Source organism: Arvicanthis niloticus, chromosome 2 (assembly GCF_011762505.2).
Source record: "Arvicanthis niloticus isolate mArvNil1 chromosome 2, mArvNil1.pat.X, whole genome shotgun sequence".
Taxonomy (NCBI): Eukaryota; Metazoa; Chordata; class Mammalia; order Rodentia; family Muridae; genus Arvicanthis; species Arvicanthis niloticus.
In genome coordinates this window covers 77,272,274-77,344,362 of record NC_047659.1, presented here as the reverse complement: position 1 = coordinate 77,344,362, position 72,089 = coordinate 77,272,274, and the positions used below count along the sequence as shown (strand labels likewise).

The window sequence follows — 72,089 nt, the reverse complement described above, 5'->3', positions numbered from 1 at the left end:
ACAGCCCGGCTACACAGAGAAACCCTGTCTCGAAAAACCAAAAATAAATAAATAAATAAATAAATAACAAAAGTAAGAGAATTGCCAGAAGAGTCAAGAAAAAAAAATCTAGAACTTACACTGGGTATTTACACACTTCTATGAATTTCTGCAATCTGCTTAAAATATTCTGCAAAAATGCCATTTGTACAAATAAGTTTAAATGTTTGTACCAATCAAGTTCCTTGTCTTATGTGTGGACCTTTGGAGTTTGGGTACACATGACAGTTTTAGTTAGGCTGGCATGAGTAGTGTTTAAGCACATGAATTCCCGTTCTGGCTCTGTCGTTTATTGGCTATGAAGTGCCAATAAATGGTCTTTGTTGTAATTTAATCTTTTTCCTCATGTGGTATAAGGAGAATAAAAAGCAACATCCTAGGGCCTAGAATTTTATGATTGAGGTATGTCCATAGTCATCCGGTCAGGCCATGGCGTGGTAAGAAGCATTCAGCATATAATACTCATTACTGTCAGATTAACACTAGCAGGGCATCAGTCTGCTTATGACATGCAGAGCTCGAGAAACTGAAAACACCATGCTGCCGCCTAGTGGGCACTATGATGTTAAAACCAACGCAGTAATTAAACATACTCTCAAGCCATGAAAACACTCTTCCTAAGTCATCAAATTATACAACTGATTTTTCAAAGTACATTAACAACCTCAGACTAACCCATAAACAAGAAGTATTGTCAATAGTCAAGCTGGCTGTAACGGATTAGAGAGTACGTTCTACCACACAGTGTTTGCTGATTTTGAGGCTCAGGTTTCTTTTCTCCTTAAAGTATAAAACAAAGGTAGTCATAGATTGTCACAACTAAGACAAAAGAGAAAATAATCAAATATTAGCGAAGTCCAATTCCTCTCTAAATAGATGAATGAAACAGAAGGTAGCAATTAATCCCGGTTTCCTTAAACTCTCTGACAGTTCACACTTTTCTCTAAAATTGAACATGAGGTAGAAGATCAAGATAATGTATGAATAATTTAAACCCATAATTCAATTTGGCATAATAGAGATTTAAAAGACAGGGGTTTTTTTGTTGTTGTTGTTGCTTTGTAGTGTTTTGTTGGTTGGGGCTGGGGGTGTGGTTGTTGTTTTAGTTTTTCTTTTTTTTTTTTTTTTTTTGGTGTTTTTCGAGACAGGGTTTCTCTGTGTAGTCCTGGCTGTCCTGGACTCACTCTGTAGACCAGGCTGGCCTCGAACTCAGAAATCCACCTGCCTCTGCCTCCCAAGTGCTGGGATTAAAGGCGTGCGCCACCACTGCCCTGCTTGTTTTAGTTTTTCAAGACAGGGCCTCTGTATATAGCCTTGGCTGGCCTAGAACTAGCCCTGTAGACCAGGCTGGCCTCGAACATATATCCATCTGCCTCTGCCTCCTGAGTGCTGGGATTAAATATGTGTGTCACCACTGCCTGGCTGAAGACAGAAAATTTTATCCCCAGCAAATATCCATTTAAATCTGTCTGTGAAAAGTACACATGAAGAATAAATTATACTGTCAAATCCCTGCATTCCAAGGCTAAGCAAGGCAGCGGGGTAAGAGTTGGATGTCCTCCTGAACTACAAATCAAGACCTTGTCTGAAAACTCAAAATCTAGCAGAATAAAATTACCAGAAGAATAACGGAAAATCTAAAAATTTCCTTGAATATTTACATACTTCCATGATTAGAAGTTTTAATTTTTGTCCTACGCTTGAACTGTTCTGTAAAACCCACCAATTCATGGAGTTTTTAAAATGTGACAAGACTCTGACCAGCCGACTCCGTTAAAACTTTTGACAAGAGTGTCCAACATTATAACGCAGTATTCATAACATAAAACTGGCTCCAACCGAAAGCAAGCATCCTAAAGCACATAATCATATAACCAACCAAAGCAAAAATCATATAACCAACCAGCAGACCTGATGGGTGGCGGCTTGTGGTGGAAGATTCTAGACGTACCTGACAGGAGACTCGAGGACGACCAGGCCCAGGAACGTCAGCACGAGGATTTGGTGGGACACCTGAGGTCCAGGGCAACCTTTATAAGAACACTGGGTGAAAAGATTAGAGCGACTTCCTAAACAGCGCTCAACGCTGAGGTTGAGTTACCTCAGCGAAGACCGCTCATGCCCAGCACTTCCGGGTCATCTTTTCCTACCCAAAGGCGCTTCCGGTTTTCAGTCCGCAATTGAGCCACCACCTTTAAGGACTTGGGAGGACTATATTAGACATTCGTTGTTCTTCTTTTTCAAGACATGGCTTCTCTTTGTAGCTCTGGCTGTTCTGGAACTCACTCTGGCCTCGAAAACGGAGATCCAGGCTGGCCTCGAAAACGGAGATCCACCTGGCTCTGCCTCCCTAGTGCTGGGAACAAATCATGTACCATCACCGCCCCGCATTATTTGGGGGCAGAGGAGGGGTGTTAGGACAGCGTCGTACTATGTAGCCTTGGCCGGCCTGAAATTCACAGAAACCTGTCCCAGCATCCAAAGTGCTGGAATTAAAGAACTGTGCCACCATGCTCTGTTATGTCCATTTTAAACAGTCTTTGGAACTAATTTTTTTAATGTTATTTATTAGGAACAATGAACACTTTGAGAATAGGAAGTGGGAGGTGCCTATCCATTTAATACCTTATGATTTTGAATGTTTAATGTGTTTGATGTGCATAAATATGTCATTCATCAAGAACACAATGTTGTTTTTGTTCATTTGTTTTTTTTGTTTTTTTTTGTTTTTTTTTTTGTTGTTGTTTTTTTTTTTTTTTTTTTTTTTGTTTTTTGAGACAGGGTTTCTCTGTTTAGTCCTGGCTGTCCTGGAACTCACTCTGTAGACCAGGCTGGCCTCGAACTCAGAAATCCGCCTGTCTCTGCCTCCCAAGTGCTGGGATTAAAGGCATGCGCCACCACCGCCCGGCTGTTCATTTGTTTTTTATGTGAAATATTACATAGGAAAGGAAACCTCGGAGTAACACGATGGCTCGGCAGGTGAAGTCACCTGCTGCCAGACCTGAAGACCTCTTAGCTCTATCACAAGTTGTCTTCTTACCTCTTTCTGTGCCAGGGAGAACAGGGACAGGAAACAGGGAGTGGGTAGAAGAACAGGAGGGATAAAAGAGGGAGAGGAAGGGAGGGGAGGAGATAATTTTTAACTTTAAAGAAAATTAATCATACTGATGACTGCACCTCTTCTTTATTCTGAAACCTAACAATATGGTTCACTGTTGAGAACCATACTATCTAAAAGGACTCTGATCTTAAATTTCTAACCATACTATCAATAAAGCATATTTAGGAGTTGGAAAAATGACTCAGTGGTTAAAAGCACATACTGCTTTTGCAGAAAATCTGAGTTCAATTCCACATGCAGTGGCTCACAACGAGCTGTAATTTCAATGCCAGGGAGATTCCATGTTTCTGGCTTCCCCAGGCAGCTGCGCTCATTTGCATACATATGCACACAATATTGAAGCTGGAATGTTGGCTCAGTTGGTTAAGACCACTGTTGCTCTTGCAGAGAACCAGAGTTCGATTCCCAGCATCTACATGGCAGTTCAAAGTTGTCTGTTAACTCCTCCACACCCAGGGTATCCACACTTCGATGGGCATCAGACATGCATACAGTACACAAATATACATACAGGTCAAAATACTCATATACACAAAATAATACCAAAAAACCTGGGGCTGGAGTTACAGGTGGTTTAAGCCACCCAGTGTGGGTACTGGGAGTTGACCTTGGATCCCTGGAAAAGCAGGGCATGCTCTTAAATGCTAAGCCATCTCTCTGGCCTACGAGCTTGTCTATCTTTAGTTGTAGCTCCCTATTGGTGTCTGGAGTTGGCTCTTTTCTGGTAACCTTGAAACATCCCCAAACTAAGCCAGTCTCTCTGAAATAAACTCTGAATTTTCTCTCCTGCTTTGTAAAGCTCTCTGTTTCATGTTGCTATCAAATCTAGAAGTGTTTGGCTGTTGCCATTTCTTCTAATAACTTCTATCCATGTTTCTCCAGATTATTTCCAGGATACCATGCCTGAGTGTTGTAAGCTAGCATCCTGCTCTCCGAGCTTTACATTTTCAACTTATGACTATATGTACTTGCTTTAAACCATGTTTGGATTTTTTTCCAATGAGAGAACACAGAAAACAACTATCCTTATAGCTTCTCAAGGAATAATAAGTCACACTAAACAAGTTATAACATGGGATAAACTGTATTTTTTTTAGTCATTCAGAACTGATAAATGAGTATACTTATTCCTGCTGCAAAGAATATTTTAATAGCTTGATGTTAGCTAGGAATGCCAACAAGGAAGCTTCCTAATAATTATTATAACTGTTTTTCTGCTTTATTTTTATTTGTGTCTCATAAAACTATTCAAGTTGAGAGGCAAGCTAAAGACTTAATAAAATAATTCAAGGCTGGAGAGATGGCTCAGTGGTTAAGAGTACTCACTGCTCTTCCAGAGGACTGTGATTCAATTCCCAGCATTCATATGCTGGCTCACAACTATCCATAACTCCAATTCCAAGGATCCTACCACCTTGTCTTAGTAAGGGTTACTATTGCTATTATGAAACACATGATAAAAAGTAAGTTGGGGAGGAAAGGGTTTATTTGGCTTACACTTTTACATTGTTTATCATTGAAGGAAGTCAGGGCAGGAATATATTTTAGGTGCCCACAGAGCCATCCAGATCAAAACCTAGTTAGGCATGTTGGTACAAACCTGTAATCCAAGCACTGAGAAGACTGAATTAGAAGTACCACAAGTTTAAGCCTAGCCTAGTCTGTAGAGCAAGACCTTATTTCATAAAAATAATCAAAGAGGTTGGTGAGTTGGCTCATCAGGTAATGATCCCCTATCTAAAGTTAAGAGATAACTTACTCCAAAAGGCTGTTCTCCAATCTCTATACATATGTGTTCAAGAAGGTAACTTCAAAAGGCTGTTCTATATATATATATATATATGCTCACACATACATCATTTATAAACACACACACAGACACAACTAAAATCTTCAAGACAGCATCTTGCTGTGTGTCTTGGCTGATGTGAAGCTCACTATGTAGATCAAGCTGGCCTAGAACTCACAGAGATCCACCTCCCTTTACCTCCTGAGTGTTGAGACTAAAGGCATATGCCACTGTGTCCAGTTAATAAATACAAAATCGTTTTAACTCTACCTAAACCCACATCCAGCTGATGAGAGTTCTACATCTTTTCAGTGTTCTTCCCTCTTTGTTTCCTGTCATGTTTTATCTAACAATTTAATGAAGTCTTACATATATGCCATTAAGAGCTTTCTTGATAATAAAATCTATGAATTTGTTTTTTTACAAATAGAGTGAATACTGGTTATAATGCAGACTTATTTTTGTACTTGATATAGATTAAAGTCTCATGCTATCTCGATCTAGTTCTTACCATAATTGTCAAAGGATGAAAGAATGTTGTTTTTACTTGATGTAATAAAGGGAGTGATCATATTTACATGTCTCCCAAACTAGTCTCTCTCACATCACAGTTTTCACATCCTACATAGCTAGAATGTGTTGTGAATAAACACAATGACTCCCTAAGAGAATAACAAGAGATAATATCTATATAAAGTAAATGAACAGGTTTCTACAGCCTACATACACATGGCAGTGAAAACATGTACTAAAGCTTGTTACAGTTACACAACTGTAACACCCCCTTCATTATAGTTATTTACATTTATGCTTGTGGACAAAGTTCAATTTTTCTCCCCCCTTTTTTTCTTTCTTATTTTGGGGGAGTGGGTGTGGAGGGGGATGGTCCTTGCTGTGTTGTCAATGATAGGACTAAATGCCTAGTTCCAATAATTCATCTTACCTCAGCCTCCTAAATTGCTGTAACTATAGGCATGCACCACCAAGCCTGGCAATCAGAGATTGAGTCTCGGTAATTTGGTGCCTATAACCCAGCCCAGTGCTTGACACATAACACATATTTAGTAAATACTTACAGATAAGTAACTGAAGTAAAAGTTATGTATAATTTACAACCTTTCATGTAACAATTAGTAGAATCAACTGTGGCTGAAATCTCTCCAAAAATTACTGGATTTGTTGACTTTTTACTCTGATATATTTAACATATCAATAACCTATAGAATTTAAAATACCATGGAGGAATCTATTACAAGACATTATCTAAATTATGAGCTATATATGAAAGAGGTTCTACTGTGAATTTATAATTTATTGATTACATATATATTATACATGGAAATAAAAATGAAATGTGGGGCTAGAAATGTTTCACCAGGAAAGAGCACCCATATTGGATGGCCAACTTCCATCTGTAACTCTAACATGCCTCTGGCCTCCTCAGAAACCTGAATTTGTGTGCACATGCACACATGAACATACACATAATTAAACTTTTAAAATCCCTTTTAAGTTTTAAGAATATCAAAATGAGGTGATGTGGATAAGAATAGGCCCCATGTACTCATATATTTGAATGCTTAGTTACCAAGGAGTGGAACTTGTTTGAAAAGATTAGAAGGATTAAGAGGTGTGGCCTTGTTGGAGTAGGTGTGGCCTTGTTGGAAGAAGTATGCCACTGGGGGTGGGCTTTGAGGTTTCAAAAGTCCATACTAGATTCATGCTTGCTCTCTGCTTGTGGATCTGGATGTAGCTCTCAGCTACTTCTCCAGCACCGTGTCTGCCTGCTGTTGTGCTGATATGATGATAGTGAACTAAGAAAGCCCAGTTAAATGATTTTTTTATAAGAGTTGCCTTGGTCATAGTGCCTCTTCACAGCAATAGAATAGTGACTGAGACAGAATTATTCTGCATATTACTTTACTCTTCTAGATCCCTCCTCAGACTTTGGCTTTTTTCCCCCCTAACATAATGATCCTTCTTTGTCAGTGTTCTGTTTGTTTAAACTTCTAAGTCAAATTTAATAAAGGAGCAGCAAGAAGACTCATTACTTAAAGTGCTAGCCACCAATGCTAACAACATGAGTTTGATCCCAGGGACCCACATGGTATAAGAAGGGAACTGACTCTTTAGTGCATACACATACACTTACACAAGCACATGCACGTACACACACACACACACACACACACACACACACACAGGAAAGAAACAAAGAAAGAGAGAATAAGCTCTAATAAAAAAAATTAATAAAGTTGTAGAAGAGTAACAACAGGTTTATAAATGTACTTCTTGGTACACTGAACTAAATCCTCATTCTGACTTCCTTACTGGTATTTTAATAACAACATCAATTTCCCAGTTAACCAGAAAACCTGACAGTGATAAGATAGGTCTCTCTCTTAGTCATCTCCAAGTTACAGGTATTCCTCATAAGTAAAGGAAAGTGAAATAATGGGTTCTAAGATGGCTTGATGGGGTTTCCATTTAATAAAATAAAAAAACTTTAATTCAACATTTTAGGGGTAAATTTTTTAAATTATTATTAGGGTGTTTTTTTTCTTTGCTACAGATAATAGAAAAACTTTATTTAAGTTGAGTTAATCAATTAGGAAATATATTGTTCCAGACCACAGGGAGGCAGGCAGTAAACTCAAGATGTTGCTGGTTCTTCTAAATGATCCACTTTTGCCCTCTGAGGCTGGCCACATCTTAAAATGGCTAGCATGACAGGTTTTGTGTCTGAAGACTGAGTTGAACATCCAGGTACATAATACAAAGATGAAGAACAAGACCTTACTGTCTGGTGACTATTCAAAAGAGAGAAGAGCCTTTTCCAGAAACCTCCCAGCAGATATCCTGTCACATCTCATTAATGTAAACTCATGCATTATATATAGATCTTAGCAACCACACTGACTATGCTTGTCTGGGGTCACCAAGGACCCACCTCCATGTTGAACATGGCAACACCCAACTGTAATCTCTACACTGGAAGCTGAGGCAAGAGGATGAGGAGTTTGAGATTAGTCTGTGCTATGCAGATTGATAAAAATGTCAGTGGGAGGGAGAGTTGGTGAGATGGCTCGGCTCTTGAGAAGAGCAGAGTTCAGTTCCCAGAATGCACATCAGGCATGTCACAACTACCTGTAATTCCAGTTTAGGGGTATCCCAAGTCTCTTACCTCCATGGGCACTGACACACAAATACATACATACATACATACATACATACATACATACATACAGAGAGAGAGAGAGAGTTTTAAATACTTTTTAAAATAATAATCACTAGGGCTGGAGAATTGGCTTAGTGGTTAAGAACACTGACTGCTCTTCCAGAGGTCCTGCATGCAATGCCCAGCACCCACATGGTGGTTCACAACCATTTATACAGGGATCTGATGCCATCTTCTGGCATGCAGGTATATATGCAGCAGAGCAATCATACATAAAATAAACAAAAATAATAGTCAAAAATTATAATAATAATCACCAAATTGTAATATATGCTGCCATGATGAAGCAGTGTACATGAACTAACCAGCCAATATAATGAGGCATGATGCTACAGACTTTTCTATTTGAAAATTAGACTGCTAATCAGGACTGGCTCTCTTTAATTCTAAGATGTGACCCTAAAGCTTGTGGTCCTGTCAGATTACAGACTGTCATTTCCAGTTACCTTTTCCTTTATGTTCAGGAGTTTTTCTGTACTAACTAGAAAAGATTAAAAATACCAGAGAGAGACTGGAGAGATGGCTCAGTGGTTAAGACCACTGGCTGCTCTTCCAGATGACCCAGGTTCTATTCCTAGCACCCATATGGCAATTGTCACCCATCTGTAACTACAGTTCCTGGGGGAGCTAACACCTTCTTCTGGTCTCTAATGTTACCAGGCACACATGTGGCCCACAGACATAATTCAAACACAAACCTCATATGTATGAAACAAAACAATAATTTAAAAGGAAATACTAGGGAGGGCTGGGGGTTGGAATTTGCTCTATCTGCATCCACACCCTGTTGCTCCTACTTTATGCCTGGGTGTTCAAATACTGGGTTATCATGCTGTTCAACTAGTTAGGGGTTTTCCCAGAAAGTGCACAGCTTGTGCTGAACCTCCCATACTCTCTCCCTTCTTCCCTTTATCATACCTTGATTAAAGAGATAGACCACAACCTAGAAAACAAGGTTTACTTAAGCCCTATCTGCATATCTTTGATGAATGGAGTAAGGGTATTCATTTCCTACTAGACACTTGCTTTCAGATAAAAAAAAGAGCCTCCACTTAGGATAAAGCATGCAATACATGTTCATCCCTGGCCAGATGATTCCCTCTTCTTCCTTGAATATTAGCTACATAATGTAGATAAAGCACCTGATTGATTTAGGAGCCCTCCCCTCCCCCTCCCCACACCCCACCCCCCCCAAATTGCTCCAACTGTTGAAGAGAGAAGTGGATACAGCAACAAACCATCAAAGAACAAAACCACCCAGCAAAAAAAGAAGTTCTATCATTGGTATCAATGACACAGTAATGCAAATATGCAGAAAATTTTTTTCACTTTATTTTCTGATGTTGGATGTTTTGCCTGCATGTATGCATGCATACCACATATGCATCCGGCACCCAGGAAGGCTAGAGGAGGGTATCATCCCCCTTGAGAGGGACTGGAGTTATAGATAGTTGTGAGCTGTCATGTGGGTGTCATGAGTCAAACCCAGATCCTCATGGAAAGAGAGCAGCCAGTGCTCTTAACCACTGAGCTATCCGTCTCTCCAGCCCCATACAGAGCCTTTTATGAGGGAAAAAAAGTGATTCTCGTCCTCAGCCTGAGTCGAGTCTCAAACGTATAGGAAGCAACGCAGTAGCTACACAGATCATTTATTTGCCCCTTCAATTCTGTTCAGTTGCTTAACTAGATATATCCTCAACACCTTGTTTGTCTTCAAATGGTTTTAACTCCTACATGATGTTTATAAAAATGCCGTACCATTTTTACACCAAAGCATTACTCACCAATTTTTCAAGGACAGACTCTCTTCTTTCAGTCACAATAAATCTCTGTGACATTAATAGGAATTTCACACGAGAAGGAAAAGGTTGAAAGACCCCTTAAAACTTACACTGCTAAAAAGGGCCTGGAATGTTTGCTAGCTCCTCTGTTCCCAGGGTTCCATAGGGCAAATCAAGTGAAGGCAACTATATCCCAAGTGTGAGTCTAACTTAAGCACAACACAATGCCAATTTGAGTTTATCAAGAAAAGTCTTCAGCCTGATTTATCTAGCATGCAAAATCAAATTCTAGCTGAATGGAATGTCACCTAAAACACCCAATGGGTGTTACCAATGAAGGTAAAGGTATTACAAGCCTGGAAACCTAAATTTAATCCTCAGAACACATATAAAGATGGAAAGAGAGAGTTACCTCCGCCAAGTTGGCCTCTGACCACCACATGCACACTACAGCACACACATGCACACATACAGACAATAAGAGTAATAATAATTTAAAACCCCCCTCGGGAGTAAGTGAGCAGCTTCACTCTAGGACGTAGCAAGCACGACCTGGAGCACGACTGAGAAAAACCATAGTATCACTTCTCATTCCTCACCTTCTTGTACTGTCCACTTTACTCCTCAGCTGCCTGTGCCACTACGGGCCAACCTGTTGGAGTCACTAGACCTGACCAGTGTCAGGCTCACGATCTACACTCAACTGTAATGCCAAAGATTTTAGAGCCAGAAGGAAACAAAATCTCAGTTCAAACACCTGTGCTACAGAAGAAGAAAGAAAGAAAGAAAGAAAGAAAGAAAGAAAGAAAGAAAGAGAGAGAGAGAGAGAGAGAGAAAGAGAGAAAGAGAGAAAGAGAGAAAGAGAGAAAGAGAGAAAGAGAGAAAGAGAGAAAGAGAGAAAGAGAGAAAGAGAGAAAGAGAGAAAGAGAATAGAAAATCAGAAGGCCACAAAGTTCAAACACTCTTTCCAAAGTCCAATAAGCTCATTCCAAATGTATGTTCATCTGTGCTTCCTTGGGGCTGAAGGCTTACTGATTAAACTTAACAGAATAAATGTTTAAATCATTGTGCCCTATATAAATTCCCTGACTGCTGTATATATAATCAATACTGTGGGAAGACCAGAAAAAGTTTTTAAATGCAAGCTTATTTCCATTGCTAATTGTAGATATTTCTATCAAACTAAAACCTCTTAAAATAACATTTTGTTTCTGATCTGTTTGCTAACATAGAGAAGTAACAAGATTATATAAAAAGAAAAAAACTCTAATCTTCTAAGTAGACTTTTCCAAATTAATTAGCTCCACAAAGTCCAAGTCACAGAGCAGCCCAGAAAGTCTGAAAAGTGCATGAATTTCTGGAGATCATGGACAGGCCAACCAGAACCTAAGAGTAACAGGTGGCAAGCTTAAGAATTCTCACTTGGTAGGTCTCCCAATTCTGCCTTAGTAGGTCCAAACAGGCAAAATTGTAAAAAGGCACCATTTGATTCTGGTACTTACCCCTGTTAATAAACGATAATATGCAAAGAAAGAAAGCCTCCATGGAGCTGGAGAGATGACTATAACTTTGGTCAGCTCCCACTTCCTGTAACTCCAGCTCCAGGGGATGTAATGCCCTCTTCTGGCCTCTGCAGGAACCTACATTCACATACACACCCACACAGATACACACATACAGATACATAGAATTTAAGATAAAAATATAATATTTTAAAAGAAAAAATTGGGGCTGGATAATTGGCTCAGCGGTTAAGAACACTGCCTGCTCTTCCAGAGGTCCTGAGTTCATTTTCTGGCAACCACGTGGTGGCTTACAAACATCTATAATGGATGCAATGCCCTCTTCTGGTGATTCTGAAGATCTACAGTGTACTCATATACATAAAATCAATCTTTAAGAGGGTAGAGAGAGGGAGGGGGAAGGGAGGGGAGGGGAGAGGAAGTGGGAGCGGGAGCAGATTTCTTGGGCTGAAGATGCAGCTCATATGGCAGAGTTCTTATCTGGGACGCACAAGCCAATTCCCAACACTTTGTAAAGCCAGGTATTTTGATGACTGCCTACAATCCTATCACTTAGCAGGAGAAAGCAGGTCAATCAGGAGTTTAAGGTTATCCTCAGCTACATATGGAGTTGAGGCTAATATACGAAAGCATTCTGAAACTCAAGAATGAGAAAATGGTGAGGACAGGAGAGAGAAGTTGACTAGACACTGCAGGGAAGTTCACTGCCAGAAGCAGGAAGTGTCCCGGCTTCTTGGGCCAGGAATGCCAGAGGGAGATGTTATTTCTTACTTCCTCCTAAAAGAGTCCTCCTACCTGGAAACTAGAAATGAGGGTGGGACTGAAACTCAGTCCAGACACTGATCCTTCTGATAAACAGCCCTGAGATTATGTCACTGGGTGTTCATGGTGGAAATGGGTTATATCTGCTCACTAAGCTTCAGCCCATCTCTCAAATGACTGTAGGATCTCCAAGCTTAGGGGAAATGTTGCAATAGGCTTGTGGAGCATTGAAGTTATCAATACTTGGTTGAGGCTATTTCCTCTTGGTCAACAGAACGGAATCTACATTTGACCTTGGGTGGAGACTTGACATTATCATCTGCCCTAAAGATTAGAACATTTCCTACTGTTGTCTCATCCCTGAAGAGTTAATCCAGTTGGGCATATCAATCACCTGGCCCAGAGACTACCCCTTAGGAAAGCTGATTCATCTTAAGCTGTACTAAATAAAGAATGGGAGGATTAATTATTCCCTTAATGAAATGAGGTGCTTTTCCTTTTCAGAAGCCCCAACCTTGCTTACAGAGCCTTTGCTATACAGTTAGGCCTGCTGGATTTTCTGAATTTCTCTTTTCTTCAGAAACTGGCCAGAGCCAGCCTGGACCCACTTTTTCTGATGCTTTGGAAGTCTCTCCCAGTCTCCTACCATGTGGCTGTTTGCTGGGTCCCATGCCTATCTCAAAAGGCATGACATTTTTCCTTTTCTCCGCCTCTCTCCTGATGCTGCCAAATGCTGTGACTCACCTGTTCTGTTGTTCTGGTTTTGGGGGTTTGGGTATTTTTTATTTGTTTAACTCTAATAAAATTGTCCTTGGGCTTCCTTCTGGGTCCATTCTTAAATTATTTTATTAAAAAGACATAGAACCCGCAGAGAGGTCCCCAACTTCCCCAGTAACATGTAGAATCCCAAGTAGGGCTCCCCAACGTTTTTGGTAGCCAACTCACACAGAAAAGGAGGCTACAATGTTTTGGTTTTTTGTTTGGGAGTGGGGGTTGTTTTGTCTTTGTGGGGTTTTGTTGTTCGTTTTTGGGTTTTGTTTTGTTTTGTAGAGGTTGGTTGTTTTGTTTTTGCTCTGTTTGTTTAATTGGTTGGGTGGTTGGTTTCTTTTCTTTTTAGGATTTTATTTTTCTAAAATAGGGCTTTTTATTTGTTACTATTAAAAATTTGGATTTTAGCCAGGCAGTGGTGGCACACGCCTTTAATCTCAGCACTTGGGAGGCAGAGGCAGGTGGATTTCTGAGTTAGAGGCCCGCCTGGTCTACAGAGTGAGTTCCAGGACAGCCAAGGCTATAGAGAGAAACCCTGTCTCGAAAAACAAAAACAAAATAAATCTGGACTTTAAACAGATTCTTGCACTGGTGGTTCACATTCATCAGCTCCTTCCACTTTGGCATCTGTCTCACCTGCAGACAGTTTTCCAGAACTACTGCCTTCAGCATGGCACTCTGTCAGTTTTCTCAGACCCCACTTGGGTTTCTTCCATATTTTTACCTTTCTAAGGAAGATATCAAGAGGACAAAGGGACTGGCAAGCCTTGCCTGTCTTTCCCAGTGCTGTCTGAAATCAGTGTATCCACTTTCATCAAGTCATTTGTCTACCTTTTCATCATCTTCCAGTTCTAGCAGTCCTGCTGGTGCTGGGCATCGGGAATCATCTGGATCTGATTGTTGTGATTTTTTAGTGAAACCAACACAGAACAGATGGAGCAAACAACCATTAGCTGTCTTGACATCGGCATGAGCCTCAGTCACAATCGGCCAATTTTTGACTATAGAACACATTTGTTCTGGGTAAGATCCATGATATGTATTCAGACAGTATTTGGTTTTTGTTTGTTTGTTTGTTTGTTTGTTTTTGTTTTTGTTTCCTTCCTACTTAAGGGCAGTTGCCTGTTAAATGCAACACAGAATCAGAAACAAGAGAGATGATGCTTCTTCTCCCAGGTTTAGGCAGCCAAAGTGCTGTCTAAACTTAGGTGCTTAGGTGCTAAGGGTTGGACACTCAAGCCTAACAAGCAAGATAGACACAGAAGGAGTTTAGGAATTATTTGTACTGGTAAAGGCAGCAAGAGTCTACAGGTGTGTGCTGTCTGTCATGCGTTCCAGCATGATTCTATCCCATCACCCCACTCTCTGTCCCCACCCCTTTCCCATCTGTCTTTCTAGTAAGGTCTTCTGGATTTTGGCCCTGATCCTCAGGCTGCCTCAGCTTATGCCATGTTTTAAATCTCCTCCAGATTTCATATCATTTTTATGAATTTCCCAATATTCTTTTCATACATTTCTTTTCTGCTTTTCTGAGGCAAAACTGGATTCAATTACGTGTACTCTGTTCACTCTATGATTCCTAGGAGTCAGGTTGACAAGTATGGTGGCGTTTACATCTGTTACTGCCTGACCTGGAGTGTCCCTGCTACTTGAAGTAAAAGAATTGCTTGTGCCCAGCATTCCAGGCCAGCCTAAGTATCACAGAGAGACATTACCAAAAACAAAAACAGGGAAGGATGTATACTTCAGTGGTGCCTGACTTCACACTCATGATAAAAAATTGCTATAGTATCATGGCCTGATATTTCACTTTATTATTACATTTTTATATAATTATTTGCATATATTACTTGAGGGGAGCATGTGAACACCATGGGAAAATAAGTAGAGGTCAGAGGACAATTATAAGACTTGGTTCTCTCCTTCTGCCATGTACTTTCCAGGGGACTAAACTTGCTGGCAAGTGCCTTTACCTACTGGCTCCATCTTTTTTTTTTTTTTCAAGGCAGGATTTCTCTGTGTAACCTTGACTGTCCTGGAACTCACTTTATAGAGCCTTGAGCTCAGAGACCCAACTACCTCTGGCCTCTGAGTGCTGGGATCACAGGTGTGTACCACCACTTTTTCAAGGCAGTATCTCATGAAGCACAGGCTGGCCTCAAACTTAGTAGCTGAAAATAATCTTGAAATTCTGATGCCCCTGCCTCCACCTCCCAAGTACTAGGAGTGCAGGTAGCATGACTACATCTGGTTTATGTAGTGCTAGGGATTGAACCCAGGGAGGGCTTCATGCATTCGAGTCAAGCCCTCTGCCAGCTGAGCTACAACTTCATCCCAATCCTTTGGTGTATGTTGGTAGGCAGGGAATGCATGCTCATGTATGTACCTCAGTGTAGAAGCCAGAGGTCAACATTTCCTCAGTCTTCTCCCCCATATTTTTTTTTAAGAGTTTCTCACTAAGTCTGGAATCCTCCAATTTCAGGAGGTTGACTGGCCATTGAGCCTGAAGAGTCCATGTGTCTGTCTCCTTGGGGCTGGGATTCTAAGTCTGGTTTTTTATGTGGATGCCACGGATCTGAACTCAGGTCTTGTGTTTTCATGGCAAACACTTTACCAACTAAGCCATCTCTCCCTTCCTCCTACAGTTTAACCTTCTGAATAATGAGAACCACACCAGCTTTGCTAATATGTTTTGAAAATACAATGACTTACTCTCTGTAAACTACAACAAACAGCTCTGAGAAAAAAAGCGTGATGGATACAAGTTACGCTAACGGGGAGACTTTAATTAGCAAAGATTGTAATGGTTGCTGTGCTTCAGACACTAGAAATCACCAGTCCATTTTACAAAGTCAAACATCATGAAAACTGAGAATATTTTGCCCTAAGTACATTACTATGAAGCAAGCTTGAGTTTTTAAATTGGGTTAACTTTCAGTTAACTTTTAAAACTTTGTTTATGCAACAGACAAAGCTCAGAGCTTTAGATTGGAGGAAAGAAGAAAGATGGTTCAGTTGTTTGGCTCTGTTACATTAATTTCTCAGTCTGTGAAGGGATGGCTTGCTCCTTGAATGGTAATGGGAAATTAGTTTCTTTATTTCTTCATTAAGACTGTGGGAGGAAAATTAATACTCTCTTCAGCTTTTCCAAATTAATAGAATAGATCTTTATTAAAATGATGGATGGATGTACCTACTTTTTTTTTTTTTTTTTTTTTTTTTTTTTTTTTTGATTGAGAGGCTTTTTAACACAAGGGATAATTCAACTTGAAGCTGAGCCTTAGTAAGCATGGTGTCCAAAAACTCAAGTTCAGTGAGGCCTCATTATTTATTCAAGGTCAAATATTCAAGGACACAGTCAAACAGGAGACTTAGACTGTCTTTTTTTTTTTCAATTTTTCTTTTTCTCTTTGGTATGTGTGTGTGTGTGTGTGGCATTTATTCATTCTTGTTTATGAATACATGGGTGGGAAGAGGTCAGAGGAGGACACTAGGTGTCCTGTTCTGCCATTCTCTACCTTATTCCCTTGAGAGAGGGTCTCTCACTGGACCTGGAGTTAGGCTGGCAGTCAGGAGACCCCAGCCATCCTCCTGCCTCTGCCTCCCATGGCACTGGGGTTCCAGTCATGTGAAGCTTTTTATATGAATGCTAGCGATTAAGTCAGGTCCTCCCGCTTGGTCAGCAAGCACTCTTTTTTTTCTGTTATAGCATTGCAATGATCTGACTTTATTTCTTTATACTAGGTAGAGGGCATAAAGCAATCCTCTTTAATAGAGTTGGCAATTAGTCTCACTTTGAACGTTTTAATAACGTAAATTTTTAAAAAGGGATTCATCTTACAAATTGTTCTGTAATCCAAATATACAACAGCTTGGAAGATAACATTTAGAAAAACAAAAGCCGATGTAAAAAGACAGATAAAACCAGCTACACCAATGCAGGCTTAATATGCTCAGATTTTCCAGGTTCCTTACGCACCATCTATGTCAGAGATCTGTTCCTTCAGCTGGCTCACTGCACCAGGTTTAAAGAAATTCTTTTCCCCTTGGGTTCATTTCGCCTTCTGAGTCCATCCAGTATTCTCTAATGCCACTTAGAATTTTTCTTAAAATTGCAAACACTGACGTATCTTCCCAATCTACACTGCTCCTCTGCTTGGAAGAGGCCAGAGATCTAGAATGTGTCACCAGGCCTTAGCATCTTCACAAGTTTTTCTGGAACAACTTGCTTTTTCCTCTTTAATTGTTTTTCACCTTCGCTGTCCGAATCACTGCCTAAAGAGCTTGAAGAAGCAAGTTCCTTTGGTTTAGGCGTTGCTGCGATCCTGCCAGCCATCAGCTTCTAGCTTGAACAGGATCGCTTGCTCGCTCCGGACTAGGGCACGCACTCTACTCCTTCCCCTGCACCCAAAAAATGATTTATTTATTTTCTCTTACATAAATGAGTGTTCAGCATGCATATATATGTTGTACACCATGAGTGTACAGTGCCCACAAAGGCCAGAAAAAGAATGAACAGTCCTATGGAGCTGAAGTTACAGGTGACTGTGCCTTCAGTGACCTGACTCCTGGCTGCAAATGGATACACCAAAACATCTCCATTTATTCTTCGGTTGAGAATTAGCCCTCCTTTCTACCATAAACAATGCTAATGAGAGTGTTCCCTTACCCATCTACTGCAGGACAGGCAGGGTGTCTTCAGCTTTTCAGTAGTGTCAAATTACATTCTGGGGGATATTTTTGCCAGTTTCCCCGCCACCTCCCAGTCATCATTAGTTCCCTTTTATCCACGTTTCTGTGAACACTTAAGAATGTCAGGTTTTCAATTCTTCCAGTTAGAAGGTTCTTTTATATTTATCTGATTAATGCTGGCCGACCGTGTCGTCATGTCCTCCCTCGCCATTCTAATTTGTCTGCTGACCATTTTTGTTGAAATACCTTTATCTTAGCAATTTGTGAGAGTTCTTTATACATGTTAAAAGTTACCTCTCAGTTACCTACCTTGCGATTTTATTCTTTTGTGACTTATTTTCAATTTTTGCACAGGTATTTTGCTGGAAAAATATTATTTATTTATTTATTCTGAGAAAGAATCTCACTGTGTAGCCATGGCTGTCCTGCAGCTTGCTATGGAGAACAGGCTGGCCTCAATCTCAAGGGATCTTCCTGCCTCTGCAGCCAGAACATGAGATTAAAGGAGTTTGCCACCATGACCAGCTATTTTCAATTATCTTTCATTTTTCCATTCACATATAAGCCTTTAAACAGCCCAAAATATATTTTCATATATTGTATTGAGGATTAAAACTTTTCCATGTAAAACATGAATTGTCTGGTATGATATCTGAAACAGCCCTTTAAATCCTCAGGAAAGTCAATGTCAAATCTATTGAAATGTGTTTTAAAGTCATGAACTCTGCATGTGTCTGTTGCCAGCCCTGTATTCCATCCCATGAATTACATCAGTCTGGTATCTTACCATCTTAATTGCCAAAGCTTTGTGGTCACCTTATTACCTGATCAGGCAATCAACCTTCTACCACGTTTTCCTCTAACAGAGCCTTGGTTATTTTTAATCTTCTGTTTCTCCAGATCGATTTTAGAATGGTTAATGTCAACTTTCCACAAGTGGTCCTGTTGGGATTTTTATTCTATCATATTGAATTGGGCTACATTACGAAGAATCCAACTTTCCTGCACTTGAACATGTTATTTCCCTTTATTGGTGCCATTTTATTCCTTCAGTAAAGTTCTCTAATTTTCCACATGGAGTTCACATTGTATCTAACTCTGGTTAAATTTACTTCTAGGGTGAATTCAGTACTTCTCAATCAAGTTATGGCGAATGATTTTAATCCGGAGCTTTGAATTCAATTATCTATGGGGTCGGTATAAAGATATATATAGAACTGACAAGAAGGTTTAGCAAGTGGAGATGTCCACAGCCAAACCTGACAACCTGAGTTCAGTCCTTGCCACCCATGGACCTACACAGTGGGAGGAGAACCTGACACCCACAAGGGTTTCTCTAATCTCCATGTGGATGCTGTGGTGCGCATACACAATGGAACATAAAATGTTGGTTAGTTTTTTTGTCAGGTTGACAGAAGCCAGAGTCATCTGAAAATTGCCTCTATCAGGGTGAACTGTGGGCAAGTCTGTGGGCACTTTCTTGGTAAATGCTGATGTGAGAGTACTGTTGGCAAGCCACTGTTGGCAGTGCCACCTCTGGGCAGGTAGTCTGGATTGTATAAAAAAGCAAGCTGAGTGAGCCATAGGGAACAAGCCAGTAAACAGCATTCCTTCATGGCCTCTGCTTCAGTTCCTGCCTCCAGGTTCCTGCCTTGCTTGAGTTTCTGCCCTGACTTCTCTCAGCGATGGAGTGTACACTGTACAGTGAAATAAACCCTTCCCTTCCCACGCTGCTTTGGGTCATGATGTTTATCACAGCAATAGACACCAAGGTAATGTTGGAGGCCTCTGCTTATCATTAGATAACTATTATTGTTTTGAGCGCCTCCAATATTTCAGGCTGGTTAGAAATGCCCTGCTTTTTAAAACACTGTGTAGGTTGCTAGTTTCAGTCACCCACAGATGATTTGAAATACACAATGGAAAGTGAAGTGTTGCTTGTCTGGTGGCACAGCCTGTAATGCCAGTGACCCATTACCGGAGATACTGGGGCTAGAGAACACGTTCAAGGCCTGCCTTGGCTGCACAGTGATTTCAAGGCTAGCCTGGGTCACTTCCAAGACTATCTCAAAACAAAAAAATAAAGAGGGCTGGGGCTCTCAGTGAGACAATTTGCCTAGCATGTGGGAGTTCCTAGGTTCAGTTCCCGGGGGGGGGGGGGGGGGGGGGGGGAGGAAGAAAAGAGGAAAGAAGGGAGAAGAGGGAGAAAAGAAGGGAGGGAGGAAAGGCGGGAGGGAGGGAGCGAGGGAGGGAAGAGGGAGAGCAGGGTATGGCAGCAAGTGAGGTAGGACTTGGGAGAGTAGAAAAGAAAGACCACCCTTGCTGCATACATAACAGCAACTAAAAAAAAAAAAAAAAAAAAAAAAAAAAAAAAAAAACCAGATAATGGCATACAAGGGTATGGAGAAATTACTGGCGGGAATATATAATGGTTCAGTCACTTTGGAAAACAGTAAATAGTTCAGCAGTTCTATACAAAGTTGGGTTTGTATGGTCCCAGTTACACAGCAAATCCAGAACAGGTAAATCATAAAGACAGGAAATAGAGTAGTAATTTGTAGGAACTAGAGAGGACAGGAGTAAGACTGGTAAGCAAGGGGATTCAGAGTGCTAAAAATACTCCGGAATTAGATACTATAATAGTTTAAGAACCTTGTCAAAATACTAAGACGACTGAATTGTAAATACTAAAAAGGTGAATTTTGTGGTGTGAAAATGCTATCTTAATTAAAATTTTGAAAGTACTTTTTTTACATCTGTGTGTGTGTATTCATGCATGTGCATGCATGTGTGCAAGTGCCAGCACGCCATGGTGCCACATGTGGTCAGAGCACAACTTGTAGGCATATTTCCACTGTCTAAGCCCTCAGAGCTGAACTGTTGTCAGGTACAGCAGCACTCTTAATTAAAAAGTTTCAACACGAGAAGGAGAAAGCACATAAATATTAGGTGTCCTCTGAAAGTTTAACTCTGTCAACATAAACTAGTTTTAACTTTAAGATAAGATACATTCTCCTATGCCTCAAAGAGACTGTTTAAGATTAGATTCTTGCTTTTCTCTCTTTAACAACTTATTATTTAATTATGTGTATATATGTGTCTTTGAGTGGTTTGGTGTCCACTGTCCCAGAAGCATCCTGCTGAGTGGATTTACAGGCCATTGTGAGCCTGAGTGCTGAGAACTGAACTCTGGTCCTCTGTAAGAGTAGAAAGTGTTCTTAACTGCTGAGCCATCTCTTGAGCCCACGTATCTCTGCTTTTCTAATAAGTGCTTTTAACAGTAACACCTTGAGTCATATAGATTTAGCAAGACCTGCATTCTCAAATAACAGGGAAAAGATTAGTCATCTTTTCACTTCATAAAGGTCTGAAGCTGAGGGGCCTGGACAGATAGATAAGCAGTTAACAGCGCCTGCTGAGAACTGGAGGTCAGGGCCTGGCATGCAAGGAAGAAGGCATCCTGTGCAAGCTTGGAACCACAGCTTGAAGGAGGATGGAGACAGAGGATTGAGGGGTTCTTGTGGCTTCCAGTGCAGCTGAGAAAACTTAAGCTCCAGTTCAGGGACAGACCCTGCCTCAAAGGAATAGGAAGAATATGATAGGGAAGGATACTGGCACCTTCTTCTTGTCACCCCGTGTACACATAAGCGTGCAAATCTACACACACATGGGTACATGGCCTTACACAGACACCTTCACAAATAAATTAATGAATCTTTTTTAAAAATCTTAATTAGATCATTTTATTTTATTTTGTGTGTGATTGTTTAGCCTGCATGTATACACACACTACATGTACTTAGTGCCTTTGGAAGCCAGAAGATGGTATCAGATCCCCTGGGTGCTAGGAAGTGAACACAGGTCCTCTGCAAGATCAACAGATACTTTTAACCACTGAGTCATCTCTCTAGCTACCCTTTAATTTAAAAAAAAAATCCTTCTTTTATGGGTGTTGGCATTTTACCTGAATGCATCACGTGTGTGTGTGTGTGTGTGTGTTTGTATGTATGGGTTTGTGTGTGTCAGTGCCTGAGACCAGAAGAGAGTATCAGATCCCCTAGAACTATAGTTACAGATGAGTTTGAGTCCCTATGTGGATGCTGGGAATCAAACCCAAGTCCTCTCCCTCTTTCCCAACTCCTCCCTCTCCCTCTTGTTCTCCCTCTCCACCTCCTTTCTGTTCTCTATCACTCTCTCTCCTTCCCCCTCTACCTTCCCCTTCATTCATATATATGTGTATATGTATATATATATACATATATATACATACATATATATGTATGTATTTATATACATACATACATACATATATATATATACATATTCATGCCTATAAACCAAACATTTGAGAACATGAGACAGGAGAATGGAGAATGTTAGGATAGGCTGGCCTTCTCACAAACCACAAAGAGTTTATGTCTTGTGTTGCCTTGCATCCATATGATCTCTTCTTCACTGCTATTTCTAAAAAGAGAGCCCATGTTCTTCTACATCACGCAAGCCTGCCATCTCTACTCTTCAACACCATCATCTCTGTATGAATCATTCTGGACTAGGGACACAGGGAGGGGTTGAGGACTATATTGTGGTAAAGTCCAAAGAGTTCATACAGAGATGATCATGAATGAAGGCACAGAGACCTACTATGGTCAGGTTGACTAAGGAATGGCAAGTGGTTTACAGTAGGAAATGAGAGTGGGAAAAATGTACCCAGAGAGGTTTGAGCCTCAGCACAGTGTTGCAGCTTATAAACGTCTGTAACTCCAGTTCCAGGGGATCCAATACTCTTTCTGGCCTTTGGAGGCACCAAGCAACCACGTGGTACACAAACAAAACACCCGTATACATAAAATTTAAAACAATAAAATTGTGGAAACGGAGCTGGGCCTATTAATCCTAGCATTTGAGAAGGAGGATGAGAAGTTTAGAATCAGTTTAAGGAAGAGTGAGACACTGCCTCAAATTTTAAACAAAGAAACAAACAAATATAAATAAATGGAAATAAGAAAAATGACCAAGAAGGAAAAAATGTCCATGAAACCACAGTAAGTTCAGATTGTAACAAATTGTCTCCAAATTTGCTTAACAAATTTCTCGTTCATTTAGTTTGAGATTTCTGAGACAAGGTCTCACTACCACTACCACCCTCTTTTCTCTTTTTCCTTTTTTCCTTCCTTTATTTGCTTAAATAGAGCCATATGTATTCCAAGGTAGCCAAGAATGGCCTTGGACGTGTGTGTGTGTGTGTGTGTGTGTGTGTATACGTACAGATACATGTGTGTGGATGTGCACATGTGTAAACATGTGGAAAGAATCAGAGTTTTCTCAATTGGTCTCTTCCTTTTTTTCTTCGTTTAAGTTAGAGTCTCTCACTGTGAACCCAGAGCTTGCCAATTCAGCTAGACTACCAGACTAGCTGGCCACCAAGACTGAATGATCCTCTGGGCCCTGCCTCTCAGTGCTGAAATCACAGATGTATGATGCTGCTCCTGGCTTTTTCACAAGTGCTGAGCATTGAACATGGATCCTCCTGCTGCAAGACAAGCACTTTACCAACTGAACCATATCTCTGCCCAGACTTTGAACTTCTGATTCTCCTGCCTTCATCTCTCAAGTACAGGAATTACAGGCATATATCCCTACCCCAAGTAAAACTGTTGTGCTTTGTTTTGTTAAGCTTGTGGATGTTCCAGAGGGTTTTTTTTTTTTTTTAACAACTCCTTTGTTTTAATTGTTTTAATTTTATTGAGACAGTTTTACTACATGGCTTATGTCAGCCTTGAATTTATAAGGTTTCTGCCTCAAACTCCTGAATGCTGAGATTATAATAGGTGTATGGCCTTACACACTGACCTTGTGCCATTTTTAAATAAGTTTTACATACTGTAAAAAAAAAAAAAACTTTTTTTTTTTTTTTTTGGTATTTTCAAGACAGGCTTTCTCTGTGTAGTCCTGGCTGTCCTGTTACTCACTCTGTAGACCAGGTTGGCCTCGAACTCAGAAATCCACCTGCCTCTGTCTCCCAAGTGCTGGGATTAAAGGCGTGCACCACCACTGCCTGGCTTGTACAAATATTTATAACAATTTCCTCAAGTGAAATCAACTGTTTGTTTTCAAGACAGGGTTTCTCTGACAGAGCTGTTCTGGGACTTGCTCTGCAGACCAGGCTGGCCTCTAACCTCCTTCCAGGCTCTGCATCCCAAGCGCTAGGATTAAAGGCATGAGCTACCATCAGAAACTGTTGGGAGCTGACTCCTAGCAGAAAGCAGCTATCATCTTTGCAGCCATCTCAGGCCACGTACCCTGACAAGAGACTTGTTTTCAACAGCCTACAACAGCTGAGCGCACTCTGATAAATATCTTGTTTTTCCCACATATCTTGTTTTGCTGTTTAGTGTCCCCAGTTGCAAGATGAACGTGGTATCCACGCCTGCAAGGCACGTGGCAAAGCGTATAAATACCCATATTTCCCTTCAATAAATGAGACTTGAGACTTGATCAGAACCTCTGTCTTGTTTTCATTCTTCGAGTCTTTTCCCTTTCATCCCCACTCTCTCTCTTGCTAGACCCTGACCCGAGGACCGGAGCAGCAGCTTGGGCCAGGACACAGTGGCCCACAAGCCAGGCAGTGTGGGCGCAACAAGAAACCAACTTTTAAATGAGTCCTGCTAAGAGTAGACTTTGTACACAAAATCAAATGAAAAAAAAAAAATCCCTAACTTAAAAGAGATAATGAGCTGGGTGGTGGTGGTGCACGCCTTTATTCCCAGCACTTGGAAGGCAGAGGCAGGCAGATCTCTGAGAATTTGAAGCCAGCCTGGTCTACAGAATTCCAGGACAGCCATGGCTACACAAAGAGACCCTGTCTTGAAAAACCAGCAGGGTGGGGGCAAAAAAAAAAAAAAAAAAAAAAAAAAGGGATGAGAAGGCAGTGCTGTGTGGGACAGAGTCACAGGATTATGGATTCTTGCCCCAAACAATGGGCAGAGAGAAAATATCCAGCTGCAGGTTAGCTGCTTCTCTGTATTTATTTGTTCGCTTACGCCTTGTATTACTGAGATCTAAGCCATATGCTAAACTTTCACTCTACAACTAACCAGCAGCACTAGCCCCAATGTTTTGGAAAACGTTTTTTTATCTCTCCCATAAAATTTTTAATAAAGCCAACATTGCCAGTTAAATAATTTTTCATCCAGAGTTCTATAGGTTTGGGTCCTGACTCAGTTTTACTGGCAGGAGGAAGAGACGCACAGATAATATCTGGGTTGTGTTTTATTTTCTAACTGTTGCCTGGGTTGATCTGGAACTCCTGAGGTTAAGCTACCCTTCTGCCTCAGTCTCCTGAGTAGCTTGCTGCACGGCATAAGTGTTACTTTAATTTTTCAAATCCTATTTTTAATGATGGTTCTTAAACGCTTTAGCCTTCCTTGTAACCCACCACCCACCAGAGGTAGTAGAAAAGAAAGGATACGGGGGAAGCGGACCTGTTTAGAAAGGTTCTTTGGAGCAGCTCCCTTCTGTGTTGTCTGGGAATCAGCAGTTCAGTTCACAGGTTAGCAGGCAGCCACAACTCGACCCACTCGAAAACACTTCACGAATACACCAGCAGTCCAGTTTGATAGAGTCAGATTAGTAACAGCAGTGGCACGACCTAGCAGAGACAGCCTGGCTTGAGTAAGCAGGAGGATTAGTAGGAACACCAGAAGCTCTCAGCTGTGCTTCTCTCAGGGAAGTGAAGATCAGTGAAAATGCGAGGCCCACAAGCATTGCACAGCTGGCTGTATCCACAAGCCAAGCTCTATCTCCATCGCTCCATGGAGTCCTATTTATACCCTCCAGACATCACGTGTCCTCCATGTGCCTTGCCTCAGCATGGATATTGCCTCAGCATGTGCAGCCAATCAGCTATAGTCCTTGGAAGCACCAAGAAACTGCAGTACACCACCAGAAGTTTTTTGGTGCATTTCTCTCTGTGGAGTCCCAACAAATACAGCTCAACTACGCAGTGTAAAGTAGACCAACACATGCATGTTGTTAGCAAAGACTCCTTCATCACAAGTCTTTTCATGTGCTTGCTTTAGCAGGACATCCTCTCTCCTGTGTCTGCTTCAGCAACACATTCCTTCACCAGTCTGCCTTAGCCTTTCACACCTGTGTCCACTTTAATGAAACTTTCCATCACATGTTTGCCCCAGCAAACAAAGAACCCTTAAGTTTCCACTTCACATATGTTTACATTTGTTTCTAATAGTGACATAATAACATCTTTGGACTGTCATCTGTATATATTTCCAAGACTACTCCTATGACACAAATTTCTATACATTAAATAAAAGGAACAGTTTTGGTTTGTTTGGTTGGCTGGCTGACTGCTTGGATGGATGGATGGATGGATGGATGGATGGATGGATGGATGGATGGATGGATGGGTGGGTGGGTGGTGGATGGATGGGTGGGTGGGTGGGTGGGTGGATGGATGGGTGGGTGGGTGGATGGATGGATGGATGGATGGATGGCTGCCTGGATGGATGAATGGATGGATGGATGGATGGATGGATGGGTGGATGGGTGGATGGATGGCTAGCTGGCTGGATGGTTAGCTGGTTTTTGTTGCTGTGAGACAGGTTCTTTAATGTGAGCTGGTCTTGAACTCACCATGTAGAACCCAAGCTGTCCTTGAATTTGTGACTGTGGTCCTACTTGAGCCTTCCAAATGATGGAATTACAGGTATGTGCCACCACATAGCAGACATGGGCCACCACTCCTGACAGGAATAGATCATAACAGATCATTTTTTAAGGCTTTGTATACATGATTCTAAGTTGTCCTTGGGGAAAATTGAACCAAAGTATTACTAGCAGAATATTCTATAGGCTTTGACTTTTTCGAAACCTACTTTATTTAGGGTTCTTAAAAGCTTCAACCTCCCTTCTAACCCACTGACTGGAGGTAGTAGAGAAAGAAGGTTAAAAGGAAAAAGGGATCATGGACCTGTTTAGTTCTTTGGGGCAATTCCACTCTTCAATGTCAAGATATCAGCAGTCGAGTTCAATAGCAAACACCAAACTCGGATCAGTAGCAGAGGCACGATCCAGCAGAAATCACAAGGCTCCATCAAATCAGCACACGTCAGCAGAATTGACCAGAATCAGCTGGAATACCATCAGAAGTTCTTTGGTACATTTCTCTCTATAAAGTGAAGACCAGCAAGGACGTGAAACCAGCAAAACAATGCACAGCCTAACAAGGCAGGAGTGAGCTCTCACTGTTTATGGGGTTCCATTTATACTCTTTCCAAAGATCATGCACCACTCCAGCCTTCTCACGTGCCTGCTTCAGCAAAACATGCTCTCATGAGACAGCTTCCAGAAAAACAACATGTGACACAACCAAGTTTCCAGTGAAATCAGAAATTTCCACTTAAATATTCAATATTCATTTCTTCATATTTACATTTTAACCTCTATCAAATTCATGGGAAAAAGAGTAGCTCCCCCATTTCATGGGGCTTTTCTTCAACCACTAATTATTGTTTAGTAATATTATAATAGTGTTATATTACTATATATTATGACAAATATGTGTAATATATTATATATATGATATATATCATATATATGATATATTATATATATAATATATGGTATATATAAATATATATGATATATATTATATACCATATATATTTATATAATATATATTATATATTAATATATTATATATTAATATAATATAAATATATAATAATATATTAATATAATATATAATAATATATTAATATAATATATAATATATATTAATATATAAATATATAATTATATATGATATATATCATATATATCCTATATATCATACATATGTTATATGTATGATATTTATCATATATATCATATGTATGATATATATCATATATATTATATATGATATATCATATATTTTTATATATGATATATATCATATATAATAATTTTATTATTATTATTTAATAATAGCTTTTCCCCTTGCTTTTAATCTTTCTCCATATCAGTTCATCTTACATGCCCCCAACAGTTCTATATCAGGGCTCCTGTGGTTTAGTTCCCTGTTCAGAAAGCTTCAATTTACTGTCTGGGAACTGAGTGTGAACTCTTTGGCCTGTTATGTAATGGACTGGAGCATGGCCTCCTTGCCCATCTCTGATCTCAGCTTCCACTTTCCTACACATACTGTAGGCCTCAGTCCAGGTCACAGGATCATCGTTGTCTTCTAGAGCATGACTCATAATTTCTCATCTCTTTGTCATCATCCAGTGATGAAAACACCATCAGAGTGACACACGGCCCTTCCTTCACCTATGGCAGACACTGCTAATTAATCATCCCATCCTTCACCACACCCCCAACCCCAGCAGGCATACGGTGTCTCAATGTACAGCCACAGAGTGCTGCTATGATGGAATGAAGTGAGCAATTGAGGTGAAACTAACTTGCCAACTTTCCATGGTCCTTTCACCTAGTTGGCATCCACCCTAGTACCTCTTCTGGAATTTGTTGATTGAGATTCATTTCAAATGCTCCTGAGAGACCAGATCTTTTGGGTTCAAACTCCAGCTTAAAGAACCTGACCTAAGGTTGAACTCGAGTTAACCAACAGGCCAGTACCTAGCACCAGTTTCCAGGCTACTCCTCAACAAGACCTGCCTCTAACACCAGTTTCCAGGTTATTCCCAACAAATCTGCACCCCGAGGTTACAAGTCTGCCCCTGACACTTCACTTCCTAACAATCACCAGCCAGGAGGAAGGCAGAAATTAAGTTTATGGTTTGGCTCCCAGCACCAGCCAACTACATTAAAGGCCATAATGGCCCCCCAGTCAGATGTGTGCCAGGCTAAATACCCCCTTCTTATCTCTATAAATATTTGCCTGAAACTAAGTTTAGGGCTGCCCCCTCCTGTTTTACTGCATCAGAGCTGGTGATGCAGCCCAAGCTCGAGCTTGAATAAGGAGACGCTAGTGCGATTACATCAGAACTGGTTCCTTGGTGGTCTTTTGGGGTTCATGAATGCTTTCTAGCACATCACTCCCTCCTTTTTATATTCCACTCACCACCTCCAGGCCTCTAAATGAGCTACACAGCTCCTGCACTTCTGACGTCACTGTGCCTTTGAAAAAATGAAAACTGCATGCTGTCTCATGTGTGTCTTAAAACAGTAAGAATAATAACATCTCAGGTTCTGAAGCCAGACTGCATGAGACTGATGCTGGATCCATTATCCAACTGCGAGCTTTTCAACAAGTAGCTTAATATCTTGGACCATCCAAATCCTCTTCTATACAATGACAGAATGATGACACCTACTACAGAAAGTTGTGAGAATTTAATGAAAAAAAATGCAGGTCAAATGCTTACCCAATTCACACACACACACACACACACACACACACACACACACACACACGACACATTAAGCCTTGAAAAAAATGTTACATAGAAAGTCAGAGGCAGACGATCTCTGTGAGTTCAAAGTCCAGGCTAGTTGCCATAGCAAGTTCCAGTTCCAGGTTGGACAGGACTGTATAGTGAAACCTATCTTAATAAAATATACAGATTTGGAACTGGAGGGGTTAATGAGTATGTCCAGGACCCTATTTTGGTTCCCCACACCTGTATCAATCAGCTCACAACTGCCTGGAGATCTGACACCCTCTTCTGGACACTGTAAGCACCTGCACTCATGTACACACACACACACACACACACACACACACACACACACACACTTAAAAATAGAAATAGGGGCCAGGCATGGTGGCAGACACCTTTAATCCTAGCACTTGAGAAGCAGAAATAGGTGAATCTTAGTGGGGTCCAACCTGGTCTACATAGCAAATTCCAGGCCACCCAGAGCTGCATTATAGACAGAGACCTTGCCTAAATAAATAAATATTAAAATAGGGGCTGGGAAAATGCCACTGAGGTTAAGAGCATGAGCTTCCACAGGGCCCGAATTCAGTTTCCAGAAGCCATGAACTCAGCACCCATGTATTTCTCAAGAACTTAATCATAGGATTACCATACAACCTAGCAATCAATTCCTAAATGTATACCAAGAAAAATTAAAACACAAGTTCACACAAAAACTTGTACATGAGTCTTTATGCTCACATTATCAATAATAAAACAGCCCAAATGTCTATCAACTGGTTATCAGATAAAGTATGGAAGTTCAGCCATGCAAGAAAACTGAAATATAACAAGAAATGAGTGGTCTGGGGATGTAGCTCATATTATGCTCAAGGCCCTTGGTTCTATCCCCGGTACTAAAAAAATAAAAAATAAATAAAAATAAAATAAAATTTTTTTTTAAAATGAACTTTATGAACTTTGCAATGAACACCGATCAAAATAAGTTACTAAGACCACACGTTACATGATTCCATTTATATGAAGTCAGCAGAAAAGGCAAATCCATACAGAAAAAAAGTAAACTCAGTGGTTGTCAGGAGCTGGCAAGAGAGGGCATGGGGAGTGGTTGATTAATGGCTATGGGGCTTCTCTTTAGGGAACTTGAAATGTTCTAGGTGATGAGGGTAGCCTTTCGAACAGACTACAATCTCTTGAATTGTACATTTAAAGTGATAAAATGATGTTTTTCAATGTGTTAACCTTGCATCTTATCACCACATGCCTGTAATCTCACATTAAGAGGCTGAGGCAGGAGGAATGGAAGTTGGTGCTCACCCAAGCTACATTCACAAGGCTCTATTTCAAAAAGCCAAGGGGTATGGATGCAGCTCAATGCAGCACTAACCTAGCATATACAACCCTGTGTTTGATTTCCTAACACCACAAAAAAAAAAAAAAAAAAAAAAGGAAAAGAGTGTCAGGCCACCAACCTAAATATGGAAACCTTGTCTCAAACAACAACAGTAACAACAACAAAAAAAAAAAACCTAAATAAATAAATAAAATAAAAATTTTAAAGAAAAGAAAAAAAATGTCACTTACATTGCCATTCATCCTTATGTCCCACAGAATGCCTAAGGACTTTTCATTTTTTAAAAAGAATGATTTTTCAGAAGAGAACTATATTTAATATGACCTTAAATGTAAAGATGAAAATATTTAAGTAAACCATCTAAATAATTTATTATAATTTGTACATAAGAAGTCAGGAAGTGATAATTTATTTATTCCTCTACAGATATTCCAAGAATAGACTAAACCCCACTAAAACCAGAAGTGCCATCACGAAGGCTAAGTAAGGCTAGCACAATGCACTTACCTAGCACGTGCAGTTCAGTTGCGCGGATTCCCAGAAAGCGGCAGGGAGCAAGCGTGGATCAGAGCAGGCGGAATGCCATTGGCAGCAGGTGCTGACAGGGAACTCAAAGGAGTGCCTTAAACAGACACTGAGTCTATGTAAAAAATAAATATCAACAACAAGAGACTGGCACGTCCCAGGCCTTTGCGTTCATCAACAGCAAAGACCAAGTGGCTACTTAAACAAACATCTTCCCTCGTCACTCCACACATACGTATAACATACTTATATTCTCTCCTAGTATCCTCTTGTATCCTCCTTTTCCTCTCGCCAAACCCCTCCTTCTCCCCAAGTTCTCCTCCTCCTTTCTCTTTCCCTCCCCCGCCTTTCTCAATCTGTGTGTCCCACTGCATTTAATTTAGGGGTACTTTCGTGAACATGAATGGGAGGGCATTTACTGGAACAAGGGAACTTTACTAGTGGCTACACCACTGAGGACAATGGTTCCTCTTCCCTGGCCATCATTAGCAACTGCCTACCACTGTTCAGGGATGGGTAGTGTAGCCAGCGAAGTTCCTTGCCTCTGCTCCAGGAGTGCCGGCTGGCTAGACTAGCTAGAATTGGTGAGCTCTGGATTTGAGGAGACAGACACCTTGCCTCAATAAAACAGAGAGTGATGATCTAGGAAGACAGCTCAAAAGTGTCCACTTTGATCCTCAGCATGCATGCACTCACATGTGCCCGTGCAAACTCATGTGTACACACATATACACACACACAAAAGTAAAGGTGTTAATGTGCCACATTGACATGGAGAATCATGCCTTCCTATGTCATTTTTGTTGTTGTTGCATAAACCTTTATAATCCTTTCTGGAGGTTAATTTGAAAGTACACAGAGTATATATGCATATGACTAGGGAAAGGCCTAGAATGATCACCTCCAAGTAGTATAGTTAGACTTGCTTTTATAATAATAATAATAAAATGACTGTTTAGTTTTTGAGTTTTGGCATTTTAGAGGTAAGGTTTCTTTGTTTTGAGGCAGGTCTGTAACCCAGGCTATCTTGGAGCTTGCTATGTAGATCATGCTAGCCTAGAAGGTGTCACTTCTAAGTACTAGGATCTCAGCCTTTGCCACCAAAAAAGGCTGATGAAAAACATTTAGGCTTTTTTTTCCCCTGAAGATTCAGAAAATGTAGGCCAGGATTAAGCTAGCTCAATTTTATTGAGGTCACTCTATAATCTTTTTCTTCAATTAGTGAATAAAGTAGAATAATTTTGGGCTTGTGATCATATGCTTAGAATGTAATGAATATGCAAAGTGCAGAAGGAACTGAAGAGACTCTGGGCCTATAATTAAGCCATGATTCATGAGCTGCCTAAGGAAACCATCACGCAAGTGCAAAGGGTACATTTACGGGAATGGATGAGGCAATGCTGAGTGTCTAGGAGCAGAATCCCCACAGCCACTGAACAGCTGCTTTCTGAAGTGCTTGCACTAGCAGTGAACCGGGAGTGTCCCGTAGCCACGCCCTTCCCAGCACTGAAGGTGCCACCTTTTTCCCTATGCCAATCAAAGCAGTAAACATGAATCTTAGTGTTCCACTCTTGTTACTCCAGGCTAACAATCCCCTAAGATTATTGACTGTTTCTACTTATTCATCTACAAGTTTTCTATTTGTAAGCCTGGAACTTCCTATATTGACCAGGCTGACCTCAGACTCACAGAGATCCATCTGTCTCTGCCTCCTAAGTGTTAGGATTAAAGGCATGTGTTACAATGCCTGGCTTGTTATACTTTTTGAGATTTATTTTTATAATTTATTTATTTGTGTGTTTATATCATTTGTGTGTGTGTGTGAGAGAGAGAGAGAGAGAGAGAGAGAGAGCCTATGGAGGCTAGAAAAGAGCATACCCAGGAGTTAAGAGTTATAAGTAGTTTTGAGCCACTTAACATGGTGCTGGGAGTGAACCTCTGGTCCTCTGCAAGAGCAGCAAGCTCTCTTAACCACTTAACTTGTTGGTTTCTGTACTTTAAAGAGTAATCAGCTTAACCCTTTATTTCTCATATATGATCCTGATATTTTTCTACTTGTCATTTGTTTTAATGGTTTGTGCTTAGGTAATAATACCTAAGCATATTTGATTTTTATGAGGTAAAATCCATTATTGATTTTCTTAATAATTTTCTTTTGCTTTTATTATCAGAATTCTTCTTCTCTATACATGAAGGATCGTAGACTTGTATTTTTGATGCTAAAATTTCTTCCTTGGGGGAGATGTAACAACATTTACCTCTTTCCCCAGAGTCCCAAACCAAGTACAACTCTACCAGAGTTTCCTCTGGGAAACCAATAAATGTATCGGGCTTACCTGCAGCTTAGACTGGATGACTTACAAAGGTGTGGATGCTTCTTTCCCAAAAAGGCCACACCTGAAAAGCCATTCCACAGGAGAAATGAGAGCTTCTGTGTGACTGCATAGATGGACACTGTCCCCTAGTCTGTCTGGCCTATCTTCTCTACCACACCCTCAGGCTTCATGCAATTAAAGCAAAGTTACATAAAGCAGGTGGCAGGGAGTGGCTGGATCCGCAGATGAGTCTTGTGATCCTCCCCACCACCATTCTATAAGGGGATAATATAAACAGTCAACCAGACCAGCTGGAATAATCCTTTTATAAGGGGATACACCTAAATGCCCCAAAAAGGTAGTTGCTTGGCTCAAGGGATAACCACATACAATTCTCTTTCAGTGTTTCATTTCATTTTATTTCGTTTCATTTTAAATATTTTTAATTTTTTTAAATTTCATTTTTTTATTAAATTCTTAAAACCTTCTAGAATTTGTTTTGAAATGGCTACTAAAAATGTGTCTTCAGACACATTGAGAAGGGCTGGAGACAGTTCAGCAGCTAAGAAAACTGGCTATTCTTCCAGAAGACCCGGTTCAATTCCTAGCACCTATATGGCAACTCACAACCATTCAGGGATTCCAACACCATCTTCCAGCCTCAGCACCAAGTACAAAGAGGTACACAGATATCCATGAAGGCAAGACATCCATTCACATAAAACTGAATGAAAAAAAGAAATAAAAAGGGAAGGAAAGGACATGGGCTGGATAGTTCAGGGTAGAGGATGGAGTATGCTAGCCATACCCTGTAACAGGTAGGGACTGAGGGATGCTGGGAGAATCTGGAGGCCAGGTCTGATCTGATATGTTAGATGGGCACCTCAGACATTTGTCCCAGATTTGAAACTTAACAAAAATAAAATAGTAAAATAAACTGAAATTTAGAACCTTTGGCATTGCAACAGTTGCTACATAAAAATAATAATAATTAGATATTAAGTGTCCAAGAGATAACAGAGCAAATTTCCCTCTGACAACCATTTTAACCCTTCTCAGCCAGGCCTGATGAGGCAGGCCTTTAATCCCAGCACTCAGGAGGCAGAAGCAGGCTGATCTCTGAGTCCCAGGCCAGTCTGGTCTGCATAGCAAGCTGCAGGCCAGTCAGAGCTACAGAATGAGACCCTGTAATAAAACAAAACAAACTGGTTCTTCAGAGTTAGTTTATTTTAAATGGTGTAAGCTATGCAAAAGTCTCCCTTAGGGCTGGAGAAATGACTCAGCAGCTAAGAGCATTTGTTCTTGTAGATTCCTGGGGTTCAATTCCCAGCACTCACATGACAGCTCAAAACTGTTCACAGTTCCAGTTCCATGAAGATCCAACACCCTCTGTGGACACTAGGCATGCATGTGGTACACATACACACATACATGCAGGCAAAACACCCACAGACTTAAAATAAATAAATCTAGGCAGAGTAAGTTTTACAAAACTTACTTTAGTAGTTTTAGCTTAGGAAAAGTATCATTCTAATGGTCCTTCTATATTATTTGATAACTTTCAAAATGTACAGTTGCTTTGATATCAAGTTCTTAAGATTTTTCTTTATAAATGAGAATATAAAGCATGTCCTTCGCTGCTTGAGAAGGTGATGCCCGAGTCAGAGTTAGAGCTTAAATTTCACCTTTTTGTGACTGAAAGGGAACAAAAGCCTCTCTTCATGACTCATGGAGCACGAATCACGAATCACGAGAGCAGTTACTGAATGATTAAATTGAATTCAAATGCCAAGGGGGTGAAGTCAAAATCCTACTGAGGTAGAAACCAGAAACCCTGGTTTCATTGCCCCTCCTAATTCACTAACCCTACTTCCTTAAACTAATCTCTCACAATGTCTGCACCTGTTTGCCAATGCATTAAGCGAAGATCTCATTTGATTTGTTAGAAGCTCCGTGCTTACGAGTTGCCGGACGTACTAAAATACTAAAAGCATCTTGAAGTCAAAATCTCCACGGACAGGGTCAGCAATTCCAATCATCAGCAACTTGGGAGGCTTCAGCGTTTTCCCTAATTAGGAAGTCTCCTTTTCAAGCCTCCACCATTATTTCGATGCTCATAAGTTCTGAGGCCCATTGAGGGTAGCAGAATGCCAGAGGGAATGGTTTAAGAATCACAGATGGGCCAAATTACCCCTAATGAGACTGAAACAGAATTCATTAAAAAAAAAAAAAAAACTAACTGTCCCTGTCCTTCTAACACCTGTGATATGTAACAAGCCTTATATCTCTTTCCTAATATTTCAGCTTTTGTGAGACGCTAATGTGAATATGTACTTACGCTCACAAGAAGATGCACACATATAACTTTGTTCGCTGCCATTCAAATATGTAGAGGCTAACACTGATGTAGGGAACCACAAGACTATCCTGAGCCTTCCTGTAGCACATTAATGATAAGGATAATGGTATAAAGTGATTGACAAACGTATTATAACTACCTGTGATTGCAGGCTCGGTGTCCAGCTGCGGTGGCACATGCTTATAACCCCAGAATTCTGGAGGCAGAAGCAGAAGATCAGGAGTTTGAAGACAGTCTGGAATAGTCCGCAAAAAAAAAAAAAAAAAAAAAAAAAAAAAAAGATTCTACATTCACAATTGATACAAAGTTCCTCTAATTCTGCCTCAGGCTCTAAAGGACAAATCCCCTAGACTAGTTTGATCAGGAAAGGCTTCCTTAGTCATCCATTCGGTAAATTTTGAGTACAGAGGAAAACGACTAGGCTAAAACCCTGTGAAATTACAAACATTTGGCTGTTGTATGGTTTTCACTTCCAATGTACAAAAAATGGTAGTTTCAAGTGGCTCACAGATCCTTAGGAAGGGAAAGAATGTAAGTAAAAGGATTGAGGTGCTGGAGGTGCCACTTTGTGGTAGAACATATGCATAGCATTCATGGAGCCCTTGAGTGGACCTCCAACATCAAAACCGACAGGCAGGCAGGCAGGCAGGCAGGCAGGCAGCAGGCAGGCAGCAGGCAGGCAGGCAGGCAGGCAGGCAGGCAGGCAGGCAGGCAGGCAGGCAGGCAGCAGGCAGGCAGGCAGGCAAGCAGGCAGGTAGGTAGGCAGGCAGCAGGCAGGCAGGCAGCAGGCAGCAGGCAGGCAGGCAGGCAGGCAAAGAGAGAAACAGATTATAATCATAGAATGTTTACAAGGGCAAATCAAAGGAATGAAAGGAGAAAGAAAAAGTTAAAATTGGGAAGAGAGAAAAGGAATATACAAAACCCAAAAGGTGATATTAAAAGCAACCATTTTGAGATTGGAGACATGGTACAAAGATTAAGAGCATTGACTGAGGCTGGAGGGGTTGCTCAGTGGTTAAGAGCAATGACTGCTCTTCCCAAGATCCTGAGTTCAATTCCCAGTAACCACATGGTAGCTCACAACCATCTGTAATGGGATCAGATGGCCTCTTCTGGTGTGTCTGAAGATAACTACAGTGTACTCACATATACATAAAATAAATAAATAAAAATTTTTTTTAAAAAGCACTGACTTTTTCCGGAGGATCTAGGTTCTATTCCCAGTACCCACTTGGCAGCTCTTAACTGTCTGTAACTCCAGGGGATCTGACACCCTCTTTTAGTATCTACAGATACTAGGCATATGTATGGTGCAAAGACATATATACCGGCAAAACACTCATAAACATAAGATTTTTAAATTTAAGACAGGCAGTGCTGGGCAGTGGTGGCGCATGCCTTTAATCCCAACACTTGGGAGGCAGAGGCAGGTGGATTTCTGAGTTCGAGGCCAGCCTGGTCTACAGAGTGAGTTCCAGGACAGCCAAGGCTATACAGAGAAACCCTGTCTCGAAAAAACAAAAAACAACAAAACAAACAAACAAACAAAAACAAAACAAAAAACAAACAAACAAACAAACAAAAAAAAAACGAAAGCCAAAACCAAAACAAAACAAAAAGACAGGCAGTGATGATGCACGCCTTTAGTCCCAGCACTCAGGAGGCAGAGGCAGGCCAATCTTGGAGTTCTGGGCCAGCCTGGTTTACAAAATGAGTTCATGGACAGGCAGGACTAAACAGAAAAACCCTGTCTCACAAAATTTTAAATAAATTTTTAAAAATAGGTTTGGTTTGGTGTTTTATTTTTTGTTATTTTGTTTTGTTTTGTTTTGTTTTGTTTTTTGAGACAAGACCTCACTGTGTGGCCCTGACTGGCATAGAACTAAATATACAGACCAGGCTGGCCTTGAACTCATAGAAACCTGCCTGCCTTTGCCTCTCTAGTGTTGAAGTTAAAAGCCTACACTACCATGCCTGGCCCAAGGGTAATTTCTTTTTGGAGGATGGTTTTTTGAGTCAGGGTTTCCCTGTGTAGCCCTGGCTGTCCTGAAACTCACTCTGTAGACCAAGTTGGCCTCAAACTCAGAGATCGGCCTGCCTCTGCCTCCTGAGTCCTGGAACTTAAATTGCACCACCATTGCCCAACTGACATTGTTCTTAAAACTGACAAATAAATATGCTCTGTGTTTTAAAATTCTAAATTCTTAAAAGGAAAGATAAATCTTTTTATAAAAAGGGAATGTTAGAGAAGTCAAAAAGAAAAAAAAAAAGTAGAAATTCTTAATTATGCTAGATGTAGTGGTGCTTGCCTATAACCCCAGCATTCATCCAGGGCAGGAAAATGACTGGTGTTCAAGGCTAGTTTTGGTACACAGTAAAATCCTATATCAAAAGAGAAAAAGAAAAAAGAAAGAAAGAAAGAGAAAATGAAACAAACAAACAAACAAACAAAAAACCCAAAGTTACAAAAAAAAAAAAAAAAGTTGGTGATTCAAGACTCTCCAGACCAGGAAGAATCAAACTACACTCTATATCTCAAATATTTGAGAGCTTGGAGACAGGCTGTTAGGGGAAATAACACAGGACTGAGGAAGAGAGAACAAGGGGATCCTGTTTGTACATTTCCTGGGAGCACTGCCATGTAACATGTATTTTCTCTCTCTGTGCTCGTGCACATGTGCAAGTGCACACAAGTGTGTCTGTATGTGTCTTTCCAGCAGCAGCAGCATGATTACGCTGTGCAACCATGTTGCCCAGGCTGACTTCAAACTCATGATCCTCCTGCCTCAGCTTCCAGATTAGCTGAGATTACAGGTGCTTGCTATGTTCTTTCTTGCTCACCTTATTGGTGCTGAGATTCGAACCCAGTGCCTTTCAAAAAGTAGACCAGTGCTCTACCAGTGAGCTGCACTCCTCACCCATGCTAGCCCATCAGCGGTGTCAGTTATAGGTAGAAATGCATGACTTGTTTCATTTTCTATAGGTGTCATATATGGGAAGTTTGCTTTTGCAAATTACTCTGCATAAACTTTGAATGAAAAAAAAAAAAACTCGTTTGGAATACTATGATTTGTTAAGCATGCGTTTACAAAACAAGCCAGAAAAGTTGTGTGGTGAACACCTGAAATACCAGCTCTGAGAGGGTAAGCAGGAGGAATGAGACAGGAATGGAAGCTCTGAGCAGGGTTGTACACTGAGACACAGTAAGAACAAGCAACTCACAAACAACCGAAGGAAAGGAAATGGTGGAGTCCACAGTAAGATTATGATAAGAAATGAGGGATGAGGAGTGAACTGACTACAGCTGTAAAAAATGCAAGGTCCACATGCACAGTGACAACCTTTGTGACAAACTGTGACAGAAGTCCTTGTCACAGGGCCCTGGGGGGAGCACACAACCACACCATTTCAGGTTCCTAGGTGCCTTGAAAGGACTGTAGGATTTTTTTTTTAAATCAGTACATAGTTCTCATCATGGCTCATTCGAGGAAATAGATGACATTTTTTAGGGTTCTTGATTTTTATTGAAATATTTTGCTATTTATAACCACTGTTCTTCAATGATGAAATTAAATCTAAACTCCGTCAAAAGTTTCCCAAGAAGGTTTCCAGAAAACATTTAAAATAGAGTCTTTAACCCCTATGCAATAACTCTGAAATACCTTCACACGGCTACATAATTAACATTGAGGAGTAGGAGTCAATTCTTTTCTGCTTACTGATTTTACTGGGATAAATTAAAGCATCAGCCAATTGCTGTTGAAATGTCAAGGCTAAATGTCACGGAAACATAAGTTCAGTTCCTTTCCTATCCCAGAGCTACAGTCAGCCAAGGGTCTCTAAGGACAGGGACGTGACCTTCCTTACCTGGGAGAGCTCATGACCACGATGTGAACACTTCCTGCCACAGCCCTTGAGTCCATCACTCAAGCCCACACGGGAGCCGGTTTCCATTTCATTCTTGAATTCACACAGGTAAGTGGGTGAGTGTGTATGTTCTTAACCCAGAGATGCGTGAACACACCATCCAAGTCTGTTAATTTCATCGCTCCGTTTTCTTTTTTTCTTATTTCCTTTGAAACAGTTCTTTACCAATTGGCCTTCATTGCTTAATAATTCAAAGACAATACTGGAAAGAACCTGACTCCGTATGCATTCACTTCTCCATGCTTCAATATCCGTCTGTGTGAAATGAGAATTAGAGCATCTGGCCCAACTCCACAGATGGCCAGAGAAATGCTATCTGAAAGGGAACTTAAAATACTTTATGGTAAATAAAAGTGTAAGGATATTGTGGTTATAAAAAATAGTTATACAATAAGAAATCAAATGTAGGAAGTAACAGAACAAATCAAGAATCTGCTACTAGCTCTCTCCCTCCCTCTTCCCCTCCCCTTTCTCTTTCCCCCTCCCTCACCTGTCTCTCTGTCTCTCTCTGTCTGTCTTTCTCTCTCTCTCTGTCTCTGTCTCTCTCTCTCTCTCTCTCTCTCTCTCTCTCTCTCTCTCTCTCTCTCTCTCTCTCTCATACACACACACACTCAGAATATCTTTCAGTTCCATAGTGGTTGTGTATGTATCCTGCCAAATGCTATACCATTCTTAGGACCCATAAATCAAAAGGAAACATGTAGCTTGTAATTCACCACTGAGAAACAATCATGTTGGTTCTGACTCCCCTCACAGTCTACAAATGCTGATATTTGATGTGAGCACAAAGCCTCCTTTGTTCCGGCCCAAATTTCCAGCAATGTGGGTAGGCTCATTCTACCAAGGAATGCTATCAGATTCCCATCTGCTGACTTCACAGCAGGGAGCTTCTCACTATTTGCCTCTCCCTAAAACAGTGTGAAGCTGACAGCAAGCACAAGACCTTCCTTCCCCAGCTCAAGCCAGAGCAGCCCGGCACTAGCTGAGAAGCAATTAGCATTTTTCAGCTTCCTTTAAAGACTTGTGGCTCCTGATAGGGCAGGAATTGTTGGACAACATAAACTGGATTAGATGGGGTGGGAGTGGGGGGTCAAAGTTGGGTGGGTAGAGAGTTGAAGATAGGTACAGGAGGAGTTGGGGGAGGAGAAGTGAATGTAATCAAAACACATGGTATGAAATTCTCAAAGAATTAATAAAATGCTGTTTTTAAAATTAGTGTGGCTGGGTGGTGTTGGTGCATGCCTTTTATCCCAGCACTCTGGAGGCAGAGGCAGGTGGATCTCTGAAAGGCCAACCTGGTCTACATGGTGAGTTCCAGAACAGCCAGGGCTATGCAGAGAAACCCTATCTTGAACACACACACACATACTAAATAAAAGTGTGAAGCATTGACAATAAATAGCTGCCACCTATGAAAATGCACTGAATATAATAACCTAGAGGGGCCTTTACTGAGTACTGGGAAGGAAGGAAGGAAATCTGCCCTTGCCCTAGAACTTGACAGTCCTACATTCTTAGATACAGATCTCAGGAAGATCCAGTTCTCCCCAAAGCAAAATGATGTTTATCCTTCTGTTCCCAGAGCTCCCAGCCATAGGTTGACTAAGTGAGTGAGCAGAAGAATGGGTCTTCTGAGAAAGATATTTCCGACTCCTGTGCTCAGCTGGAAGGTATTTCTAGTTTCCCCATGGTCTGATCGCCACTGCTTAAATAAGGTGAAAGAGCAGACTCTCTTATCCAGCCGGCTTAAACCTCTAGGGCTTGGGGCACCGATAGTGTTTGGAGGAAACAAAAACAATGTCTGCAAAATATCTGGGAATTTTTCCTTGACTCCATTAATCAGAATAAAATAGATAATAGCCTTTCGAGGAAGAAAATTTGGTGAAAATTAAATCAGCTGAAGACTAGAGAGGAGTGGAAATGGTATTTCATTTTTGCTCTGTTTCAACTGTATGAAGTTCCAGGCTACTCTGGCCAAAGAGCAAAACTTAAATATCGTTCCCAAGAGTAACAGAGCATGCTGTTTGACAGGAAGGGTGTGGGGATGCCCCATCCCCATATCTTCTCACACTGTGAGCTGCGGGCCTCTTGAATTATTTCTAATTATATCGCTCACACAACATTTTTAAGTAGAGAAAATTTCAAAATTTAACTTCAGCTCATGACAATGAAGGGTGCTTATTATTCTTGCCATTTCTGAAAAAGAAAAGAAAAGAAAAGAAAAGACAAAACTCAATGAAAAGTTCAAGATCTGCCTGGCAATGGTGGTACACGCCTTTAATCCCAGCACTTGGGAGGCAGAGGCAGGTGGATTTCTGAGTTCGAGGCCAGCCTGGTCTACAGAGTGAGTTCCAGGACAGCCAGGGCTACACAGAGAAACCCTGTCTCGAAAAACAAACAAACAAATGAAAAGTTCACGATCTAAGATTACTTGTTCAAGAAGGATGAACTTATTAGCTGTCCCTGTAGCTATGACTAAAGATACCTAATAAAAGTAGAAATATGCTGAGAACCAACATATGTCAAGTGCTGTTTAAATTTACACACCAACACTAACCTAAGTAGTATGGAAGATCCTAAGCATCACAAATATCCATCCACTGGAGTTTTATTAGTTAGCAGAGTGATGATAGTAGTACATGACAAATAGCTTCTGGAAATTTCCATTGTAAACTCGAGGGGGAAAAAAATGAAAGTAAAAGAGGTGAAACCTTGCATTGTTATGGTGGAAACAATTTTGACTCGGAGACATATTGAAAGTATTTTGTAGACAACCCAGACCTGGTGAAACACATCTGAGAACTTTGTAATTATTTTAATTAATTTTTAGTCATGTGACAATGCAAATCACGAACAAAGTATATTTTCTCGGATGAATACCGTGTTCTCATCCCTGGACCACCCTGCGAGAACAACTGACCGAAGGTAACTTCGGGGAGCCCAAGCTTAGGGTCTAAGTTCAAAACTCCCGTTGTGCCTAGGGTGCTCTGTTTAACCACCAAACTGAGAGCGTCCGGGTCACAGTCGCGTAGGGCTGGGTACGGAGAGAGGGAGGAGGAGCGCTGCCAGGTGACACGCCTCTCCTCCCTGTCCCGCAGCGGTGGGAGTGGCCCCAGCATACAAGCTGGGCCCGGTGCAGCGCACGTTCCCGGAGCGCCCCTGCGTGGATCCTAAGCGCCTCCTCTGCGCGTCGGTGTCGCCTTGGAGCCGCGAAGAGTTAGGCTCCGACTGTCGCCGAGATCCAGACGCTTCTGCGACACAGGCCAGGCCACCTCGGGGACAAGCAGAAAACTCGACTCCCGCCCTGGGGCTGCTGGAACATGTGCCGGGGAACACAGGTGCGGCGCCCGGCGGTGGGGTGGAGCAGGGAGGTGTGGGAGAGTCACCCAAAGACGTTGCCCCGACGGTGGCATTCCAGCACCTAACTGCCTGTCTGCGCAGGCGAGAGTCGCGTCTGCCTGGGCCAGTGTCTGAACTCTCCTCCGCAGATTCCCGGGCGCACCTTTTGTTCCCAGGCGCTCCGGGAGTGCCACCTGCCCGGAGCGCCTCGGTCCTTTAGATTAAAAGTGGCGCGTGGGGTACAACAGGTACCTACTAAACCCCAACCAGCTGAGACTCGGGCTGCTTTTCTTTCTTCCTTTCTTTTCTTCTCTCTCTCTCTCTCTCTCTCTCTCTCTCTCTCTCTTTCTCTCTCTCTCTTTGTGTGTGTGTGTTTTAATATGTCGTTGTCACTTTTTGTTTTAGTTTGTTTGACAGTTGCTAGACTATGTTTCCACTTCTGGTCGTACTCAGCCAGCTGTCCAGACTTACCCTCGCAGTTCCTCATTGTTCAAGAAGCCTAAAGGATTCCGAACATGCCCCAGAAGAAAGTAAGTGAGCATGGCTGCCGACTGGGGGAAAACCCTTCTGAAACCAGAAGCGGTATACTGTATAGATCTCAAGCCAAAGTGAGGTAGGGGGAGAATTACACGCCCCTGTGAACCACAGAGCAACAGCATATCCTTTGTTTTAATTTGCGGCTTTCTTGTTTAGAGTTGTGGGTTTTTAACTATAATATGTACAAACTTATCTCCCTTAGTAAACAGATGTTTAACACCTGGTTTGTGGTTAACTGAATTGAAAGCCTATTTCGAAGTCCGAAAATCAGTGAGTTGCTTTTTCCTAGATGAAACTGTGTGTTAGTTATAAAGAACAAGGCTCTTGGAAAGACTGACAGGGAGGCCAGACTCTTGTCAGGACTTGTTTGTGCACTGCTGGGAATCCCCATGTAGACAAGCGCTCTACCGAGCCACATCCTGCCCCTAGTCTGGATTTGTGAGATCCCGAGCAAGGAACTCTACCCCCTTAGTCTTGACCGACTTCCTCGGTAGAATTATGGGACTGGAAGGCAGGATGACCCTTCCGGTCTTTGTTCCAAACGTTGTGTAGATAAAGGCAGATGCTTGAGAGATTAAGTGTAGCTTGCTGGCCCAGAATTTTCAGTTACAGGTCACAAACGAATTGGTTCCTGCTTCCATTTTTAAAAGCCTAACCTAGCAAAACCAGAAGCTTAGTCATTGTTTTTTTTCCACCAGCACCAACATTTTGGATTTACTCAATTCACACATTCCTGTTCTCTATTGTTCTTTATCCCCTTTATCAGATCCAGTTCTCAGTTCATTTTCACTGAGTGGGATCTGTTACTAATACTCTTGACAGACTTATTAATGATTGATGAAGTGTGCTCCCCTCACTCCATGCGTGTGTGTGTGTGTGTGTGTGTGTGTGTGTGTGTGTGGAGGGCAATATTTTGGCCTAAAGGAATCACATTCTAATGGGAAAGTTCTAGGCAACTGGGGTAGACAAATTTGAAACAGAGGTTGTTAGAATGAAAGGGATCCGTGCTTTCCGAGCCACCCATTATCCGTAAGTCCATTCACAGTGATGGTCCTTGCGCTGGTAAGACACAGATACTGATCTCTGGGATGGTTGTGAGTGCATCCATCCACAAACATCATAAAATAATTCAGAAGTCAGAGCCAAGTGCAGAGGGCTACAGCTGTTTGTGGGAAATGAAACTGAGTCAGGAGCCATCTACAAGCACACATTGTGTGTCAGGCCCTCTGCTGGCTGCTGGAGATGGAGAAAGGACTGTCATTCTTGTCTTAGCCGAGCTTTTGCTCTGCTGGTAAACAGGCAGGGTAAGCAGATACTCTCAGTAAGCTCAGTAACAGAAGTGGGAATGGAACAGAGGACCTGAAACACCCCTAAGAGTAAGCAGTAGCTGCGCATGCTGGGAGAGCTGTGTGAAACACGGGCAGGGCTTCCCATCTGCAAGTGAGACAAGACACATGGGAATATTAAAGGCACACTATCCTTTTCCTTATCTTCAGTTGGTGCGTTTCCAACACCACCACCCTCACCCCTACCCTGACACTTCCCAAGCCCCCACCCCTCCACCCCCACAAATGCCTGAAACTTTAGATAGTACTGAAACCTGTGGATAAACCTGGCATGCCACCAGACATGGTCTGTTCAAAATGGCTAACGGGCAGGTAGTGCATACACTGTGGATGCTGTGAACAAACGGTTGATTTGGATTCTGGACAGAACTAAGTTGGAAGGACAGGAGCATGTTGCTCAGGATGCCATGCAATTCTTCCACTCCATATGTTTAGGCATTGGTTGGCCTAGCGTAACTGAAACTGTACAAAGTGAGATTGTGAATCTGGAAGTAATTATTACTGAAAATGAGGTTGGGGAAGGGAGCCTCCAGAGAGGTCTGCTAAAACTCTTAGGACACTGTTGAAACAGAAGGATCTCATTTAGGAAACATAAGAGAAGAATGGAATATCTTAGTAGTGCATTTGTAACAATGAACTGTGTGGATAGGCAGCCTCTTAGGAGCATTCAGGACAAGAGAAACATAGATTCAAAAGCCATGCACCTCCCCACACACAGTGGTCAAAGGGAAGGAAGGTAGCAGCCCTCACTGGGAACCCTGAGCATTCCAGGGAAGTTTGCTGCTTTCCAAATAGAAGCAAACTTGACAGTGTTTCTCCTGAGAGCATGAGGAAAGCAGGGGAAACTGGAGCTGGCCTGGAAGGTTATATATAAGGCCAGCCACTGACAGAGCTGACCCTTTCATACTTGGAGAAGTGGTGAACTGCAGATCCAGAAAGACACATTCAAGTGAAGGTCAATTACAATGTCACAATTAATCATAGGTTATATTTATGACATTATTATAAGTATTATTTCAGGAAAAGTAAAAATGGTTATAGCTCTTTCTCTTTTGTTTTCTAATTAAAAGTAGTTTTAATAGTCTGGTGTAGTAGCACATAACAGCATTTAGGGAAATCTTTATGGGTTCAAAGCCATACCTGGGTACACAGTAAGTTCCAGGCCACCTTAGGACATAGAGAAACACACTATCCAGAAAGAACAGTAGTTTTGCTGGGTCTCAGGGTAAGGTGGATGGGTATTCTTGAGTCAGATGATAGACTGTCTATGAGAAAGTTGGCAATGATTCTTTTTACTTTGTTTTGCAATGTAAGATATGTCTCACTCTATAGCCCAAACTATCCTACATGCATGGTAGTCCATCCTTGCCTCAGACTTCCGAGTACTGAGATTGGAGTATGAGCCACCATACCTAATTGGCACCGTCTCTTTAGCCAGTAAAATGTGAAAAGTAGGAACACACAGCAGGCTCCTGTGGTTGGGCTGGGCAGGCTCTAAGTTGCTTCCTCACAGGTTTCATCTTTAACCCTCTACCAAGTTGAGTTACACAAGCTTTCCCTATGAACTGCTTCTACCTGTAGAACTTAGGCCCAAATGTAAGAGCCAGAAAGATGGCTGAGAGCAATTACTGAGAAATCATGAGGACCTGAGTTTAGATCCTAACACTCTGCACATGGCTGTAACTGGAAGCACTGAGTTGGGCAGACAGGAGGATACCTGAAGAAGCCTTCTGGCTTTAGACTGAGCAGAGAAAAAAAAAAAAAAAAAATTCCCTGGGTTCAGGGCAAAACCCTGCTTCAAGGGAAGAGGCTAAGAGACAGAAAAGACACCAGATGCCCCTTTCTGACTTCTGTGCCTTTGTACTCAGACACACTGCAGTGCATTCTTGTTCTCTCTCTGTCTCTGTCTCTCCTCTCTCTCTCTCCTCAGTAGATAGGTAGGTGGTAGATAGACAGACAGACAGACAGACAGACAGATAAAAGAATATAGATCCCATAGTTAAGAAAGGTAAGTTTGTTCATCCCACAATTTTTTGGCCTCTCGTGTGCCAGGAACCAGCACCTCCGTTTTGTGGCTCCTTCCCACGAAAGCAAAGAAGAGAACTTGGAGGCTGAAACAGTGGCTCTGTAGTTAAGAGCACTTGTTGCTCTAGTAAAGGAACTCACATGGGATGTCAAAACTGTAATTCCAGTTCTGACACCCTCTAGCCTCCGAAGGAACCTACACATTCACAGTACACATAGACTCACCTAGGCACACATAATTAGTTTTTAAAAATTTTAAAGAGAAAACATTATGGTAACAGATTTAAGTAAATGGACACGTGAAAAATAAGTTGGGGCTGAGTGCTGTCAGGAAAAGCAGAACATGGCAACATATGCTTATGGTTAGGACAGAGGTCAGATTAACACTGAACTCCATCCCAGGGAAGATGAAAGAGCAGACTGAAAGAAGGAAGCTCCACTCCAAAAAAGCAGCAGACACACAGGAGGACCCAATGTGGAGAAGTGTACAGCAAGCTGCATCAGACACACAGGAGGAGTGGAAGGAGCCTGGCCCAGAAAGGCAGGGGCCACAAAAAAGAGAAACACTGGGTCTTTTTTTTTTTTTTTTTTTTTTTTTTTTTTTTTTTTTTTTTTTTTTTTTTTTTTTTATCTATTCACTTTACAACCCAGTATCAGCCCTTCCTCTCTTCCCAGCACCCCACAAGCAAGCCCTTTCCCCATTCCGCCTTTTTCTTTTCTTTTGAGGAGGGGAAGCCCCTCTCTAGTGTCCCCTCCCCCAATAACCCCTCCCCTCCCCCAAATCTGGCTCTTTCTGAGAGCTTTGCCTTTTTTTGTGGGAGGACGGATTGTCATTAGGAGGTTTGGGTTATTGTTTTTTTCTTTTTTATATATAATTTTTTTATCACTCTTAGAGAATACCATTAGGAAATTTCAAAAAGCCAAAGTAGGAAAAAAGGGGGTTGTTGTTGTTGAAGTGTTTATAAAAAGATAAAGAGATAAAGAGAGTATGTTCTGTGCCCATGTAGAGGCATCTCTTCCTGTGAGGGACCAGTCACACACCGGTATAGTATAGAATAGAGTTTATTGAGGGCATGGGGAGGGGAGCCAGGAGGGAAGTAGAGGCAGAGAGAAAGAGAGAGAGAGAGAAAGAGAGAGAGAGAGAGAGAGAGAGAGAGAGAGAGAGAGAGAGAGAAGCAGAGAAGCAGGGAAGCAGAGGAGTAGAGAAGTAGAGGCCGGCCATGACCACGTGGAGAGAAAGGAAGGGGGGGGAGGGGACAGAGAGGCAAGAGGGTAAGAGAGTAAGGAGGGGGCAAGCAGCCCCTTTTATAGTGTACCAGGCCTACCTGGTGGTTGCCAGGTAACTGTGGAGGTGGAGTTTAAACAGAATACTAACAGTTGTTGTTTTAATCTTTTTATTATTTTCAGATAGGAACAGATAGAGATATATATCTCTGATTGGCCTGGAACTTGCCATGTGAACCAGGCTGGCCTCAAACTCACGGAGAATCAATTGCCTATGCTTTCTGAGTGCTGGGATTAAAGGTCTACCATACCCAGAAAAAGCTGTTTTTAAATATATCTATATAAATAATATCATATATATAATATACATATATGTATAAATATATCTATATATGTAATATCATACATATGATATATACATATATGTACAAGGTCTCTCTGTGTGGCCCTGGATAGCCTAGAACTTGCTATGTAGACTCCTGCATATTGTCCTCTGACATTCATGAGCATGCCATGGCATGGGCATAACCACATATACATACACTTACATACAAACATGCACTGCACACACATACACACAGGTATTTAAAACTCTTTTTTATTTATCTACTTGTTTATTTATTTTATTTTTGAGACAATATCTCTACATTTCCCTGGCTGTCTTGGAAGTCACAGAGGTCTGCCTGCCTCTGTCTCCTGAGAGCTGAGACTAAAGGAGTGCACCACCACTCCTAGCTAAAACGTTTCTTAGACAGACTCTGGCTATTGTGTTAGCATCAAGTTGTAAAAAAACCAGGAGACCACTTACAAGCCACTGCAGGAGTGCCAATGAGAGGTGACAGAGGCTTCAGAAAGTTACCATTCCCCATTTGACAGAGCAAAAAATTCCAAGAGGACAGGGGAGAAAGAACAAGTGTTCAAGCATCCTGGCCTCTCTGCCTTGTGAGGTAAAACAACTATCGTTAGGACCATTTGCTCTTGGTTCCAACAGCCTGGATGTTGTTATAACAGAAAAACTGGCGCTAGGACTAAGCCTGTGGCTCCATGAGAGAGTTCTAGACCAGCATGTGTGATGTCCTGGCTTCAATCTCCAGCACTGCCAGGAAAAAAAGAATAAGAAATTAACACTCTGGAATAATAATAAGAGAAATATTATGTGAATCACAGAAATGATTTTTTTCTAATAGGCATAATTTAAAAAGCAAAAAGAAGTCAGGCGTGGTGGTGTGCACCTTTGATCCCAGCAGTCCTGGGATTGTAAGTTGAAGACCAGCCTGATCTGCATAACAAGTTCCAGGTTGGCCAGAATAACGTAGGGAAACCTGCATCAAAAATTAATTAATTAATGAAATCAAAAAATAAAATAACAAGCAAAAAGAAGTAGGTGAAATAGATTTTATTGATGTTTTTAAATTTTGCCCAATATCTATAATGCTTTTGCAAAATATACACAATCTAAAACTTGCCTGTGCTCTTTCACATACTTTCCAATGCAAAATTTAAAATTCTCTTTGTTTTTTATATCTGTTAGACTAGGCATTTTTCTAGTGCTTGGTAGCCATATATGGGTAGGGACTTCTGCATTGGTCAAGAGCAATCTAGAAGATTTTAACCTACTTAGATAGTTAATGTATAGAAAAAAAAAGTCTTGGGTGAAACGTGAGTATTCCTAAGACATGATCATGGCCGACCTGAGATACAGAACATATAAATCGTATTGCTGTTCCTCCCTCAGTTTTTGTTATCAATCTTGCTGTGTAGGCCAGGCTGGCTTCCAGGTCAAGGTCCTGCCTCACCTTCTCACACACTCTATTATAGTTATTATAGTTCTCATTGACTTCTCAGCAAATGTGGAAGAGATCCAACAAAGGACTGTGGGCATTTGTCTGAAGGGTGGGATGAATGGATGTGAGTTAATCTCCTAATTAGCATATGATTTTATAAACATAGGAGTATAGAATTCTGTCTTTTAGTATAAGTGTGTGTAAAACCCTCTGGGGAGACAGCTTAATGGGTAAAAGCTCTTGTTATGCAGCCCCAACAACTTCAACCTTGATCCACATCACTCAGGAAAAAGCCAGGAATGGCCATTCATGCACCTGTAACCCCAGCACAGGTGGATTCTGGGAGTTTGCTGACCAGCCAGAATAACTAGAGCTATGAGTTTCAGGTTCAGTGAGAGATTCTGCCTCAGAGAGTAAAATGGAGCAGGATAGACCAGAACACCTAACATTCTCTTCTGGCCTCCTGATGGGTAGGTACACCAACACATGAGCACATGCAAAACACACATATGCACACACACACAAATACACACACTCAAACACATATTCACACACACCAAAAAGCACAGTATCTTATTATTAATAGGCCCTCTGTTGGATCCTAGCACTATAAAGAAAAAAGGAAGGGAAGAAAAATTAATAAAGAACCAACCTTTGGAAATAGAGTAGTCTCACCTGCTATTTACAGGGGGAAAAAAATCATCTAAAAAGATGGTCATCCTCTAATAATTTTTATGTTAATAATTTGGGGCATACACATCTCAAGTATTGTCTGGAATTGCCAACGTTTTTTTTTTTTTTTTAAAGAATTTATTTATTTATTTTATGTAAGTACGCTGTAGCTGTCTTCAGACACCCATATGAGGGCATCAGATCTCATTATGGATGGTTGTGAGCCACCATGTGGTTGCTGGGATTTGAACTCATGACCTCTGGAAGAGCAGTCAATGCTCTTAACCACTGAGCCATCTCACCAGCCCCTTGCCAACGTTTTCTAAGAGCCATTTTATGGATGCTACTTGTGGAGGCCGATCTGAAAGTCATCCAGGAGAGGCTGGTACAGTTTACCCATGTCAAGAGAATGATTTTCTTTTTCCTCCAGTTAAAACAGGAAGTTTCTGCATTATCTTTGTTGCATTTGAAATCTTTTTTTTCTTTTTCTTTTTTAGTCTTTGCATCAAAAGAAGCTGCAAACATCTTTATGCACCGCCGCCTCCTGTACAATAGGTTTGATTTAGAACTCTTCACGCCTGGGGACCTGGAGAGAGAGTGTTATGAGGAGGTCTGTAGTTATGAGGAAGCCAGAGAGATTTTGGGGGATGATGAAAATACGGTAAGTTGTCTAGTGATGTCAATCATCTGGAAAGTTACTTCATTGTACTTTGAGAAAACGGCATTAAATACATCATAGACCTGTGTGCTTTTTTTTTAAGATTTATTTTTTATTTTATTTATGAGTACAGTGTAGCTATCTTCAGACACACCAGAAGAGGGCATCGGATCCCATTACAGATGGTTGTAAGCCACCATGTGGTTGCCAGAAAATGAACTCGGGACCTCTGGAAGAGCAGTCAGTGCTCTCAACCACTGAACCATCTCTCTAGATCAATCTGTGTGCTTTAAATAAAATCAAAATTGTATGCCTATCACCTCTTCCATTTCTTAAAATGCTACGTAAGCCTCTTTAAAGTTGGCTTTGTATTTTTCATTAGCTAGGTTTATTGTAATTAGCAAATTGTGGGTTATACTGTAATTTTGTGTTTAATATTTAAATTTTTAAATCTATTTATTTACTTATTTATTTTGAGACATGGTCTCTTTGTATAACTCTGGATATCCTAGAGCTTCCTATGTAGACCAGCCTGGCCTCAAACTCACAGAGATCCTCCTGCCTCTGCCTTCAGAATGCTGGTGTTCAATGTTTATTATATTCAAAAATAGTCTCAGGGCAGGTGGATTTTAATTCAAGATGTTATTTGAAGATGGCTCAGAAGCTACAGCACTAGATAGATAGCACGTGCCCGTGGTTCCCACCCCCAGCAACATTACTAAGACATTATTGGAGTTAGTTCTTTGACTAGAAGCATCAATTACTTAAGACTCAGCACAGTTTTTTCTCTTAGTGATCTTACCTTTTTTCACTGCCCATATCTATAGTTCAGCTATTTATTGATAATCCCCTAAGTACATGCACTGAGGATGTTATGTGTTTTTTTTTTAAAAGATTTATTTCATTTATGTGTATATCTGTGTCTGTGTGAGCATGTGTATCCATGCACATATGTGTGCATATGGGTACCTGTATACACATGGCTAGAAGAGTGTCAGATTCCATGGGATTGGAGTTAAAGGTATTTAGGGGATGTGCTTCTTATTGTCTGAGTGCTGGGATCTAAACTCTGGTCCTCATGATTGTACTGCAAGCTCTCTCAACCACTAGCCTCTGGCACTGTGGATGTAAAGTGGGCCTTGATATCTAGGATTTCATGGATTGTCTTTATCATTTAAGTGAGGAATTTTTTTTTTTTGAGTTGGGGGTCTCAGTAAGTGGAGAGCCTCCTCCTGCCTCTGCCTCCTGAGTGCAGGAATTTAAAACATGTACCACTATACTTACCCTAAGGGGGGGGGCTATTTTAAAAATGAATTCCCATTTTCTTTTAATATATATGAGTGTTTTATCTGCATGTATATCTATGTTTGCTGGTGCCTGGAAACCAGATGAGGATTTCCCAGTTCCCAGTTATGGATGGTTGTGAGACACAATTCAAGATGTTATTTGAAGATGGCTCAGAAGCTACAGCACTAGATAGATAGCACATGCCCATGGTTTCTGGGAACTAAACCTGGGTCCTCTGCAAGAGCAACAAGTGCTCTTAATCCAGTGAGCCATCTCTTCAACTCCAAATGTTTTTAAAGTTCTCCACTAAAATATAATTAAAGCCTGCCTGTTAACCTAGGTAATATAGAAAACAGACAGGTAACATGGTGCCTGCAGTAATATGGAATCTTCTAGAGGAATGTTAAGTGCTGTGCTTTCTCTGTATGTAAATAATGCCAGGCCTGCTCTCCTTTCTCTAGCATTAGTCTTTGCTCTTTGCTGAATAAGAAGCTCCCTGGGGATCCTTCAATGGCATAGTGAGGGTCCCTAGTTATTCATTCTTCCATAATCCTTCCCAGCCACTCATTTCCTGCAAATATTTACTACTACATGTATCAAGGTGGGAAAACAAAGAATATTCTCTCTAGCCATGCCTGGGATTTAATGGTGTTTTTCATAATTAAGAAAAATAGATTTTCTAATTTAATCGTAGTTCCTCAAAAAAGAAAGCACCCAGAACTTAAACTGCCTCAGAGATAACTTTGCAAGTCAGTAAAGTGAACTATCCTAGCAGACCACATCCTCAGTGCAGAAAATCCTCCTCAACTTCCCCATTTGGTACCCTTGCTTCCTCTCAAATGTGACAGTCCCCTGTCTTAGAAAGAGCCCCAGCGGCATGGAGGCAGATGTTCACATGTCTCCACCAGTCAAAGATAGTTTTTACATCTAGGTTGGGTATTGAGTTAAGCTTCTGATTGAGCATTACCAAACTTATAAAGCCTTTGATTAACAGTTTAAAAAATTGTATAAAAGCAAAAAGGAAAGGGGGGGGGCATGGGACAGGGGTTTTCTAGGGAGGGGAAATGGGGAAAGAGGATGGCATCTTAAATGTAAATAAAATATAAAATAAAATAAAATAAAAAGAAAGAAAGAGCCCCAGCTGGGTCAGGGGAGACTAAAGGCATGGTAATGGAGAGCTGAAACTTGCAACAGTCTCTTCACCAGTTAACCAGACAGCAGAAAGGGCAGAATGAGTCACTCCCTTCAACTTGAATGGACTGGTATCCTACCTGTGTCACATGTCAAGAGCTTACCACCTCCAATCTAGGTCACTGGGAACAAAAGAAACCACGGTAAATTATAGAAACTTGAATTTTTCATCTTTTCTTCCTAGATCACATTTTGGCGGGATTATTCAATTAAAGGACCAACCACAGAATCAGGTAAGGCGAAGAACTGCAGACAAGTAATGTTTTCCTCACCTCTCCCCTTGGTAATCCATTTTAGTTTTGATGTTTGAGTTTGGCTATTGCTCAACATGCATACCAAGCGAGGACAGTTTCTCAATTATATGCTGGGCTGTGTGAGACAGAAGGCTACCTTCATCTGTTTACACACTGAAAATCAAGTTTGGTGAGATAGTCGAGAGGTGAGCTAATTCGCACAAAGGTGTTTTAAGCAGCTCGGCAAAGTTAGAACTTGCACAGAAATAGGGCTCTGTTAGTTATAAACTAGTATCACTTTTTCTTTTGTTACTATTACAAGTGAACAGAATACCTGTGATAAGGTTGGAGATAGGGCTGTGACTGCAGCTTCACACACACACACACACACACACACACACACACACACGCACGCACGCACGCACGCACGCACGCACGCACGCACGCACGCACACGCACACCTCAGCTGGTACAGTGCTTGCCTGAAGCCTCAGGTTTGAGCCTCAAAATGACATAAAACTGGATATGGTGGTGTACACCTGTAATCTCATTGGTTGCCTTCATGAGCTACATAGTGAAGCCTGGGCTCTAGAACACACCACTGACCTTGGGGACAGGGAGAAGAGGACGACCGAAGATCTATCTCAGCAGTAAGCTACATGACTAGCGTGTACAAAAGCGGGGGTTCAATCTTTGGTACTAAAAAGAAAAAGAAAAAAAAAAAAAATACAGGAGGAGAGTGTTACAAGTGAATAACTTCTGGAGAAAGGAAAGGCTTCATCTTATCTGTGTTGGTCACCTCACGCTGCCATCTTCTCTTTTTAATAACATGATATGGAACTGGACAGATGGTTCAGTGGTTAAGAGCACTGGTTGCTCTTCCAGAGGTCCTGAGTTCAGTTCCCAGCAACCACATGGTGGCTCACAACCATCTTTAGGGAGGTCTAATGCCCTCTTCAGGCAGGGAGATGTATATGAAGCAGAGCACACATACATTAAATAAATAAAATTTTAAAAAATGTTTGATACAGCCGGGCGGTGGTGGTGCATGCCTTTAATCCCAGCACTTGGGAGGCAGAGACAGGTGGATTTCTGAGTTCGAGGTCAGCCTGGTCTACAGAGTGAGTTCCAGGACAGCCAGGGCTATACAGAGAAACCCTGTCTCAAAAAACCAAAAAAAAAAAAAAAAAAAAAAAAAAAAAGTTTGATACATAATATTTGTATGTATTTATGGAATACAGTGTGGTATTTTAATGCCGGTATATGATGTGCAGTAATCAAATCAGGGCAATTAGCATATGTATCACATCAAACATCATTCATATGTGGTAACAATATTCAAAATCTTCTATTTTAAATATCCAGTAAGTTATCAACAATAGCTACCCCACCATGCTACAGAACAGTAGAACTTCCTGGTCCTATATGATTATCATTTTGTTCTTGCTAACCAGTAGCTGGGTTTTTTTGTTTTTTTTTTTAAATGCCTTTCACCTGTTTCCCCTTTTAGCCTCATTTTGGTCATTTATTTAATTAATCTTGCCCCTGATTCTTTCATTCATCTTAGATGGGCTCCTCCTGTCGGAGACTATTACAAAGTTGCCTAATAAATGTACTAAAATGTATTTAGCTGAGCAAAGTACATGTTTACCCCACTTACTGTTAGATATTATTCACATAGCATGACCTGTTTAAATAAACAAATGAATTAGGTATCTAAGAAATACCATTTAAGAGCTGGCAAAATGGCTCAGTGGGTAAAGATTCTTACCATGAAACCTGAGTTCACCTCTCAGGACTTACATGGTAGAAGGAGAAAAATCAACTCTCAAAAATTGTTCTCTGACATCCACACATGTGCCATTAAAGAGCACTATCATTTATATTTTTTCAGGTAGATTCTCCAGCACTCTAACACAAAGACTTTAAGATAAATCAGTATTGCCTGGCCTTTAATCCTAACAACACTCAGGCAGAAGCAAGTGGATCTGAGTTTGAGGCCAGCCTTGTCTACAGAGCGAGTTCCAGAAAAGCCAAGGCTACACAGAGAAATCCTGTCTCAAGAAACAAAAAACAAAACAAACAAGACAAAGAAAAGAAAGAAAGATAAATAAATTAGTTGTCAATGATGAGAATCTTCTCAATAATGTGTTAAATGTATTGAAAGTATGGATGATGCTATTAATTTATTTTAATATTTTTTAAAGATGTTAACAAAGAGAAAATTGATGTTTTGAGCCTTCTGACTGGATTAATTGTTGCTGGAGTGTTCTTGGTTGTTTTTGGCTTACTTGGCTACTACCTATGTGTCACCAAGTGTAACAGGCAGCCATATCCAAGGTAAGTCAAAATAGTAAATTCATTAATATGCATTCTGTATTGTTATTTTTAAATAGATCAGACAGCTTTTTGGTTTTGGGTCTTTACAATAATCTTAGATAATCAAGAGGATTGTATAGACAGTACAGAGGATTTTCATACACCCTTTGCTCAGTTTCTCCCATTATTTCTAAATATGTTACCATAGTAGATCTGTCAAAACTAAGCAAAGAGTGCCAGAGATATGGCTCAGTCAGTAAAGTCTATTCTGCACAAGCATAAGACCTAAGTTCAGATTACCAGCAACGAGAAAAGCTTAGTGTGGTACCATGAGCTTCAGCTTCAGGGAGATGGGGACAGAGACTTCTTAGGGCTTGCCAACCTGGCTTAATCAGCAAGTTCCAGTTCAGTGAGAGACCCTGTCTCAAAAATTCAGTGGAAAGTAACTCAGAAAAACACTTGATGTTGACCTCTGACCCACACACACACACACATTGTAACATTATCACTAACTAAACTAAATTGGTATTTTCCAGTTTCTGTTACTGTCCTCTTTACTCCAGGGCCAGTTAAGGCTCTACACTACACTTAGTGATGTCTTCCAAGACTCTAGGCTGACAGATGTTTCGTGTTTTAACACCCATATTAATAACCTGAAGGTGATATTACAAGGGTTTTAAAATGTATTTATTTATTCAGTGTGTATGTGGGCACCTGTGAGTCCTGACAGACATATGCTAATGATGCTATTTCTAAGAGCCTTCAGAAGAATACAAGATCTAGGCATAGCTGCTCATAGCTACAATCCCAGCACTTGGGAGGTACCAGAAAAGGATTCGAGCTCAATACCAATCTGGACTACATGCAGAAACCCATCTCAAAGATTTAAAGACTGGGGCTGTACCTCAGCAGTAGAGCACCTGCCTCTCCTTTCCACACCACTGTCCCATCTTTTTTTCAGAAACAGAAACTAACTTAATAGGTCTGTGTGGCAGAAACAATTTAATTCAGAGACTAGGGGTATGACTCAGTTGATAGAGGGTTTGCCTAGTGTGCCCTGGGTTCCATCCCCAGCACCACATACACCTGGTGTGGTGGCACAAGCCTACAAATGACCAGCACTGGGCGGGTGGAGGCAGGAGAATCAGAAGTTCAAGATAATCCTTGGCTGTGTAACAAAACTGGATACCAGTCTGGGACATATGACACCTTGTTTTAAGGGTAGGAGGTGGGTGGGAACCTATTATTGATACCTTAAAATTAGTAAAACAAAATTGTTACCAATTGCCGGGAGGTGGTGGCGCACGCCTTTAACCCCAGCACTTGGGAGGCAGAGGCAGGCGGATTTCTGAGTTCGAGGCCAGCCTGGTCTACAGAGTGAGTTCCAGGACAGCCAGGACTACACAGAGAAACCCTGTCTCGAAAAACCAAACAAATAAACAAAAAAATGTTACCAATTAAGGAGACATCATGCATTAACAGAGATTGATAAGGATTCATAGAAACCATAATTATTTGCACAACGATCTTGGTTAGGGTTTCTTCTGCAGGGATAAAACACCACGACCAAAAGCAACTTGAGGAAAAAAGGGTGTATTTGGCTTACAAATCCTGGGTCACAGTCTACTGAGGGAAACCAAGGCAAGGAACTGAAGCAGAGGCCATGGAAGAACCATGCTTACTGACTCGCCATGGCTTGCTCTGCCTGTTTTCTTGTAGCATCCAAGACCATCTACCTAGGGCTGGCACTACCTACAGTGGACTGGGCCCTCCTGTGTCAATCATTAGTCAAGAAAATGCCCCACAGACTTGCCTACTGATCAGTCTGATAGGGGCATTTTCTCAGCTGAGCTTCCATCTTCTCAGATGACTGTAGCTTGTGTTGAGTCGACAAAAACTAACCAGCACAGTTCCTGATCATCTTAATGATTCAGTGTGAAGACATTTTTAAAAAGAATACAAGGTGCTCAGGGAGCTGCTAATATCGATGCTTGTAGATCCTTGCTTACACTTTTAAGTCAGTGAAGAAGCCCACGTTGAGGACCACATATCCTTCTCCCACTGCTAGGAATTGAAACCAAGCCTCACACATGTGAAGCCAAGGCTCTACACTGACAACCATATCCCTAACCAGTTACAGATGGGAGACTTTCATTCACTTTAAAAGACAATTCAGGTCTAAATATAGATAATATTTAGATAATATTATAGATAATATAAATATAGATAATGTGTAGAGGAAGAATATTCAACTAGAAAGCAGAGGGCAAAGGTTCTCATGTTAATTCTGCTACTGTTTAATAACGGATCTTAAAGCAAATTCTCCCCTGCACCCTCTTTGATATTTGAGACATTATCTCACTAGGTTACCTATGCTGGCCTCAAACTCTGCATGTATCCCAGGTGGGCCTTGAATTAATAAACCCTGAATTCTGGAATTACAGACAATACCTCTAAGCCCCGCTAAATTCTACTAAATTATTTTTATTTTTGTGTATATGCTTATTTGCATGTATTTATGTGTACCACGTGTGTACAAGTGCCTGAGGATGCCCAAGGACACTGGATGGGGGGAACAGGGGTTATCGGCAGCTGTGAGCCTCCTGATGCGAGTGTTGGGAACCTCACCCCAGTGCTCTGCAGGAGCGGTGTGCTCTCTTAATGACTGAGCCATCTCTCCCGGTCCTTTTGTGAAGCTGATGGTCTCCTCTACCTTTACATAGGATTTGTGGCTCAGATTTATGTCCTCAGGCTTTAATAGCACCTGCTTGTCCGATGCCATCCCACTGGTCTGGTCAAGAATGATCGCTGATTGACTGACTGATTAAATGACTGAAACAGAGACTCAGGGGAAAAAAATTTTTTTTTCTCATCTCTGAAATTAATGAGAAAAAAAAAACCTGATTCTTCTTAAAATTTCATAATATCCTTTTCTTTGTCAGTTTTCTGACTTTGGTTGCTTGTCAGAATTATTACTTTAAAAGTTACTTATTGGAGCTGGACAGGTGGCTCAGCGATTAACAGCACTGGCTATTCTTCCAGAAGACTTGGGTTCAGTTCCCAGCACCCATATGGTAGTTCACAACCATCTGTAACTCCAGTTCCAAAAGATCTGATGTCCTCTCTGATTTCTGAGGGTACCAAGCACACACATGACAGACACATACATACACACACACACACAAATAAAAAATGTTTTTTAAAATGTTAACAAAGTAAAATTTAAGTAAATACACAAAAATTCTGGGATGAATGCCTTTAATCCTAATACTTGGGAGGCAGAGACAACTGGATCTTTGTGAATTCAAGGCTAGCCTGGTCTACATAGTGAATTCCAGGCCATCTATGGTTACATAGTGAGTCTCTGCCTCAGTCAATTAATAAATCAGTCTATCATTCCTGAGCAGATCAGTGAGATGGCCATATAATAAGCAGGGGCTGCAAAAGCCTAAAGACATAAATCTGGCCCACAAAACCTACATAAAGGTAGAAAGACCATCAACTTCACAAAGTTGATGGTCTTAAAATTAAAATAAAATAAAAATAATAAATACAGCACTGTGGAAGCAGAGGCAGGTGGGTCTCTTTGTTCAAGGCCAGCCTGGTCTACAGAGTGAGTTTCAGGAAAGCCAGGGCTATCACAGTGAGACCCTATCACAAATAAGTACATAAGTAAAAACTTTTTTTAAATCTCATAATTCTGTTTTAGAAATACCCACTGGACTGGAGAGATAACTCAGTAACGAGTTTGTTATAAAAGCATGAGAGTCTGAATTGGACCCCAGCACCCATGTAAAAAGTCAGGGTGTAGCCACAGGCTTTTGCACCCACCCCCAGAGACTTGGAGGCTTATTACTTATTAATAAATGCCTAGGCCTTAACCTAGGCTTGTTCTCTGACCAGCTTGTAATTTAAATATCCAGTTTATACTATTCTATGTCTGCCACATGGCTAGTTGCCGCTCCTCAGTTTCACACATCTGACTTCCTCTGGATGGCAAATCTCCTGCTCCTGACTCTTTCACAGAGTTCGTCTCTCTCTGCTACGTGTACTACCTTCTAATCGTGCCTCAGTTTATTGGCTATCAGATTTTAATTTTGACCAGTCTGAAGGTTCTATAGGCAGGCAAGGAAGGACAGAGATGTGGCCGGGGCTATACAGAGAGACCCTGTCTTAAACAAATTAAACAAAAATATCCCGCTGGGCAGTGGTTGTGCACACCTTTGATCCTAGTACTTGGGAGGCAGAGGCAGGCGGATTTCTGAGTTCAAGGCCAGCCTGGTCTACAGAGTGAGTTCTAGGACAGCCAGGGCTACACAGAGAAACCCTGTCTCAAAAAAACAAAACAACAACAACAAAAAATCCCAAAATGGATGACTCCAGAGAAACAACATCCAAGTTGTCCTCTGGTCTCCACACATATATGCACATTTGCATGCACACATACACACACACAAGTGAAAAAGAAAAAAGAAATTATTATTATGGATTTGGTGTGCATACTTTATGTTCTCATTTGCAACTTAATTTTGTTATTTAAAATAATACAATTGAAATGCATTTCTATAATACTGTTGTATGTAAAACAAAATCTCTACTCTTTATTTGTAAGTAGGTTGTTCAAGTTCAGAATTTATCTCACTCACATGACTTTACAATCATCATCTCCAGTTCCATATCTGTGAACCCAGCCACTCCCTATCTCCTGCTCAAGTCCCCAGGTCAATTCATCAAGTCCTACCTTCCACCTCTGTGAATTTTACTCCTGTGACCTCACACAAGTGCAGTCACACAGTGTTAGTCTGACTGGTTAAGCTGGTTCGGCATTTTCAAAGCACTGAGCATCTCCCTGTAAACTTGCATTCACCACTTGATTTATATATTCTGGTGCATTACTCTAAGATGTGATTCCTTCCTTAAACAACAGCAGTCTTAGACCAGTGCTTGTTTCGGAAGGACACTAAAGCGTATTATTCCAGTCCTAGATAGGACATGAAAGCATAAGCACTGGAATGCCAATGTTAAGAGTTGAGTGTATAGTTGACTAGAACTTTGTTTTTTGGATGTGTTACTTCCATGTCATCAAAGCCACTGTGCTGCATGGTTCCACTGGAGCAGCATTACACAAATACGAGTGAATGGTGCTGTTTGGTACTGTTCAGTATGGCAGCCGGATGATTGGTATATAGCACTGAATAAGTATTAGCTATTGTTATTACCATTCATTTGCCAACTCAGGTTGTTCTAAAGTTGAGAAACAATGTTCTTATCTTCCCAGGTAGTCTTTGTGCTTTTTTAAAAAATAGCTTCCAGACCAGGTATACAGCTCAATGGTAAAACACCTGGATAACACTTGTGAGCCCTGGGTTCAATTCCCAGGATATAAATAAATAAGTAAGCAAGCAAATAAATAAATGAATAGTCCTTAAAGCCCTGAGTTCAATTCCCAGCACCACAGAACAACCAAACACAAAACCAGTTCAGAACTTAGACTGATTGTAGATTTACCCAGCATTCATATGTTCATATGAAGTTAAAATTGAGATACATCATAAATAAGTTCTTTTTAGACTCAGCAGAAAACAAAATATTGACTAATGAATCTGCCTCAGTCCCTGTGTAACTAACTTCAGCCCTGCTGGTCACGAGCCATGTGCTGCTATCACTAGTGTCCACCTCTGATCAATGCTTTCTGCAGTTTTCAAAAGTGAAGGAGACCTCTTCAAAGAAGACATGGAGTGATTACTATTTGGTTAAGGTTAAGGCAAGAGAGAGATGAGAGAGTCCAAATTTAGACATATGAAAGGACTGGGTAATTTCAGCTTGGGAAAGATGGTGACAGGTGAACCCTCCGTGTAGCAAGAGGAATTAAAAGAAGGCTTCTTTTTTGGCAACTGCTTTTGAGACCGCAGTAATCTGTTGCATCCTGGGAGCACAGTGCTTGAATAATACATGGTGGAGCAGGAAGAACCTGTAGGGTAGAGGAGCATCCATCGAGGTGCTAGTGTGGGATTCCCAGGGGAGGTCAGGAGTCTGGACTTGTTCTCTGAGAGAAAAGAAGCTGTGAGACTCCGTGGCTGGTAGAAAGCTGGAGGAGATGCAGGGAGAATGTGAGTTCTGACTGGACTTCTGGCTGAAGGACCACATATGAAAACTCAGGGGGAAAATGAAATTCGGATTTGGCAGAATAAAATAATATTTTATAGCAAAGATTTTAAAGATAGCTCAAGAGGGCTTGAAGAGCAAAACAGTTTTTTGTTGTTGTTGTTATTGTTGTTTTTTGTTTTTTTTTTTTAAAAGGTAGTTGTCAACAAGGGACAACCTATAAAAAGATGCTTGAGCTGATGTTTCTCCACAGGGGACAGACAAACGTGCAACAAACACCTGAAATGACATAGAGCATGTTGGAATTGCACATGCCTGTGCTATTGTGTCTGGGAATCCAAACTCAAGTTATCGGTGTTTCAAGACAATCTGGCACTAACTAAACCAACTCCCCAGACCTAAGTTAACTGTCCCTTAGTGGGAAAAATACTATAGACATGGGTTAGAGATTAATCAAAAATGTCTCTGAATCTTAATTCTTTTATTACCCTTAACTATAGGATGTTAATTTATGCATTGATACTTTTTAGTCAGCCAACTTCACAGTCTAAACAGCTCAATTTACTAACATTAAATTGTAGTTTGTAGACAAGCAAGATGGCTCAGTAGGTAAAAGCACTTGCCACTAATCCTGACGGCCCAAGTTCAGGCCCAAGTTGGGATTTACATGATAGGAGAAGAGAACTGAATGAGAAAGTTGTCCTCGGATTTCCACAAGTGTGAAGGGTGTGTGCGTGTGCATGTGCGTGTGTGCACAATTCACAGGGAAGAATGGAAAGGCATACGTTGAGAACATCAGACCCACATGGTGTTTTAACTTTCACTAGCTGATAAGGTTTTATGAAACAATTTGTTGGGTGTAGTCGTACAAACCTGCAATTCTAGTACTGGGCAGGGGAATTGCCAGTTTAAGACGAGCTACAATACTGAATTCAAGGCAAGCTCAGCAAGCTGGAAGGGAGACCCTGTCCCCTCAGAATTTTAAAATGACTAGAGATGGCAGCTCAATGGCATAGTACTTATCTAGTAGCATGCCCAGGACTCTGGGTTCAATCCCAATATAAAGAGAAGACAGAAGAGGAGGTTAGACTTGAACAAAACCTTTTTCAGTGCTGAGAGTCGAACCCAGATCTTTACACACACTAGACTACTGTTTTAGTCTGTACTTGGCCAAGAAGTACAGAATGACAGCTTTTCCACAATGGAACAATGCCGGTCAAAGGCACAGAGAAGCAGACTGGGGGTGTAGCTCACTTGATAGGTCTCTTGCCTAAGCATTCATAAAGTCAATTGTTCAAACCCTGGGGCTGCATACAGAGCATGGTAGTACATGCCTATAATCTCAGTGCTCAGGAGGTAAAGGCAGGAGTTCGAGGTCATCCTTAACACATAGTGAGTTTGAGGCCAGCTTGAGCTACAGTAGGTCCTGTTTCAGGAAAAGGGATGGGGGGGGGGGGAGAGAAGAAGGGAGGGGAGAATAAAAGAGAGAAAAAGGGAGACTGAGAATTCTACTTAACAGAGAAGAAAGCTATGAAAAAATATGGTGAGGCCAGAATAAAGGAGACTTTGAGAGGAGGGTTCAGGAATTCCATAACCATGGAAAGCAAGCCACTTCTATATTGCAAGACAGAAAAGCTGCTTGGGAAGAGTTAAAGGTCAACCAGGCAACATGGCTGCAGAGACTACCTCTGTGGCATTTGTTTCCTTGGCTTGGTGTCTTGTCACCTCACAAAGCCTGGATTTGATTTCAGGAGCAAGGAAAAACAGGATTCGCTCTGCTGGAAGCCTTACATCAAACATCCTACTCAGTCCACCCCAACTCTGTGGAGGTAGCTTTATTATCCCCATTTTAGAGAGAAGGAAACTGAGTCAGGGAGCTTGACTTTGATCAGGGATGAATGAATATAGTTTCAGCACCACATCTGACCCGAGACTTCAAAGCTCTTAGACCTTCTATTATACCAAGTAGTAGAAAGACTACTTTGGGCTCCCTTGTGTAAAGTAAACCCACTGTGACATTAATGAATTGGGTTCTACATTTATCAAAAATAGTTGGGTTTTTTGGTTTTTTGGTTTGGAGTATTTTGTTTGTTTTGGGGTTTTGGTTTGTTTTCAAGGCAGGGTTACTCTGTTACTTAATTTGTAGGCTGATCTCAAACTCAGAGATCCTCCTGCCTCTGCCTCCCAAGTGCTAGGATTAAAAGCTTTTAATGCCATGCCCAACTGGATTTTTTTTTTTTTTAATTAAATAAGACAAGGCCTCATGCATACAAGGCTGGACTTGAATTTGCTATATAGCCAAGGATGGCCCCAGCTTCTATCTTCCAAATGTTAAGGCCACTATGCTCAGTTTAGGATTTGTATCCCCTGAACTCCCACACCATCCCTCTGTGTGTGTGTGTGTGTGTGTGTGTGTGTGTGTGTGTGTTTGGAGGGGTAGTTACATGGATATGTGTGTTGCTTCGCTCTCATGTGTAGAGGCCACAGGTCAATGTCAGATGGCTTTCTCAGTGCTTCTCTGCCTTATTTTTTTTGACACAGATCTCTTGCTAAAAATGGGCTATAGGGAGACTTGTCTCAAACAGTCAAACAAAAATTTCTAAACTGGGACTGGGAAAATGGGTCAGTCAGTGGAGGAAGGTTTGCCATGAGAGCGCATGCGCCCAGCGTTGCACATACATACATACATACATACATATATACATACATACATACAGGCAAGGCAGTCATACACATTAGATAAATATAAATAAATGTATTTAAAAGTTGAACATGGTAGTGCATGTTTGTAACTGTGCTGAGGAAGTAGAGACACTGGATCCTGGGTACAGTCCAACTGAAATGGTGAGTTTTGTTTTCCTTTTCTTTTTACTTGAGACAGTGTTTCTCTTTGTGGCCCTGGTACCCTGGAACTCTGTAGACCAGGCTGGCCTTGAACTCACAGAGATACATCTGCCTCTGCCTCTGTAATGGTGTGCCTGGTGAGGTTTTGATTGATTGATTGATTGATTGATTGAGGCTTTCCAGACAGGGTTTTTCTGTGTAGCCCTGGCTGTCCTAGAACTCACTCTATACACTAGGCTAGCCTTGAATTTAAAGATCTGACTACCTCTGCCTCCTGAGTGCTGGGATTAAAGGCATGTGCCACCATAGCATGGCTTCTAGAATTTTTTAATGTCATTATGTTAACCAAGAAATTCACCTCTCTTAAACCTGAATGTCATCTCTCTGTTTAGCTCTTCAGCCGTCTACACAAGAACGGCCAGATACACACCCTCCATCAATTTCAGAACACCTGAGGAAGCTGTCTTGTCTCCATCACCATCTTCAGAGGACGGCGCAGGACTACCTTCCTATGAACAGGCAGTAGCACTGACCAGAAAGCACAGTGTCTCACCACCACCTCCCTACCCTGGGCCTGCAAAGGGATTTAGGGTATTTAAAAAGTCTATGTCACTCCCGTCTCACTAAGCCTACCTGGCTGCCTTGCTGGAAGACATTCGTTTGTGTGCTTGAATACTTTGCTCTCCCTGAAAAAGAAAAATAAGATTTGCTTGTTCAGCTTTTTATGACACACCACAAGGAATAAAGGAATGGTACATACAGAACAGAGTTCACCGAAGCTCTGCTTTCATCTCGGACCTGAGCTGGCTTGCTATCATCTTGGTAAGAAACTTACTTCAACTCCATTACCTTGAAGTTAAGAAGAAAGTGCCTTTTGCAATGTATACTGTACTGGTTCAGAAATATTTGCTGTAGCTGGATAATGTGGTGTGTGCCTGCTAACACTCAGGAGGCTCAGAGGGGAGGGATGAGAGTTCAAGGCCAGCCTGGGCTCTGTCAAGCCCTGTCTCAAAACACAGTTTGTTATTAATAGAATAATTAGAATTAGCCAACCAGGAACTGTCAATCTTAGATCATGAGACTGGATCTTCTCTTCCTTAGGATTTCTTTTTGGTTGAAAATACTTCATAGACTTCCATGGTTCACTGTAAGTCTGTGGCCTTGATAAAGTCACTTGGGCTTCTGTTCTTATTAGTGCAGAGCATTCATTCAATTTGCAGGTCTTAGTTTTTCACTCACTATCAATCACAGTTCAATGGTGTCAAGAGGTTTTGTTTGTTTGTTTTTGTTTTTTAAGAATTACTATTCATGGACTAAGGGGATACCTCACATGGAAAGTACCCGTCATACAAATATAAGAACCTGAGTTCAATCCTCATTAACCATGTTTGAAACAAACAACAACAAACAAAACGAGCAAACAAACAAAACAAATTTGAGTACTTGGGTGCACACCTGTAATCTCAGCACTGTAGGAGGGCTCAGGAGGACGCCTGAGCTTGGTGGCTAGCCACAGGAACTGAATCAGGAACCTCTAAATTCAGTGAAAGTCTGTCTCAAAAATTAAGGTAGAGCCAGTGAGGTGGGTGAATGCCTTTAATCCCAGCACTCGAGAGGCAGAGATCTCTGTGAGTTCAAGGCCAGCCTGTTCTACTTTGTGAGTTCTAGGACAGCTACAAAGCTTGCTTCAGAAACAAACAAACAAACAAACAAACAAACCCAAAAAACAAGGCTGGGAGGTAGTGATACATGCCTTTAATCCAAGCACTCAGAAGGCAGAGGCAGAAGGATCTCTGTGAGTTCAAAGCAAGCTTGGTCTACAGAGCTAGTTCCCGGACAGCCAGGGCTACACAAAGAAACCCTGTCTCAAAAAAAAACATTAAAAATAAATGGAGGTGGAAAGCAATTGAAGAAGATACCAAATATTAACTTCTGGCCTCTACATGCACAAGCTTGCATGCGTGTGCATACACACACATACAGTATTGAGCTAGAAGTTTAGTAATAGAATGGTAGAGGCAAGTAGCTGAACATTTGCTTCATATGTATGAGGCCCCAGGTTTGAAGTCACCAGCAGTATCAACTAAAGTCACCAGAAAGCCTTTGCATCTTATGTGCATGGGTGGGGTTTTTTGATCTGTTTGTTGGTGTGTGTGTGTGTGTGTGTGTGTGGGCGCGCGCGTGTGCACGCATGCCATGCACTGGAGATTTAACCAAAGTATCATATATGCTAAGCACGTGCTGTACAATTAAGCTAAACTCTCAGTCTCCCTTGTTTCTCGTAGTACATCTTAACATACAGAAGACACATCATAGTTTTAACAGATACTTGTCATAATCATATAAATGACCAGTTCTTCTTAAGAATGTAGAAGAAGAGCTCAATGAAAAAGCCCAGGCTCAGCATATGTGCAAGAACCTGGGTTAGATCCCCAGCAACAAAAATGTAGCAGAATATGACTGGCAAGTGTGGAGCGAATACTCACTAACTTATGTGCTTGTATGTTTGAGTTTCCTTGCCCGTTAGCAGTCAAAGCCATACTTTTGAAAATTCAACTGAAAAAGAAAATGTTAAGGGTTTTCTTCGTCTGTTTCTGCCAGACATTTCCCTATTCTTTAAGAGCCTTTATCAATTGTTACTGTGTTCTATAATGTTTATAGGCTTGAGATCGCAATCCTGCTTGCATCTGATGATTCCATCCAAATTAAACATCTAGAAAGTCTACATTGTATTGCAGTGTGTGTGGATGTGAGTGTATGAGTCTTTCTTTTATGGCATTGTAATCTGCTGGACCTGGTATAACATACCAGCAGTTATAACATACCAGCAGTCTCAGTGCTTAGGAGGCAGCGGCATGAGGATCATAAGTTTGAGGCCAGTTGGGCTACCTACTTAGTTCAAGGGGTCATCTAGAATAATTAGTGAGATCTTGTCTCAGATAAAACAAAACATAAGACAGCATCATCTTCACGAAGGCAGATAAAAGGAAGACATTAGTTGTTAGAGACTGGCAAAGCTTTACCCTTTTACATCTTTAGCCTTGTTGGCTGCTTGTCACAAATAGATCATCTACCAACACTTCTATGTAATTAGAAGCATTTTTAAGCCACTCATATCACCCCTAAATTTCTGTTGTTCTTTATATCTTCTCTCCACTGCATCTGTTCCATTATAACTATATGCTTTGCATGTATCTTAATTCTCTTTTCAAAAGGTTACTAGAACTGACTGCTTGCTTTGTAATAATCAGAGTTACAGCATGACTTGCCTAAACTGCACTAGGTTGGTAAGAGCTGGGTTTGCAATGAGTGAGTCCATATATCTAATCCCATCTCATACGTCACAGAATTTTTTTAAAGAATTATTCATTTATTTTATGTATATGAGAGTATACTATAGCCTTCTTCAGACATACTAGAAGAGGGCATAGGATCCTATTACAGATGGTTGTGAGCCACCATGTTACTGGGAATTGAACTCAGGACCTCTGGAGGAGCAGTCAATGCTCTTAACCACTGAGCTATCTCTCCAGCCCATCATACTTTACAGAATTATATTTAGGACAAGTAGCGATATTTTAAAAATGGGAGGGATGGAAAAAAAAAAAAACATATGCTGCTCTTCCAAGGGACCCATTTGTACCCAAGCACTCACACTGGGCTCCTCACAACCACCTATAACTCCATTCCAGGGGATCCAATGCCTCCTTCTGGTCTTTGCAGACACCTACATTCATGTGGCATACACACACACATACACACACACACAAATTAAAAACATAGTTTTTACTTTTTATTTTGTTTTATTCTGTTTTTTTTTTTAATTTTTTTATTTGAAGATTTATTTATCCTAAATATGGGATCCAGATGATTTCCTCATCTACAATATTTTCTCTGTGTGTTTAATATTTTGCATTTATTCTTTACTGAAGAAAATTTAAACATGATGTCTGTAGATATATCATACAAGAAAAATTGAAAATGTAGACAAAGAAAAGTTAACAGTGTGAAGACAGACCCAGATTCTCTGCTCATAGTCAAGAGCCCAGTTTAAAATTGACCTCTGAATGAACTCAACTACTGGAAAAATATATTTTGTTTTTGTTTTTTTTTTTTAAAGCAGGGTTTCTCCCTGCAACCCTGGTTGTCCTGGAGCTCACTTTATAAACCAGGGTGGCCTTAAACTCAGAGATCCTCGTGTCCTGCCTCCCAAGTGCTAGATTAAATGTATGCACCACCGCACCTGGCTTTAAAATATATATACACACACATATAGTATGTCTTCTTTTAAATTTACAGTGCTGGGGACCAGAGCTAGGGCCTTGCTCTACCACTGGGCTACACACACTTCCATACCCCTATCTTTTACCGGATTCTAATTTGGAATGTTGTATTGACTCTCTGAGTCTAAACCACAAAGTTAGCTTCAGGACCTGTGACAACATCCCATTGTCCCACTAGCAACCTTACCTTGGTCATCTACCCTAACTTGAAGGGATCTCAAGTCCACCACTAAAACTGTGAAGTTGCTGGCACCAGTGTTGGTGTTGTGATACTTTGAACACAAAAAGAAAACTATAAATAGAACCATTGTGAACAAGCACCTGGAAACTGAAGGGAATCTCTCGGTGTAAAACCACTGACTGGATTCTGTTTTGCTAACCTTTTTCTTACCTGGGGTGTTTTGGGTGCTGAATTGTTTCAGGTGATTACTGTAGGGCTTTTGAGTTTGTTGTTTTGTTTTTGCTTCTTCTCTGGAGGATAGATTGGTGCTAAACATTAAATCTGTTTTCATGTAGGTTTTATACATGACTACACCAGTTTTTCTTTCTGTTATGTTACGTTATGATTGGGAAATGAATGGAATATGGCTCTAATAAGATTTGAAAGAAAAAAAGGCATGGTTATAAAACTCTGCATTTGGTAGGACAAAAAAGAGCACAAGCTTCAGCTGTGGGAGTTTTGCACCTGTTAATAATATGCTCAGGAAAGCGGGAGGGAAGCCTAAGAGCGATTCACAGCTGCAGACGAGCATGGTCTTCTATTTGCCCCCAGACTTTTCTCTTTTGTGTGATGGTGTTGGTGCATCAAACATGTATGAGCCAGACAAGCACTGGAGCATCGAGTTGTATTAACGTCCTCTTTCCCTTGTGTTAGTCCTCAAATTTCTAATCAGATTTTTTTCTATTCTCAGATCATTTATTTGTGTGTATACTCCTCCTAAGTGTACAAGAGAATTTTAATGTTAAAGGTAAACTTGTGTTTAGCAAAAGCTCATATTATTCATAACATTTTTGCTTTAATTAAATGTGAGTTAAATTTTACTAGTTGTTTGATCTGAAATGTTATGTATAACACATATAGTATTAGAGGAATGTCTAGATTTTTGGAGACAGGTAAGATAGCATATGACTAGAATACCAGGAAACCCAGACAGATTCAAGGTCAGCCTTGGCTACAGGTTAAGACCCTGTCTCATAAACAAACAAAAAGAAGAAGAAGAAGAAGAAGAAGAAGAAGAAGAAGAAGAAGAAGAAGAAGAAGAAGAAGAAGAAGAAGAAGAAAGAAAAAAGAAAGAAAGAAAGAAAGAAAGAAAGAGAGAGAGTAGGTGAGGGAAAGAAAGAAACAAAGAAAACCAAAACTAAACAAACAAAATATTACATTGGGTTGAACAGTGGTAAAATGCACACTTAGCTTACACAGGCACCTAGGTTTGATCCCCAACACCAAGTGAGAAGTTTAAATAATGTGCTGAAGAGATAGCTCAGTGGGTAAAGGTATCTTTTTCCAAAACTGACTACCCAGGTCTCACACAGTTGAAGGAGAGAACTTATTCCTGCAAACTGGTCTCTGGTGACTTCCACATGTGTGCAGTGGCACATATCCCAATAAGTAAATAAATGCAATTAATTTTTTTTAATTAAAATAAGATAAAAATACAAGTCATTACCTTTTGTAGATACTGTCTTTGGTCATCTAAAACGTGTACGCTATATGTTGGTGCCTTCAATCTGATGGATTGTATTTCTTCCATGTTTTGGGTTTACAAACCTTTCCGTAACCGTTTGAAGTTAACCAGTACAAATGTATCAGTATTTGTATTATCTGGAAAAAACAACCCGTTTTTTAATGCATAGCCTTCCTAAAACATAACTGTGTTTTATTTTAATGAACTTATTACATTTACCTTTTATATATGTGAATAAACTTTATATTAAGTAATATTTATTGCTGATTTTGTAATGATATTATGCAAGTTAAACCTGAACATCTAATTTCATGTCTTCAAAATAATGTTTATAGCACATGTATCTTTCATTTGGCTGGGCCAGCAGCCTATTTAACAACTGAGCTATAGTTGTGTGGGTGTTATTGTTTAATAAAGTTTTAATATCTAATATATAATTTGAAGTAAACATATTTATTACTCCTTCAAACTAAATGTATGTGTGCTGGGATGTAGCCTAGCATGCATGAAACCCTACACTTGACCTTTAACTCAGCCCCAAACCAAAGCACACTTCTCTGTACTGCTTAATAGTCAGCTCAGCACTAAATAACATTTCTGTCTTAGTTAGGGTTTTATTGCTGTGAACAGACACTATGACCAAGGCAACTCTTCTAAAAGGAAGCATTTAATTGGGACTGGCTTACAGTTTCAGAGGTTCAGTCCATTGTCATCATGGCACGAAGCATGGCAGCGTGCAGGCAGACATGGTGCTGGAGGAGTTGAGAGCTCTACATCTTGATCTTTAGGCAGCCAGGAGGCTGTCTTATTCATTGCCTGACCATCGGAGTCTTTAAAGCTGACCCCCACAGTGACACACTTCCTCCGACAAAGCCACACCTCCTTCAATAGGCCACACCTCCTAATAGTGCCATTTCCTATGGCCAAGCACTGAAATACATGAATCTATGGGGGCCAAA

At 41.0% G+C, this 72,089-nt stretch overlaps 2 protein-coding genes and 1 pseudogene across 4 annotated transcripts in view; 1 reads left to right on the top strand and 2 right to left on the bottom strand.

Annotated features, from left to right (window-relative positions):
- Ccdc73 (coiled-coil domain containing 73) overlaps positions 1-2,174 on the bottom strand; it is a 111,667-nt gene extending 109,493 nt beyond the window's left edge. The window contains exon 1 of one of the 2 annotated variants that reach the window (XM_076929369.1): positions 1,991-2,174. The gene's annotated coding sequence lies outside the window, so the exon portion shown is untranslated. The remainder of the gene's footprint in view (positions 1-1,990) is intronic. The other variant, XM_076929368.1, reaches the window with a different exon arrangement.
- A 14,818-nt stretch (positions 2,175-16,992) lies between these two features.
- Positions 16,993-17,409, bottom strand: LOC143441230 (activated RNA polymerase II transcriptional coactivator p15 pseudogene; annotated as a pseudogene).
- A 25,304-nt stretch (positions 17,410-42,713) lies between these two features.
- On the top strand, positions 42,714-71,567 carry Prrg4 (proline rich and Gla domain 4). Of its 2 annotated transcripts, none has more exons than XM_034496823.2 (6): positions 42,714-42,936; positions 43,343-43,467; positions 51,023-51,186; positions 53,846-53,894; positions 56,102-56,234; positions 65,555-71,567. In XM_034496823.2, the coding sequence occupies exons 2-6, from the start codon at positions 43,365-43,367 to the stop codon at positions 65,787-65,789; spliced, it is 684 nt and encodes a 227-aa protein (XP_034352714.1). In that variant the 5' UTR covers positions 42,714-42,936; positions 43,343-43,364; the 3' UTR covers positions 65,790-71,567. The 2 variants fall into 2 exon arrangements, with proteins under 2 accessions (XP_034352714.1, XP_034352715.1); XM_034496824.2 differs by lacking the exon at positions 42,714-42,936 and adding an exon at positions 43,036-43,185.
- Positions 71,568-72,089: the final 522 nt, after the last annotated feature.

Coding starts and splice junctions, on each gene's coding strand:
- Prrg4 (XM_034496823.2), top strand. CDS start 43,365: ATGTTTCCACTTCTGGTCGTACTCAGCCAGCTGTCCAGACTTACCCTC. Junction 53,895..56,101: donor AGGACCAACCACAGAATCAG/GTAAGGCGAAGA, acceptor TATTTTTTAAAG/ATGTTAACAAAGAGAAAATT. Junction 56,235..65,554: donor AACAGGCAGCCATATCCAAG/GTAAGTCAAAAT, acceptor CTCTCTGTTTAG/CTCTTCAGCCGTCTACACAA.